Source organism: Xenopus tropicalis, chromosome 4 (genome assembly GCF_000004195.4).
Source record: "Xenopus tropicalis strain Nigerian chromosome 4, UCB_Xtro_10.0, whole genome shotgun sequence".
NCBI lineage: Eukaryota > Metazoa > Chordata > Amphibia > Anura > Pipidae > Xenopus > Xenopus tropicalis.
Genome location: NC_030680.2, coordinates 120841443 through 120902390, shown reverse-complemented (window position 1 = coordinate 120902390; position 60948 = coordinate 120841443). Strand labels below are relative to the sequence as shown.

General features: G+C 40.1%; 2 protein-coding genes across 3 annotated transcripts; both read right to left on the bottom strand.

Annotated features, from left to right (window-relative positions):
- Window positions 1-1737: 1737 nt before the first annotated feature.
- tab1 (TGF-beta activated kinase 1/MAP3K7 binding protein 1) lies at window positions 1738-25581 on the bottom strand. Its single transcript, NM_001016463.2, has 11 exons — window positions 25428-25581; window positions 23177-23310; window positions 17953-18106; window positions 14811-14897; window positions 12976-13114; window positions 12058-12171; window positions 8854-8965; window positions 6401-6545; window positions 4306-4528; window positions 4070-4220; window positions 1738-2592 (listed from the first exon to the last, which is right to left on the bottom strand). Exons 1-11 carry the CDS (start codon window positions 25458-25460, stop codon window positions 2382-2384), a joined length of 1503 nt encoding a protein of 500 aa, NP_001016463.1. The 5' UTR covers window positions 25461-25581; the 3' UTR covers window positions 1738-2381.
- A 7714-nt stretch (window positions 25582-33295) lies between these two features.
- syngr1 (synaptogyrin 1) lies at window positions 33296-52265 on the bottom strand. Of its 2 annotated transcripts, none has more exons than XM_012961070.3 (4): window positions 51822-52265; window positions 38289-38526; window positions 37776-37921; window positions 33296-37541 (listed from the first exon to the last, which is right to left on the bottom strand). In XM_012961070.3, the coding sequence occupies exons 1-4, from the start codon at window positions 51918-51920 to the stop codon at window positions 37443-37445; spliced, it is 582 nt and encodes a 193-aa protein (XP_012816524.1). In that variant the 5' UTR covers window positions 51921-52265; the 3' UTR covers window positions 33296-37442. The 2 variants fall into 2 exon arrangements, with proteins under 2 accessions (XP_012816524.1, NP_001016195.1); NM_001016195.2 differs by having other exon boundaries at window positions 35845-36373; window positions 51822-52206.
- Window positions 52266-60948: the final 8683 nt, after the last annotated feature.

Sequence of the window (60948 nt, the reverse complement as noted above, 5' to 3'; positions counted from 1 at the left end):
GATCAGCCTTTGATGCCCAACACTTGGCAGGGTAAATCAGGCAAATATCAGCTTGTTCTGATGACTTTGCTGAACACTATGTACCAGTGTATAGGCAGCTTAAGGCCATTAAACTGGTAATTAAATTCCAGTACCCAGGGCTGCAAGTTGATCATCACACCTTTTTTTTCTGGGTATTTTAAATGTTTTTCACTAAATAAGCACAATAAAAACAAACTAGCAGACCACTGAGAAGCTCTCTGTATAATGAGCTGCTCCTTATCTCAAAGTCTAACAAATGCTGTAACTTTGGGATGGGAGGGGTTTGGTTATACAGAGGGCTTCTCAGTGGACTGCTGATTTGTGTTTGGAAGTAGTAAAATGTGAGTTTAATTTTAATTTCAGAAATAGAAAAAAAATATATAGTTCCTACTTAATATGATACTGAGCATAATGTCTCCCATAATATCTCAGCATCAGTCATGATAGTTTAAATGCTCGTTTCTTGTCTTTTTTTTCTATAAAAACATATAAAAAACAAATACTGTTCACTTATAATACTTTAAACAAGAGACTCAATTTCCAGACTCCAGTGGGGACACGCATTAAAATCAGTTCAAGTCGGGCGGTGATACGGAGATTCGATTTGTATTAAGGGGAACTTCCTTTGCACAATAAGAGAATGTTATTCTTAGCAACTTTCCAATATACATTAATGAAAAAAATTATGACCGATTTAAAGTTATCTACAAAATGTAATTGCTACAGAAAGCAATCTCTGACCCTTAGAATCCCTCTTTTCCTTTCCCTGACCACTTGGAAACTAAAACTTTGCATCTGTAGGCAGTTGTTCTCCCACCGAGACTCCAATTCCCACAAGCCTTGCATATTCTCTCATTAACAGACACGAGAAGAATAACAGAAGTGTGCAAGGCATTATGGGAACTGGAACTTCAGTTTGCATTCGCAGAGAACTAAAACTCAACAAAGAATCAGAATAGAAAAGCTATGCCTTACATTTTGGGTTTTCTGACCAGCCCATGGCTACCACAGCACGTAAGCAGGGAAGGTCTGTGCCTCTGAAGATGCCCCCATTAGTTGTGTTGTTCACAGTACATGTTCTGGTTACTATCAGTTACCTGAATTTAAGGACAAAATACAGAATATACAATTAAAAACATGTGGCTGATCAGTAATCATTTCAGATTCACGTTATACGACAGCATTGAAATTGCATGTAAGTTAATAATGCTGTAGCATTACCTGCTTATACCTTTGTACCTCAAAAAGGGCACATGTACAGTGAGGGAATATACGGCACCACTCACTCGTAGTTACTATGGCATTACAGTTGCTAGGATATTACTAGCTTCATCATTTGTACACTTAAGGGCAGAGTTAGTGCTTAATACATACAAACTCACGTTCTATACATTTCTATGGGATTTGAGAAGCATATTTAGCAAATGGCGAGTTCTAACTTTAACCTGTAGGTACAAGCTGGTAGATTTGTATATTTTACTCTGAGTTGTCCCTTCCTCCCCCACGTCTATCTCTTTAAGCTCTATAGCGCCTGATCTGCGTTTTGCCCTTTTGGGCTGGTGCAGTAAGTCCAGAATATAAAATATAGCATTTCTAGTCAATGATTTTAAGGCTTCAGTTCACCTTTAAATTCACCTAAATCAAAGCATTATGACTTAATCTTTATAATGCATATGAAGACAACTTTAAAGGTTTTCACACAGACCGCTCTTTATGTCAAAATATTTTATTTATTTAGTGCGATGTATAAAGCTTCCTGTGGGCACAGGATTTATACATATGAGTGGGACTCAATGAGGCATTCTGCACAGACAAAGGCAAAAGAAAGGTCTTGCTCTGACTGTGAGAAGGGATGTTATTTCATTCTAACACAAATGCTTTTTCTCGGGCAACAACATATTACCATCCACTCGTATCTATAAATGCAAGTTAAGAATGAAGGAAAGGAATATTCTAGGAACATAGAATTGCTGGTTCTCTTCATATAGTATATAGGTGTGTTCCTATGGTACAGGGATAAAAAAAAGTACCAGGGAACATAAACAATGTCTTTTAATGCCCCAGTCGTTTGCCGAAGGAAGAACTGTGTGTGTCATACACTGTAATGGTAAGGGATTACCACTGGCCCAGAGATTTTAGGGCCATGGTTCTTCCAAGAGAACAGCACAATAACCACTGTGTCCCACTGGTTTGTGAGGGGCAGTTAGCCCCATATTTACGAGAAAGTACTGTGTTCAGATCACTTTGTTGCTAGGATTCTCTAGGCAGGGGGATATGAGATGTTTGACAGCTTAGAGTTCAGGGTCCCTTTGTGATGTTCTTCACAGAAATGTTGGTAAATATAGTCATTAATGTTCATATCACTGAGCAGTGAGAAGAGCTACAGGATCATTATGCTCTGCATTCCAAAGACGGTAAAAGTCTGTGAAATCAACATAGGGTTCCACACGGCCATCCTCATCTGGCTGCAAAGAGAGCGATGGCCGAGATCGGAACAGGCCGCCATCAGAACTGGAACTGCTGCTTTGAGTGTGAGTGTTGGTGGACTGGAGAGTAGCACTTGGAGATTGCCTGAAAGACAAATATATATATTAAATTGCAAACTGTCTCAGAAAATCAATTTTTACTTTGTACCAAATGCTATACCCCTTTAACTAGGGTCGCTAGTTAAAACTGCTTCCATGCCATCCCCATGACCTCATGAGTACAGCAGCCTGAAAAGTCATGCCTAACTCAATAAAAAAAAAGTCTAAGGGCCCTTATACACAGATGTTTCTAATTGTGTTCCTGTTCAGAGGCTTCTCTGTGTGTTTCCCTGTATGGGAAGGCAGGAGTTAACTGATCTCAGTCGTCTCTATGGAGACTAGACCCAGAGGATTGCATACAAACAATGAAGATGTAGATAAAATGCGGCATTGTAGATTGTAAGCTCTTTTGGGCAGGGCCCTCTTCACCTCTTGTATCGGTTATTGATTGCTTTATATGTTACTCTGTATGTCCAATGTACTGTATGTAACCCACTTATTGTACAGCGCTGCGGAATATGTTGGCGCTTTATAAATAAATGTTAATGTAATGTAAAATGTGCACAAAAAGGCCAACTGCATAGGAACATAGATAGAAATGTGAGTGTGTGTCTGTGGGTGGGGGGCATTTAACTCCTGCATGGTGAAAACACCACACAGCAACATTGATGTCTGTGGGGCCCTAAGTTATGCTGCTTCTCGCTCCCATTAGATTTCCTTTGTGCCTTAGCAACCTGGCCTAGTACGTAGGGCTGCTGTAAGAAATTTGGGACAAAACAAGGTCCTGCTAATGATGCAGCAAAAATATTAGAAAAGTGTGTATTCCTTTTAAGGCAAAAACAACAGGAGTAACTTACCATTGGTGAGGCAGGGTGTAAGTGTAAAAAGCATGTTCCAGCTGGTGTATTTTTTTGTTACTTTGCACCCTCCCTTGCTAGTAGCACCCATGGATACAAGTCTGAAGCACTCACACAGCTGCCTGTGTTTAGAAGTGCTGTACACTATGCAGGGAGGGCAGGCATGTCAGTTTCCCCCTAACCCAGCCTCATACTGGGTGTGAATTAGACATGAACGTTAGGTAGTGCCACAAAGGAACCTTGTACTTACTGCCTTGTGCTCACCAGTGCTATACGGCGCACCATGTGGGATACAAAGCACAGCAAGACCCTGGGTGCAAGTGCCTTCTTATTGAGCACTAATGGGTGTAATTTTGCGCCCCTTTGTCCTCTAGAACTTTTATCTGGGGTCTGGGTAAGTGACCCCGAAGATCTTGTATTTAGCTCTATAACATGCTTGTAACAATTTAGGAATAATTTTAACTGATAATGTGCCCAGTTCTTTCTCACACATATCCATGCATTGCACAATACTGCCATACAAGCGAAGGGAAATGTTCAGCTCAGCCACTGAACTGCCAACTGCACACCGGAAACACCCTGTGAACCACTGCCATAAGATTTCAGGTTTTAGAAAACCTTATTGCAAGGCAACCGGATAATACAAAATAATGCGGATGTGCTTACAGTGTTGGCGTTGTTCCATCCAGCGTTGAGTTACTGTGTGTTCCATTCACCATTGGACCCTGCGATGGCATCACCAATGACAGTGTAACACTTGTTTTACTGGTATTCTGAGCACTGGAATACGGCACAGACACTGGATAGATACGCCCACCTGGGGAAAAATTAACTGGCTATAAGTAATTAGACTTCCCAGCATTTAACCCACACGCTGTATCAATCACAAGAATAGGGCAAACCTTGGGTGGGCGTGAGTGTTGGTGGAGTGATCTCCTGCAGTGGGTAGCCCAGGTTCCGCACAAGCAGAGTCATATCTTCGTGTTTAGTGCAAAACTTGGCATGCTCGCCACCACTAGCAAAAGTATCATGGTGAATCCGTTTTACCCTCTCCACTACAGCCTGTGCCACTTCATCCAGAGAAACCTGCTTGGCAAACTCTGTGGCAATCATGGCTGCTATCTCCTTGAGGAAAAGAAAAAAAATTAAAATGAGTCCTGGTCTTCAGCTGGTAGGAGATAAGTGGCACTGAAAGTGACCCCTCTATCAATATTATGAGATTACAAATACATGTGTGTGGGAAAACAATGCCAAATTGCACACAATTCAGTTTATTGTCCTTAGAATTAAGTGACCCAAACACATATTAGTATCTTAGTAATTGTTAGGGCACAGAAGCTCAATAGTTTACTATTACAAGTCATTACTTGTTCTTTATTCCATCTACAGAAAACACAATGCATTCCTGAGACCTGCCCAGTTCTGATTTTTTAACTGTTAATGTGGGTGGGAAGGAGGACTGGTGCAGTGGGTAGTTAACTGGCTTTGAATTCAGATCCTTTTTTCAACTCCTGCTGGCACAGCTCAAGGCCCCCACCAAACCAAAGACTATGAACTCCGCAAAGAATAAACCTGAAAAGTCTGAATACATAGCTGCTTACAATTGTTAGAGCCATATGAGACTACATAGAAGACACTCTGCTCATATAGCTGGCAAAAGTTGCTTGTTAATACAGGTATGGAATGCCTTATCTACAAAGCCATTATCCCAAAAGCTCCAAATTACAGAAAGGTCACTTCCAATAAAGTCCATTTTAATAAATGATCTCTTTTTTTCTGTAATAATTAACAGTACTTTGTAGTTGATGGTAACAAAAGCTGGCTACACACGTGGTGATTTTCGATCCTTTGTGTGACCATCGGTCGCACGAAAGATCGTTCCAACCCTCCACTGACGTTCAGGGCTGAATCGTCAGATATGGAAATAGAAACAATAGGATTTCTACCTCCACCTGACGATTCAGCCCTGAAGGCAGATTTTGCTCAGGTGCCTTCTATGGCACCCGATCAAAATCTTCTAACCTGCCTGATCGGCGAGACGACAGACATCAGCAGCCTCCTGCGATATCGATCGCCTCGCTGAGTTGCCATTCACGGGCCGAATATCGTACAAAACGAGGTTTTGTACGATATTATCGGTGCGTGTATGGCCAGCTTTAGCTGCATGAATTCATACTGGTGGCAAAACAATCATATTTGGGTCTATTTCATTTGTACAGGAGAACTAAAGCCTGACGAGAGATGTTGAACATTATGTTTTGGGCTTCTAAACCAGCCCAAAGCAACCACAGCCCTTTAGCAGGGAAGATCTGTGCCCCCAAAGATGCCCGCCAGTAGCCTCCCATCTTCTTTTCTGCTGATCCACTGCACATGCTCTGGGCTGCGGTCATTTACCGAGCTTAGGGACAGAGAGCCGCACACACAAGGACTTGGCAATAAAGTGAAAAAATTTATTGAAAAAAATCCAACGTTTCGAGTACTGACTGTACTCTTCCTCTATGTATATATACATAGAATATAAACGTCACAATACAAAGCTGAATAGTAATTAATTCAGATTTTCATTAAGCGGCAGCTGTAAAACCAGTGGAATTAGCACCAGAATGTAATAATCAGCCCCATAGCATCAGCATCTCAGACAGGCAAAACTCATTTTCTGCTTGATCCCTAAACTAGAGTTTACAGAGTATGTGCAGCGTAACAGACCCTCCTAACAGAATCCAAGATAGGGTGAATCTTTGACAACTTTAAAGGCCTCGATCGTTAATAATATGGAGATGTAAAACCATTCGGCTGATTCAATAAGCATATAAAATATGGCATTTCTAGCCATATTTATTTTAAGGGTTTAAGTTCTCCTTATCAAGCAGTTTTGGGAACGACCCCTTATCTGGAAAACCTCAGGTCCCAAGCATTCCAGATAATAGATCCCATACCTGTATGTGTTTATAACACATTAATATGGAAAGGACAAGAAAGAACAAAGCAAAATGGTACCTGGTTGGCTTGTCCAGGCCCGTGGGCTGACTCCAGAGCCTTGTAAAGTCCTTCTGACATAAGGACCAAAAATCCAGTGACACCATCTAATGGCTGGCAGCCATGGATCTCTGGCTCTGCAGTAATAGGCTTGGATATGGCTGTGCTAAACAGGAAGAGAAAAGAGTGGATCAGTGAATGGAAGGACAAGCCTATTGTATGTAATGTGAAGCAAGCCAACTGAACTTGAATACAAGCATGCAACACCAGTGTGTGCTGAAAATCCCTTTGTATGACCTAGCACATACATTGTCATATGAGATGAAATCATGCAAGCAAAACTGGAGGGGAATATTCACTGCTCAGACATGTAGGCATTACACAAGTATTAGTGTCACTACCACGGCATCAGGGAAAATGACAGAAGAATTAACAACATGATGACGAATCCACTACCCACATAAATAACCTTGCTTATCTCCCACTGGCAATCTTCTTAGATCCTAAAAATGAATATGGCTAGAAATGCCATATTTTATATGCTAAACTGACTGCACTGGCCAAAAGTTTCAGCATCTCTGTAGCAGTAATGATATAGGTCTTTACAGTTGTCACAGGAGCTCCTTATCTTGGATTCTGTTTGGGACAGTGCACGTGCTCAGTGTGCTCAGGGCAGCTGTTGAGAAGTTAAGCTTAGGGTCCTTACAAATTATCAAGCAGAAAATGAGGCTGTTCTGTCATATAAACTGATGCTACAGGTTTGATTATTAAAATCCGATGCTAATTGCACTGGTTTCAGAGCTGCCATGTTATGTGAATCCAAATGAATCACTAATCAGCCTTATACTGTTACATTTATATTTTCAGTATATTTTGAGTTGGTCCCTAAGCTCAGTAACTGACAGCACAGAGCATGTGCAGGGAATCAGATGAGGAGCTACTGGGGGCATGGATCTTCCCTGCTAAAGGGCTGTGGGTGACTTAATAATGTACAACATTTTTAGCCTATTTCTTTAGTTAAGCTTTAGTTCTCCTTTAAAGGACACTACACCTTGATTTTTTCACCTTTGTATTTAACTAAGTTCTATTATTTTCATTTCCCATTGATTTTATAAAGGTATTACTGACTTTGCTTACAGTTGTATTCTTTCTAATCTGGTTTTGCTCTAGGCTTTCTGGTCACAACCTTCTTTATGACATCTGGGAATGTTAAGCAGGCCATATATGGGCCTATATTATTATTACCTTGACAACCATATTGTTTTGTATTCATTTTGAATCTGGTGTCTGTGCTGCTCATTTGAGACAGTAATGCATTTGCTAATAACCTCCATTTTCCATGTCCCCCCAAAGTAATTTCTCTGCTGCTTTTGATATTTTTGTGGCATAACTATGTCATGTCAGGTCCACCCAATAAAAAACCTGCGTACCTGCAACCAGCCCCTCCCTCCTTAGCCAGCTGCTAGCCCTGTTCACGTCCCCTGTTGTTAGGGTTGCCACCTACGGTTTTGACCCAGACAGCACAGTTTTTGGGAGGACTATCTGGGTCAAAATTCCCTGCCTAGAATCCCTGCCAGGACTCTTAGCTTGACAGTGGCTTGACTCCGCCCCTGCCATCACCCACCATGTCCCCGGGATTCGCTCCGTCGGAAGGAGGCAATCCTACCTGCTCTCCACCTGCTTGTGCCACCCACTTTTAGGTATGCAAAAGACTGGGGAGCAGGCAGGTACTATTGTTTGTTTTAGACAGCCTACTCATGCTGGAATTAATGTCCCTGCCACAAATTCACCTTTAAATCCAAGCTAAAATCCTACATCTTAATCTGGGGCAATCAGCGTCACAGTCATATTTGGCCAATAACAGGCCAGTTAAACAAGGGAAGTGTTAATTTAACATATAGGCAGTTGTAGTGCTTTTCCAGGTGTTCGAGGCAGTGGGCCAGTGGAAGGATATTGCCCAAAATATATGCCATTCATGTGGGGAATAATGTACTACATATAAGGATAATGTAAACATCCAATATCGCCAGAACTAAACTTGCATACATCAGCACTTCTTCATCCAAAAGTCTCAACAAACACACACATATATATATATCAATCCAAATGGTGTCCGCACTCCAAGGCTCAATATTCTGCGGGGTGCATATATATATAATAGTTTCTGCCCTCTGCTAGGAATTAAGTGATGTGGGTACATGAGTGGTAAGTGTTTACAGTCAAAGAGGTGTCAGGCAATAAGCTGCATTTGTAAGCCTGCAACACAGAAAGAAACCAGAAGGCTTAAAGAAATAAACCCAGAAGCCTGCCGAGAGGTCCAGCAGAGGGCAGAAACTAAAATTGCCTCCCTTCTTATTATTTTGCGATGAAGCCAGATTGCAGCAACTAATATGTTTTACTTGAGGTGATCCTAATGTTATGCTATGGTGAATTATTTTGGGGAGATTTGTCGCAGATAGCGAAATTACTCTTACCTTAGCAGCTCCATGTCATTGAAGCTGTACTTGACCTTGTAGTCTCCAATTCTGCGCATACTTTGCTGGCCTCCAATAACCCCCACCTGTTTAATCTTTGTTGTGTCCAGTCCTAAAGGAGGTTAGAGATATTTATGAGGGGCAGAAGTCACTATAAACGTAATGATGTATTGTGCAATAAACCAAACCCAATACACTTCTTCTACTACTGAGTTATTGTAGCCAGCAACAGCTTTGAAAAGAACAAAAGGAGTTATAATTCATAACTGAAGGGTCACGGGACTTATATCACCCCTTTATAGTAAATTTTAAGATGGCTGTGGGCCATATGCGGAGTGCCAAATTGCAAGTGTCCTGCTGAAGTAGTGGGTGCAGAGATGCTTATGAAGCCATTTATGAGCCAAATTAGGATGATCCTATAGTTTAATTGTAATCTTATGATTCTCTAGTTGCTTGTGAATTACAGTTTAAAGAGCTATTACCAGTAACTCAAGAATCCTGTTTGTATAGAGCCTTCAACAAGGGGTTACGAGGGATTAAATTCCCTGCTATTCAGGGTGAATTCCTTGCAGACACTCCCCTAATAGCCACCAGGGCCGGAACTAGGGGTAGGCAGAAGAGGCAGCTGCCTAGGGCACAACGATCGAGGGGGGCCAGGCAGGAGCCTCTACTGCCTACCCCTAGTGCTACTATGTCATTGCCTCCGCCGCTTGTAATTAGCGGTGGAGGCAATGACCGATCTGATCGCACCGCCCCCCCCCCCCTGCACCTTCTCCTGTGCTTTGGCGCACATGCGCCCTTGGGTGGGTGGGTGGGGGCGGAGTTGGCCGACCGGGTTGCCTAGGGCGCCCCTGATAGCCCGCCCCTGATAGCCACAGTGCTTTATATCACTTCATATCCTCTGAAAGGCACATACCACCATCCATATGCCTATAGACTGTAGAAAAATACACAGATTCCCAGTTTTAAAACTATTCTGGATTTTGTTAAAAATGTAATAGATGATAAATAGGTCCATGTCTCCGGACATTTCTTGTCAAGCTCACATTTTATGTAAGGATTTTCTTCATCCCTCATAGGATCACACATGCAGGTAGATACAAGGTTTACACAGCTTTACAGATGCAGAACCATGCATGTGCCAAGAAGGCTCAGTAAGCAACATACATCTTTGTAGCACACTCAGCACGTTACCATTGTATTTGTAATTATGTATGACAGTGTAATTTTGTAACACACTGCATAATTTAAATGTGTCTTACTGCCCTATGCTGCACAATAATTCCTATGTACTTTTAGTACAAATGGCAATAAATTCTTACTTGACTTGACATCATCTCCTGTTTAAAAACATTATCATTTACTTGCAGGGGAAGGGGATGATCTGACAGACTTGAGAACTTAATACAACATTGCCTAACAGTACAAGTAGGTGTATGTTGAAATACATAAAAGCTCAGATTCAAAATGCTGGTTATGACCACTTTATGAGGTGCAAACAGGCCTGGACTGGCAATCTGCTGTAAGATGCCATAGTCAGTCACTATTTATTGGGCTTATGGGGGTCTGTTTGGGCCTCTGTGTATTTGAAATGCCAGGGCTTATTTTGAATCCCAGTCTGGACCTAGGTGCAAGTAAAGGGAAGATTGACGTAATGCCTGTTTTGATGAGAGTGCTTCGCAGGAGTCTTCCATTATTCTGAAATTCTAGGAAAGAATACTGTATAGCAGATAAAACTATTGTTCACTTGATTAGTAAATAAGCCCACTGGCCAGCTTGGCTAACAACCTATTTATTCCAATGATCTGCATGTCGGTACGCAGCTTACTAGGGAGCCTAAGGTTAAAAAGCCTCAGAAACTGAGGCTTTTTAAAACTTGCCAAGATGTACAAACTTGCAGTTAGAGAAACATCACATATGCCAGATTTGTCTTCATTATAACATTTTCCCATACTGCACTGCCTTGGACAAAGTATAGCTACCCACATCAAAGCTGAGTAAATATTTTCCTTTAATTATAGATTATAAGCAACATTATCAGTAGGGCTTCAGCTGTACTGGCTGAAGTGAATATATCCCTGTACATGAAAAACAATAACAGTTTGATACTATGAGCGGGCTCTTTTCATGTCCTTGATTCTGTGGCACACAGTAAAAATATGTGCCGGCATAAAAAATATGGAAAATCCTTTCCCAAGTGAACAGGTCTTGTACTTTTAGCTGTTTCTCATTGGGTCACTGAGTTTTCAGAAATTCCTATGCTACATTTGGGTAGGAAAGGGGTTAAATCTCTGCTTCGGAACTGCCCATACAAGCTCAGGTACAAGTTGTGGTTTCTCAATAAATGGCTCAATTAAGCTGTTAAATGTCATTTGAGCAGGGGATTATTTTTCCTTGCCATAACCCCATAAAGTAGTTGTTTCAGAGTAGAATGAGTCAGGGCTACAAACCCTGTTGTTAGTGGATTCTTTTAAATTCCAAAAAAGAAAACAGCTTCAAAACCAACACCCATTTTTAAAAGGCATAAACCACCATTAAAGGGAAGGGTTTGTTTGTTCTACAGTCACAGGACATCTGGTCTTCCTTTATGCAGAATAATGGTTTAAGAATACAAACGGGGTTGTACAGGTATAGGACCCGTTATCCAGAATGCTCGGGACCAAGGGTATTCCGGATAAGAGGTCTTTCCGTAATTTGGATCTCCATACCTTAAGTCTACTAAAAAATCAATAAAACATTAAATAAACCCAATAGGATTGTTTTGCCTCCAATAAGGATTAATTATATCTTACTTGGGCTTAACTACAAGTTACTGTTTTATTACTACAGAGAAAAAGGAAATCAGTTTTAAAATTCTGAATTATTTGATTATAATGGAGTCTATGGGAGACAGGCTTTCCGTAATTCGGAGCTTTCTGGATAACGGGTTTCCGGATAAGGGATCACATACCTGTACTACCAAGCTAACAAGGTATGTATATATATACTATAATGGAGATGTAGGCGATATAGCCAAAACTGCTGCCCCCGAACTCCCCTAGCCCCCCCCCCCAAGTATGTCACTTACAATTACAAGGTCAGAAAGCAATGGCTTAACATCAGCAGTTTCTGTCATTTTAACCCCCACATGCAATACAGGTTGCTTCTGAATTTCATGGCAATGATTTTCAACGCAATGTTTAGATGCTGGAATTTGTGACTAACCCAGTTGAGAAAGACGGAATATCTCATCTTCATTTTCCGTAGTGTGGTCGGCATTGAGCTGAGTCACTTGGAGCCCGTCTACTGTCGATTTACACAAAAGTGCTCTGTTTGTTCCTGAAAGCAAAACATTTAAAGTTAAATAAATTTGTAAAAGGTTCCCTCTTATTTTTGTGGATAAGCCTCACTCAGCATCACTCCTGATCTTTGTGGCTACATCAAGCACCAGATACTTTAGAAGAATAAGATCCGATAAATGTTTAAGGCTATAGAACATTGGCGTTTGTGCACCATTGCCATTCGATGGACAACAGCAGTGTTTAAAACTGCTTGACTGATGCATGTGATGTGTTGACATGCAGACCTCCGTGTAAAAAACACCACCTTAAGCATTTTCCATGAAATTCTGCCTATCACTGTTCCATCTGCATCGGACAGGGAACTTTATGATTAATAATACGAGCAGTGACATGTTGACAGGTTTTGATCATTGCTGTTTTCCCTTGGATGGCAGCAGCACTCAAAACACCTGTATTCCATTAGGCATACTTTTCAGACATTATGATACTGCCTTTCCTCTGCTGTTCACAATATGTGCTATTTTTTAAAAAATCCTATGCCAATCCCTGGAAATTTGGTTGAAAACTATTAAATTGTGTGTGACATTATGAGTGAGTGCATCAGGTATCACAGAAACTGGATTACAGTCTGTTTTGAATATGACCCAAGATAAGAAAAGGCATAGGTTTATCTTGTGTGATTTAATCACTAGACTGCTGGCTTAACATCACTAACATCAGTGTCCTTTAATGTCACTATTTTGCAGGTTAGGGTTGGGTGCCAGTTTTTCCTGACTCACACATAACTACTACATGTATTTAACAAATTGATAAAACCCTTCCAAGTCTTCCCACAACTTACCAACATTTGCAACATAAAGTTTGCTGTTCACAATAAGCACCACAATGACCATGGCACCCCCATAGATTTCCTTTTCAAGAATGTTAAGCCGATCCACAATCTTTTGGTACTGGCTTGGAAGTGTCTGGTGAAGTGTACCCTGTAAAAAAAAGGAAAGCACTGAGATAAGTCCGTAAATAGGACATGAATATAACACTTATCCCACTGGGAACATGTCTGTAATGTTGCTAAGACTGTGAAATCAACTATGAAAAGGAAGATTGTAGTATACATCAATGCAATATGATAATTAAATGCATTGTTTTGGAAACAGATACTACATATCTTTCTAGGAAAATTAACTAAATAGACCATTTCAAAATTACTCATAATAAAGCATAGCATGACAAACTGTACAACTGTAATTATAAAATGTTTGTTTGTGTAACTAGGTGAAGGAGAGTTCAGTGTATAATGGCTGTTCTTAGTCAGTAAATGGTGCTAAATGGGTAATGAGATGCAAGGCAATGAGTAAGCCTATGCTGTTACCATATATCATGCTGCTAGGAGCAAGACAGCTGATGGTGACAACTGTGTCCATGGCAGAAGATGTATGGCGCACCCAATATTTTTGCAGCCCAAAACTGCCTATTTTTCAATGAAGGTAACTAAAAAAAAAAAGTGTCGGCAGTCAGTATCCCTTTAAAGGAGAAGGGAAGGCAAAGTCACCAGGGGGTGCCAAAATTTTAGGCACCCCCAAGTGACTTAAATCGCCTACCTTTTACCCCGGGCTGGTGCCCCTGTTCGGAGAGAACAGCACCAGCCCGGGGTACCTGCAGCGCTTCCTTCTTCCTGTATTGATCGCGCGCGCATGCGCAGTAGAGTGAATAGTGGAACTTTAACAGAGAAGTCGGCTTTTCAATCTACTGCACATGCGCCTGTCGTGGGGTCCCGGCAAAACCAAGCCGGAAGGAGGAAGCGCTCGCAGGTACCCCGGGCTGGTGCTGTTCTCTCTGAACAGGGGCACCAGCCCGAGGCAAAAGTTAGGCGATTTAAATCACTTGGGGGTGCCTAAAATTTTGGCACCCCCAAGTGACTTTGCCTTCCCTTCTCCTTTAAAGGGATACTGACTGCCGACACTATTTTTTAGTTACCTTCATTGAAAAGCATAGGCAGTTTTGAGCTGCAAAAAAAAAAAAAAGTATACTTACTTTTCATTTCTAAATTACACTGTTTACACAGCAAATAATTCACTCTGCCATTTAAAATGTTATTCTTGAACCAACAAATGTATTTTTTATTGTTGTAATATTGGTGTAGGCACCATTTCAGTGCATTGTGCCTGAGTCTGAGCTTTCAGAAGGAGCCAGCGCTACACATTGGAACTGCTTTCAAGTAACCTATTGTTTCTCCAGCTCCCAGGTAACTGGAGGAGTCCCAAGCCGGACTTGGATTTCTTACTATTGAGTGCTATTCTGATACCTACTGGGAGCTGCTATCTTGCTACCTTCCCTTCCTATTGTTCTGCTCATCGGTTGCTGGGAGGGGGGTGATATAACTCCAACTTGCAGCTCAGCAGTAAAGTGTGACTTAAGTTTATTAGAGCACAGGTCACATGGTTGTGGCACCCTGGGAAATGAAGAATATGAGTAGCCACATGTGAAATTTTAAAATGAAATAAAACAAAATCTGTTTTGCTTTTGAAAAATGGATTTCAATGCAGGATTCTGCTGGAGAAGTTCTATTAACTGATGCATTTCAAAAAAAAAATTCCCATTACAGTATTCTTTTAAAAGAAAGGCAGCTTGATGATGATGTAGCCACACTTGATTCTTTCGCTACATGGTTGTTAGTACCTCTGGAAGCTGGGACAGTAGGCTGGCCTTTTCCGCTAAAGAATCATCAATGGAATCCAGAAAACTTCTTTCAACAACTTCAAATGCCTAAAGGGCAAACAAAATGAGCAAATAAATAAATGTATGAGTACCAGTAACAATTATAATTAAAAACACTGGTGCCTGTATATAGTTTACAGAACAAGAAAACACTTTGGGCTCCAATTAGTGCAATGTCAACTAATGTCGATGTCAACTAATATGACTATTACAAGGTAAAAGTCACTAATGGAAAAAAACCCTTATTGGCCCTTAAGCTGAGCTCCCCTGCCCCTGTTCCAAGCACCCCCAGGGAGCCAGCACAACAGTTTTTGAACCACCAATTTAAAGGACAAGCAAAAGGTGTATTCGCTAAGGGCCCAAATATGTTGGGCACACTCCAGTTACAATTGCTAAGAATTTTCCCTTGGTGGGTGCTCCTTTTAGAATAAATAATTTATCAGTCTGGGGAAAAACTGCTTTCCCAGGCATCCGTAGACTGCCTGTGAACAGTAGGGTATGGGAACTGCACTCCACATATATATTCCTGCAGAACTGTGTTCAGTCAGGTAAATACCAATGCCAGGTGCCTAGTGACATGAGCCCACGCCACCACTGGCCCTTAGGCCACTGCCCCTGCAGGCTTCTTATGAGGAAATGATAACAGAATTTGAGAGCTATTGACGGTGTGGTCAGTCAGTCTTTGACAATTGCAGCACAGACTGGTCTAGTAAATCCAGGATCACTGCATATTCGCAGAAGCCAGAGTCAACAAAACAAAAGTAAAATGAGTACGCATTCACCTGTAGAAAGAAGGAATATTAAAAACAAAATATGTACATATAGAGACAATTTGTATATATGTGATTCTGAATAGTCCTGGGGGATTCAATGCAAAATAAATACTCATATTTAGTCATATTTTTAAAAATCCTTAAGTTCTGTTAACGTAGTAAGAGGTTATTGTACAAAATATATTTACACAGGGCAGCTTGATTTAACTCCCATGAGCAAACAGATCTACACCATGGATAAATTAGGTAACTCAAAGATTTTAAGTACAGCTAAAGTATTAAACCTTCCAAAAACTGCCATTCACACACACAGTCCAAAATAGCAACTAATGTAATATTACATGTAATAATACATATGATAATGTGCTATTGGGGACATAGAGGGGTACATTCATCAAAGTACGACAGGTCCGAATACAAAAAATTTGTATTTTTTTTTCTTTAAAGGTTACAACTTTTGCATATTTTCTGCGACTTTTTCGTACATTTGCGACAAAAACGCAACAAAATCGTATTGACGCGCCGAGTACGAAATTGAATCGGAAAATGAATCGGATGCATTCGAGCTTTGGTGTAGTGACTTTCCTTGGACCAAGTTGGATGGCAGAGTGCCATTGAGCCCTATGGGAGACTTTCCTTGGGCCAGGTTGGAGCTGCAGAGTGCCATTGAGCCCTATGGGAGACTTTCCTTGGGCCGGGTTGGAGCTGCAGAGTGCCATTGAGCCCTATGGGAGACTTTCCTTGGGCCAGGTTGGAGCTGCAGAGTGCCATTGAGCCCTATGGGAGACTTTCCTTGGGCCAGGTTGGAGCTGCAGAGTGCCATTGAGCCCTATGGGAGACTTTCCTTGGGCCGGGTTGGAGCTGCAGAGTGCCATTGAGCCCTATGGGAGACTTTCCTTGGGCCAGGTTGGAGCTGCAGAGTGCCATTGAGCCCTATGGGAGACTTTCCTTGGGCCAGGTTGGAGCTGCAGAGTGCCATTGAGCCCTATGGGAGACTTTCCTTGGGCCGGGTTGGAGCTGCAGAGTGCCATTGAGCCCTATGGGAGACTTTCCTTGGGCCGGGTTGGAGCTACAAAGTGCCATTGAGCCCTATGGGAGACTTTCCTTGGGCCAGGTTGGATGGCAGAGTGCCATTGAGCCCTATGGGAGACTTTCCTTGGGCCGGGTTGGAGCTGCAGAGTGCCATTGAGCCCTATGGGAGACTTTCCTTGGGCCAGGTTGGAGCTGCAGAGTGCCATTGAGCCCTATGGGAGACTTTCCTTGGGCCAGGTTGGAGCTGCAGAGTGCCATTGAGCCCTATGGGAGACTTTCCTTGGGCCAGGTTGGAGCTGCAGAGTGCCATTGAGCCCTATGGGAGACTTTCCTTGGGCCGGGTTGGAGCTGCAGAGTGCCATTGAGCCCTATGGGAGACTTTCCTTGGGCCGGGTTGGAGCTGCAGAGTGCCATTGAGTCCTATGGGAGGCTTCCAAAGTCATGCACAGAAGGATCAAAGTCAGCAAGGTTTTCCTGCATTTTACGATTGCTCAGATACGAAAAAATCATACTCTTCGGCCATTATACGATCAGATACGATTTTTTCGTATTTTCAAATACAAATTTTTCGTACTTTAAAAAGCACAATACAAAAAAAAGTTATTTGATACGATTTTTTTGTATTGTTCTTTTTAAACGTACGAAAATCATACTTTGATAAATCTGCCCCATAGTCTCAGTCAAAGTTAGCACTTACATTGTAAGCTCTAAAAACCGAGACCTCTTTTCTCTTGTGTCTCTTAGTGCTTTGACACCGAATACTTGAAACTGTGTTTATTATTTATTACAATGTTTGCCCTCACTTTTTCTATTATTACTCTATTGAAAAATCTAAAATACACAGGACTATGTATACAAATAGCCCTATATAAAGATGTATATGCGCACACAAGGTGGCCATAGACGGGCATATTTTAGCTGCCCATTTGGGTCCTTCAGAGCAATTCGGTAGCTCATCTGCTTATGTATGGCCACCCCAACGGGCCTACCCGACCAAGATCTGGTGTAAAATTGGCCCAATTTCAATTGGGAAAGTTTTGATTTTTCCCTTGGATCAGGGACCACATCGGCTCTTTGATTTGGTCCTTGGTCCGACGGGACCTATTCGATCGTTTGACCCCCAGCATCAAATCAGCAAATTATTCCAATATAACCCACCTTAGGTGGGCATATCAGGAGAAGATCCACTCGTTTGGCGCCCTCACCAAACGAGTGGATCTTCATGTGTATGGCCACCTTAATCTATATATCTGAATACTTTGGCAGGGGTTTATACATTAATGAAACATTATACAAACCTGTAGCAACACTTTATGGACCTCTGCATCTGTAACATCAGGGTGCAACTGCCCCAGAAGGAGTTCTGCTGCAAGCCGCTGACCCACAAAGTTGGTGGCTCTGGTACCCTCATACCCGTTGAACACTCCATAAAGATAAATATTATTGTCACCCCTGAAAAAAAGGCAAGACACAAGTGTGAGGGTAGATTTCTGCAAATGCACAGATAACCTGCTAACAATAATATGTCGAGCATATCTGAAAGGTTAAGTAAAAAGTTTTTGCAAAAAAATTGAGAACTTTGGTGAAAGTTTTACGAAATTTCCCCTTGAAAGTGTGTGAAATAGAAAACAATAATGAGTTTAACTTCCCCTTAAAACTACGTCACTGACTATTCTATTTCTCTACTATTCCAAGCATCAATAGACTCAATGGTTCTTGGCAGCTTAACCCTGGCATGCCACTTAAGTCACATAAATTTTTATAAATCTCAAACATTAGTAAGTTTTAAAAAGAAAAACTCTCGAATTTTTCGAGAAAATATTTGAGAAAGGAAATTGTATAATGCCAAAAAAAACCACAAATGTAAACAAAACAATACATTAAATATACTTTTTTTTTTTTTTTTACTATAAAACCTTACAAAGAGTTAAGATAATTGGCATTAACAACAAATGACACATGTAATTAGCTATATACTGTATCAGAAACCTAACGTGCATCAACATTTAATTTATTCAACAGAAAATGTGAGCCTTACATTGGAGTGTAGAATTGTGAAAAGCAAACAATAACTCGAGGGGGGTGTCATGTATCCTTGGTGATGCAAAAATACAAATGGGCCCTAACAAATGTTACCCATGACTGACCAAGGAAATGTATGGCTAAATAGGGATTGCTAAGTAACAGTTACTCCGGTAAAAATGCACCTCATTTGTCTTTCAGAGTGTGAACGTGTGTATCTATAATGACAGCTCCCAGATGCCAAGAACTAGCAACATATTATTTATGGCATACCAAAGTGCTTACCCTTTAAAAGTCATACAGACACAAGTGTATCCTTGTGCTTCTAAAGATTGCCTTTTCTACATCCCCACCTCTTTTTTTTATCAATTTTTCCTCACAGACTGTAAGCTCTACAGGGCAGGACCTGTCCATCTGTCTAATGAAATTCCTAGCCCAAGTATTTAATTATTCACTCTGTTAAATTTATTTTTTCCAATTGTGTTTATGCCTTGTAAAGCATGTCATAGGTTTGTGGTGCTGTAGTAATAAATCAATACAATAAAGCAGTGTATTGATAAAGAATATATCTCATTTCAGACAATACAGAAATTGAATAACAGCCCTGGAGGTCATGCGTACATATATCCTTTTAATTTCCCTAACAATAAACATAGTAACATAGCTTATGCCCTTTCTGCATATCTGAATTCGTGCTGATGCACACCAGGAATTTATACAAAAATATACTATTTATTGGATCGACGTTTCGGTCCTCACCTGGGACCTTAATCAAGCTATATATATATATATATATATATATATATATATACACGTGTGTGTGTGTCTGTGTGTTCAAGATTCCTATTTTCTTTGCTTCTGTTGAGCCATTTTCAATAGACTTCTAATGTGGAGACTAAGGGGCACATTTACTTACTCACGAACGGGCCGAATGCGTCAGATTGCGTTTTTTTCCTAATGATCGGTATTTGGCGATTTTTCGGAAAATTGTCGCGACTTTTTCGTTGCCATTCCGAATGTTGCGCAAAATCTGGCGATTTTTTCGTAGCGTTACTACTTGCGTGAAAAGTCGCGACTTTTTCGTAGCCTTCGCGCCGAGTACGAAAGATTCGGATTCATTCAAGCTTCAGTATGGTGACTTTTCTTGGGCCAGGTTGGAGCTGCAGGGTGCCATTGAGTCCTATGGGAGGCTTCCAAAATCATGCTAAGTCTGAAAGTTTCGCCCGCCGCTTACGAGCGCTCAATACGAAAAAGTCGCGACAAGATACGAGCGCATCGTAATGGCTACGAAAAACTCACGTTTTTTCGCGCAAATCGTATTGGTAATGAAAAAGTCACGACAATTTCCGAAAAGTCGTAAAGGCGCCGAAAAAAAATCGCAAAAAATACGAAAAAGTCGCAAAATGTTCGTTTTCCAATCGGAATTTTTCCAATTCGGATTTGTGGGTTAGTAAATGTGCCCCTAAGATTAATGCTGTACATCGAAAATGTAACATCCCAGTAACATTCACTGTACACTACCCTACCTAAATTGTATACCCGGCTATGGGCACTTGGATCAAAACTTTAAGTTAATGCACGTGGTGGTGACATTTGGTCAAATAAAGATATCATCAGTACCCAGCTCAGATAGACGCCATTTGATTGTGATGCTAAGGTATTCTTTGAACAGTGTTATTATTGTTCTTTATTAATACAGCACCAACATATTCTGCAGTGCTAACAGTGATTATACATCATTCACATTGGTCCCTGCCCCAGAGGAGATTACAATCTAAGGTTAAATTAGCATACAATGTGGTAAATTTTATCAGGAGCCAGCTAACTTGCCTTTATGTTTTTGGAGTGTGGGAGGAAACCCATGCAGACATAGAGAGAGCATACAAATTCCATGCAGATATAAAGTAGAAGCCAACTATAAAAATTGAGCAGTACATACAATGCACTTGGTAAGGAGGTTGAAAGTCTGAGATTAAATAGCTTAACAATACTTAATTTACAGTATAGGTAGATGAGAAAAGTAAATAAGGTATTTTCACTTTTGTCCTTACTGGTTTTTTAAATGCAACATCTCCTATTTAGTTCTGCTACAATTTGCTTTGGGAACCCCAATTCAATGGTGCTGTTCTATTCTGGAGTTTCTCTGTGGGCCCACTTACTGTATCAAGTTTTGTCCCTAGCATGGTGGAAATGTCTGCATTACCCTGATCCTAACTGGAGTGTGGGGATTAAAAGTCACATCCAGTGGCACTTCCTTACACATCCTTAAAAGAAACTGAATGATACTTTAATAGAATAGATTTTTTAATGTCTGTTGTACACTTAATAAATATGTTGTTTGCCCCATGACCATTTTGTTTTATCAAAATGAAATCTAATTTTCTTTATTGCAGGACACTTTGTTACCCAGGGTCGGCTTCACAGCAGCATGGAACATTCCAGACAGACTGCACTAACGAATAACTTTTAATATTATTGCTGGCGGATTTCCAAGTAAAATGTCCAGCCCACACACAATGATAAATAAAAATGTTTGCTTCCATAGTCCTGAGCACTCCTCTCTTGTTGCCCTGTTATTACATTCTGTTGAACATAAAATACAGGCTCAGTGAGCATTATAAGAACAATAATAACTTGAAAAACAGGATGGCTATCAATTATCATCTTACTGTAATCTGATTGGTGCATAGTATGAAAATCCTAATCTTAATCAGTAAGAGGAACCTTATTCTGCTTTCAGCTCCACCTGAGTGCTTAAATTCAAGTGTCTAAAAATGGTTTGAGCAGTTCATTTTTAGTGAGATGTAGTCTTGATTAAAGGGATGACCTGGTCACCTTTCTGTAAAGCAATGATCCCCAACCAGTGGCTCGCAGGCAACATGTTGCTCACCAACCCCTTGGATGTTGCACCTGGTGGTCTTAAAGGAGGTGTTTATTTGAATTCCTGGTTTAGAGGTTGCATGCAAAACAGGTGTAATGACAAACAGAGCCTCCTGTAGGCTGCCAGTCCATCGGAGCTACCAAATAGCCAATCAAAGCTCTTATTTGGAACCCCAGGAACTTTTTGTGTTGCTTCCCAACTTCTTTTTTACATTTGAATGTGGCTCATGGGTACAAAAGTTTGGGGGCCCCTGCTGTAAAGTATGCGGAGGAACACTTAAAGCAAAACACATAGGTTTACTTGCAGAACTATCAACTTATCCTAAATAAAATTACTTTTAAATAAAACATCAGGCTCCATATTTTATACTGCGTCTCTTTTCCACCTTTTTTTAGTAAAGGAAAAGTCATTTAACAGCATTAATAACTTGGTGATACTTACCAACCTTTATATAGGATGCTACGCTCACTGTTCACTGATTGTTCCACAGCATAGCCACCTCCTCACATTATGGGTTTTCTGAACTATATGAACTGACATTAACTTTGTTGATTGCCAACTAGAGGACTTGAGGGGGGGGGCAGTATTTAGTTTCATATTTTATTCTGCTGGATGAACTCTGCAACATGACTGTTTGTGAAGTGTCATAAAAATCACTACTCCCCCTCCCTCATTGGCCACCTTTAGAACAGGCTGACTGTATAATTTTAAAGTCTAGTTACATTGCTCAGTACCCTGTTGTCTTTCAGCTATGTTGCACAGCTCCCACTACACACAAACAGCTTTTGGTGTTTGGCCTGGTCCCATTACATGTGTGATACTACAACTTCTTAAACCTCATTAGCTACAGTGAACAAGACCACTGGTTTTAAAGGAAAACTATACCCCCAGAATAAATACTTAACTTATGTTAAGTAACCTACTAAATAATCTTGCCAAACTGGAATAAATATTATATATATATATTATATATATATAAAATATATATACACACACACACACACACCTTTTACATTCTTTCCCTTCAGCCACCATTTAGTGATGGGCTGTGTGCTCCTTAAGAGATCACATGACGAGAAATAATGCAGCTCTAACTGTAACAGGAAGTAGTGTGGGAGTAAAAAAGACAAAACTCTGTCCATTAATTGGCTAATGTGGCCTAACATGTATGTGTGCCTTGGCTTGTTTGTATGCACTGTGAATCCTATGGTCCCAGGAGGCGGCCCTCAATTATTAAAATTATTTTTTTTAGCACCCAATAGCACATACTACTAAAAAAGTATATTTTTATGAAAATGGTTTATTTAGATTAAGCAGGGTTTTACATATAAGTCATTTGATGAGTTATATTTTTATAGGTACCTACATTGTTTGGGGGTATAGTTTTCCTTTAAATCTATAAAAGTTATAGGGTAAAAATAAACTCATTTAATGCCAACTCACTGCCGAGCAGTCAACACATGAAACCAACCGTTATTCTGCACCTATACTACTTTACTTTCTGGGCCCAGAGCTTTGTTGGGGTAAATGAAAAAAATATAGAAGAGTATAAGCACCACTGATTTTCTAATATTCATGGGTTAATGTCCAACCTATACGGAAAGTGATTAAAACTGTACCTGAACTTTATCCAGTTATCTTCACATGGGTGCTCCTCCTTCCCAAGGCCCTCAGAATTGTAAGTCTGATTTGAAGCAGATCCAACCCCAGAAAGGTTGCAGAGAGGGAGATCATCTGTCCAGCTCTGCTGCTCCTAGGGAAACAGAAATGCAATGCCATTTAAAGAAATAAAAAACATATGCAAAGGAAAAATATGAAATGTAGAATATGCTTGGGACTACACTGTCAAACCCATGACTGTGGATACGAGTGTACGAGCCATTTAGCATTGTTCTCATGCTATTGCGTTGAGTAAATTGTATAATTAAACAATAAACTTCAATATATTGTGATCCTTGCTCTAATAGGAGCAATACACTGTACACTGAGGGCAATGGCACAGCTGATTCAGGATGCACTCATTCTTCCTGCTAAAATGCACCAACAATATGCTATAAATTGCCTCCAACTGCTTCCTACATGAAATCTGTGACAAATACAGTACAGGTGATTTTCAGGACCCAGCTTTTTCATGTGATTTGCATACGAAGCAACAGGGCGATTACAGGCATTGCAAGAAGACAAAACAACGGAAATTTAGTCTCCAAGCATTCAGTCTCACTTCAGTACTCTTTTCCTACACTTCACCATCCTGTGACAAAATGAGTTTATGTAATTGTTGCTACAACACAGTCCCATCTTTCATCCTCCAAGCTCTATAAAATAGTATATTGCATCAAATTAAGGAGAATATTTGCATCAAACTAAGAGAAAAGGCTGCACTCCTTCATGTAAAAAAATACATGGCAGGGTGCATGAGCCTATGATTAAGAGTTTATTACCAAAACGCATCAGACCCTACCATGCCCTCAAATGTTTTTCCCATTTGTGCCATTAATCTGGTGAGTTACTTTACCAGCATAAAAATAAAAGGGACTGAGTATTAGTACGTGATTTGCATGCATGATGTATGCATCCCTTTTCATGTACACCACTTTGGAATATGCTGGCATAAAAATACATTATAATTAAAAAGATGCCTGGAAATATATCTACGCATTTGTTGGTTTTAATTAGTGGTGCTTGCAAAGCATCACTTCTATTATCTCACAGGCTTATTATTATTCTTCCGTACAAAAGTTCGGCACGGAACTTGTCCCGCACCGTTTGTCGTAGACCCATGAGTGAGGTGTCAAATCGTGTGGCCTATTCGGGAATGGGGTGCTATGTCTTTTCTAAGGGGTTGGTGGTTAATTGCCCCTGCAGGGGGCAATTAACTGGCCCAAAAATCCCATAGACTTAACATTGAGGCCAACTTTGACGGATTGTAGCGCAGAGAGGGAATTTTTTCGAAACGTGAAATTTACCACATTTGAAGAGGTTTGCAACCTGTGTCAGAAGATACCCCGCACAAGGGTATAAGTTTTACCCCCGGGGCAAGAGAGGTCCCCAAATTTGCCCCATTGACTTATAATGGGGATTTTGGCAAATAACTAGTTTGTCGTAGACCCATGAATGAGGTGTCAAACCGTGCGGCTTATTCGGGAATGGGGTGCAATGACTTTTCTAGAGGGTGGGCGGTTAATTGCCCCAGCAAGGGGCAATTAACCAAACTGAAGGAAACATTGTAATATTGGGGCACGAATTTTGCCACGGCAAGCACCACTCACATTTTGTTCAGGAAATGTACCTCTCTAGTTCTCAGTATGCTATTCCCTGTGCTACAGAACAGGATGAGCTGCCCTACACCCTCATTTCTACCCATCAGTGGGAGCTCTTCCCATGAGTTGGGTGGAAGCCCTGTCTGGATTACACGCATCATCACCTTAAAAGCTTAAAAGAAAAAAGTGTGATTCTTGTATATTGTCTCCTGCACTGTGGAAACAAATAGCATTGTTACATGTATATTAATCTCTAAAACACTGCAGAATGTTGCCTTTGATTTACCAAGAGTGCATCACACAACATAGGAGAATCCTTCATTTACTCTAGAAATACCTTCACAACTTAGTATTACTATTAAAACACATATTTATAAACCGCTAACAGATGTTGCTCCCATGCTGCACTGCTCCTGCCTATATAAATACTGCATGTATCTATGACTGGGCAACATCCCCTTCCTTCTATCACCACTGTTGTTTTCTTTTCTGCCCCGACATTGCAACGTTTTCCAGGCAGAACATTATTAGCCAACCTATTGTTACTTGCCCCGCTCGCTTCACACCCACTGACAGTGCCTCACCGCTGCACAATAATCTCACCGCTTACACTATGCAGAAGATTCCTTCTCGGCGCAGCCATATTTGCACTAGGAGTGACGCCGCCAATCAGACGTGGGTCACGTGATTGAGCCTAACGCGGAAGCAGGAAGCGGTGATTTGGGAAGAGAGACTGGCGTGCATTCTGGCTCACTTGGGATGCTCAGAACGGAGCAATAGGTTGGCTTCCTTGTTTCATTTTACTCTTCGTACTTTTGTAGCCGTAAACGCCGGAATATAACGCATCGTCCCTTAAGAATTTAAATTACAGATAATGCGTTAACATATACACTCGTATGCAGTAAAAGGCACAGAGTTTGCCATGCTGTGGTAACCTATAGCAACTAATAGCATATTTGCTTTAACTGAAGAGATAAGTAAAAGCTGCCTGATGATTAGCTGCTGTAGGCCAGGGATCCCCAACCCTTCTTACTCCTGAGCCACAGTCAAATGTAAAAAGCCTTGGGGAGCAACACAAGCACCATAAAAGTTCATGGAGGAGCCAAATAAGGGCTAAGATTGGGTATTAGGGCCTCTATGCACACTATCAGCTTACAGGGGGCTTTATTTGATAGGAAATCTTGTTTTTATTCAACCAAAACTTGCCCCCAAGTCAGGAATTCAAAAATAACTCCCTGGTTTGGGGGCACTGAGAGCAACATCCAAGGGGTTGGTGAGCAACGGTGCCCCCCCGAGCCTGGGGATCACTGATGTAGGTAGTGCTGGGCGGTATACCGGTTTAACCGGTATACCGGTTTTTGAAAAAAAAAACGATATGATTTTTGAACATACCGGTATGCGCGCCTCCTGCAGTTTTTATCCAATTACATCCGGGTTGCGCCCGTGCGCACGTGACGTCGGCGCGCATGTGACGTCGCTAGGACGCATCGCTGGAGGAACCACAAGTTGGGTAAGTTGGGCTGGGGTTGTGGCTGTGGCTGGGGCTGGGGCTGGGGGGGTTGTGGCTGGTGCTGGGGTTGGGGGGTTGTGGCTGGTGCTGGGGTTGGGGGGGTTGTGGCTGGTGCTGGGGTTGTGGCTGGGGCTGGGGGGGTTGTGGCTGGGGCTGGGGGGGTTGTGGCTGGTGCTGGGGTTGTGGCTGGGGCTGGGGGGGTTGGGGCTGGGGCTGGGGGGGTTGTGGCTGGTGCTGGGGTTGGGGGGGTTGTGGCTGGGGTTGGGGGGGTTGTGGCTGGGGCTGGGGGGTTGTGGCTGGGGTTGGGGGGGCTGTGGGGGTTGTGGCTGGGGGGGCTGGGGTTGTGGTGGTTGGGGTTGGGGGGTTGGGGGGGGTTGTGGCTGGGGGGGCTGGGGTTGGGGGGGTGGGGGGGCCACCAATATTTATTATTTATTTTTTATTTATATACCGTCAAATACCGTGATACCGATATAATTTTGAAAAATACCGTGATATAAATTTTTGGTCATACCGCCCAGCTCTAGATGTAGGTGATTGGCCCTGTAGAAAGCTGAGCGTCTATTATGACGTAACCCTCATTTTTCCAGTAGATTTATTTTTATAGTGCTACTTGTTTACAGAGCACTGTACAGCAGAACAATAAATTAACAGAACAAATGGGGTCAAGAAACTATTAAAATACAAAGTACAGTTACGTTAAAGATTAAGCGCTAAGTGTCAAAGAGACAAAAGGACTTCATTTATCTGCTCTTTTGAAACGTATAGAACCATCGCACAAAGCCCTCCCATAAGGGCAGGGCCAGGGGCACACCAGGCATGGCAAAGGTGACCTTGGATCATGTCAGATCAGGGTTGACATCTCAGCCAGGCATGGGGAGAACACACAAGTACCTTGTTGATAGTGCCGATGTTGTAATCAAACTTACCTCCCAACTTCTGAATTCCCAAAAACATGACAACCCATTCCCCCTTGTTTTCCCAGTCCATGCCTAAGTAAGGGCAATTAGGAGATGTGCTTTCCTGCAACCATGTGGAATGTAGCCCAACTAGTCATAGCTCCCAATGGTCCCAGTATCTATGGGACAGTCCTGAATCATATACCCCAACAGATGTAGGTCTTACAGGAAAGCAGATGAATTTTCTTTTGGGGGGGGGTCAAGGGTCATGTCTGCATGTAACTGGGTCATGGTTAAATTATCCTGTTTTATAAACCTTGAATAATGGAAGAGGCAGCATTATTCTAGATATTTTCATTTAATCCAAACTATTTTCTAATGTACTTTTGTATGGACAATTATTTATTAGGTAAGCTGTGCAGTCCATTGCTGTCCTAAAATCAGACCCCCCCCCCCCGGTGATAGCTAGCCTGTTGACATATTCCCTAAGGTTCTGGATCAGTAGTATAAAGTTAGCTAATTGTTACATGCAGGAGGTGCTACTGAGCCCACCCAGTAATTGAAACAGTCTTCCTAAGGATTACATTGGGGGAGTGGTGAAGGTAAGTATTGGAGTTAAATTAGAGTAAAATGTTTGCTTACCCCAGAAAATAATTTTACAACAAACCAATCATCTGCTTTTTAAACTCCATTTATTCGCCAGTTTAACACTAAGAAAAAAAGGTGCATCAACACTGTCTAAACTTCCAGGTATAAATGTTTTTTTTTGTTTTACACAAATATACCTGATTCCACAGACTGAAGGACACACCATGATGACTCCTATTGCCCAAGATCCCTTATGCTGAGAGTGTAATGCAACACCCTCCTTTACTTTGTTCCATTGAAAAGTAATAAATTCTCTCTGCTTTTTGTAGTGGGTGGTGCACAAATTGGCTGGAAAGCAGAGGTACTTCAAGTCCCAGAATCCATCACCCCACAATGGAAAAAGATAAGGGAGGGGGTTTCATTACAGTGAGATTCTACAAGGAAGGGGGCTTTTATGGTTTCCTTTCAATCTGTAAAGTGTGTAAAAAATAACACGTTTAGGTGCTTTTATACCTTTTCTATGTAAGCCCAATTAATTGAGCTTATATCAAACTGGCGAGTATATTTTCCCTTTAACTCCAAGTGTATCTGTAAGTGTAGAGATACTTTCTATTCATGAAATAAATTAAGGCTTTTGTGAACCTGACATTCATTTAACTTCAATAATATTTTATTTATGTTAAACACAAAACTGGTTGAGTTTAATCTGATTTTTCGGAATACACAGCTCAAGGGTCCTCAGTAGTGGCTACTAGACATTATTCTAGTAGCAGTATTCTAGTAGAGGAAAGATAATCTGGAACAAAGCAGAGGTTTCTGATATTTCCTTTTTTAAAATTAATTTCCGTGCCTTATCTCCAGTTAAGGCCATTTATAGGGCGGCTGCCCATCAGTCTGGATTAGTGGTGCATGGGTTGGCATGTAATCCATGGGTTTGAGAGTCAAAACCAAGCTATTTCTGCTGATTATAGGGGTGGCTAGCCAGACTTCACACCCTTGGTTGTGTTATCTGTTTGTACCCTCTACTTAGGTGATGTCAAGACTAGGTCATAAAAATAGCTGAGATTTGGACAGATGCTGGTACTTAACATCAGACCCAATCATTTCTAATCTGGAGGGATTCTGAGTCTGACTACCCACCTTTGCTTTAAAATGGCTAAAATAAATTTTACTTCCCTGCCGTCCACTATGAACAATAATAAGGAATCCTTATAGTAAGCTAAATGTTGGCACCATCTAGTGATACATTTTTAGATTACACAGAATATAGGGCAAGGCTTTCAAGCCAATGTTCCAGATATCTGCAAATAAATTCCACTGAAAGATGCATTCATTAATATGCTTAATTAAAAAAAAAACTGCTGATTTTGGATGTCAATTTTTTGCAGTGGGTTTCCACTGTCTGCCTTGGGGTTACATGGCTTTTTTCTGGTGCAACCACAGAACACAGCTCCTTTGCAGGTAAGACTGGCAAGGATCTGTTTCTTCTGGGGCTTGTTGGACTTAAGGTGGCCATACATACTATATTAATTCTTTGGTGTACTGTAGAGTGTACTCCCCCCAGTTATTATTTACTAATCTTTGCTTTTTTTTGCTGTGATAAGGGGTTTCCTCAAATTCCCTGAAGTAAAAAAATACCTACGGTTCAGGTCTCAGATGCTCTGGTTTTTTTAAAGGCCTGCAGTACTGCAACCTGTGGGCTTTATGAGGCATTGATAGTTACTGAAAAGAAAGGAGAAAGGGTACATAGAACACCCTATAAATGACATCTGAATTAGCAGCACAGTTGTACACATAATCATTTATTAGCATGGCCTATATGGGGCATAGAGCTGAGCATATAAGTAGCAGGTCCAGTCTCAGCACTCCACTCGGGATTTAGTCAAATCAATAGGACAAAGTCACAGTAAATAATCCAAGGTAGAACAATGCATATTGCGTGCCTAAGCCTTGTCCCATGGAGATGGGATGAACTGCAAAATGTTTAACTTTTAGTATGATGTATGTGGTATTTTAAGACAATTTGCAATTGGTCTTCATGTTATATTTGTGGTTTTTTAATGTTTTAACTTTTTATGTAGCAGCTCTCAGTTTGGAATTCCAGCAGCTATCTAGTTACTGGGGTCCAAATTACCCTAGCAGCCATGCATTGATTTGAAACAGAGACTGGAATATGAATGGAAGATGACCTGAACAGAAAGCTAAGTAATAAAAAGTATCAGTAACAATAAAATTGTAGCCTCACAGAGCAATTTGGAGTTCAGAATTGGGTAATCTAAGTTTGCAAACTAGCCAAAGATTTGGATGGGGGTCAGTAAAAGTGGCCACACACTGTAAGATCCGCTCGTTTGGCGAGATGGCCATACGAACAGATCTTCTATCGAAATGCCCACCTACTGGTATAGGCACCGTTGGTCCAGAGAGTGCATCAACAAGCCAATGCAGTCCCCCATACAAAGGAAAAATCAAACCTGCCCGATCAAGATCTTCCCAATTTCAAGCAAGGTCGGGGAGGCCCGTTGTTCATGCCCATACACGGGCAGATAAGCTGACGAATTGGTCTAAAGGACTGAACCACCTTTCGTTGAGTTGAGGATTTCTTTAAGCTACTAATTTGAGTCAGATCTTTGGCCTGTTTCGCCCAATTAGGCCCAGCATGTGATTAGCTATGCTAACCAGTGCACCCCCATTTCAACTTGTGGATACCCAGCTTCTTATAGTGGCACAGAAATTGTTACAAAGGTGTCATCCCCTCAGCAAATGGTACTATAACCTCTCGTCTGTAGGAACAATTACATAGCAAATATATGGCACGACAAAGAAACTGAACCTTAAATGTACAAACTGAATTATGCAACATACTAACACATCATATACATTTTTAATATCTTTATTGAGAATACACACCATTAGAGTAACCAATCTCACATATTACATTTGTAAACGCAGAATATATTTATATATCGTGTGCACATAAATATTTGACATATATATTATATATAGATATATACTGTATATAAATGTACTTTTAGGCAGTGACATTTAGGATACTTTGAATCTGAACAGATGACCATAAGGTGTTTAGCATTACTGTTTAAATAAGTCCTGGAATATAAAGGTTCAGTTATTAATGCCACATAATCTTTTTCCAACACTCTAAAAAAACAAAAAGGCCATTGGTTTGTGCTAGTGTCCCCATTCTGGCAGGTAAACGGTTAGTACACATGTTCCAGTTCATTTACCAGTAACAAATCTGCTGAAGAATCAGTGTTGCTTCTAATGGGCTTCCTCTAGGAATTCACAGGGAAACAAAGGCAGTGGAGGCACCACATACACAATGAGGAAGACACAAGATACAAATTTTGGCCAGAGGCAGTAATCCATAGCAACCAATGAGCAGGAAGCATTAATCGGTCAGCTGTTTGATAGAAAACATGGTATTGGTTGCTATGGGTTACTGCTACTGGGAGCAGCTGCAATTATCATTTAGAATTATTTGCCTTTCGTGTCTCTCCAGTTCATTCAAGGGCGACAAAAAAATTAAGTGACTGGGGGGGGGTCCAATTTGTTGTGGCACCATTAAGCAAATCTAATCACACTGCATCACCATGTTTTTTTCATTTTGCAGTTATACCTTGCACCAGCACATATGCAGTACAGAATGTTGCCAGGATCCCTTGCACCTAGCAGGATTATTATACTGCAAGTTCTGATGCAAGGCACCCCTGGGAAAACAAAGAAACATGGTGCAGTTTACAGGCCAAGCCTGGGATACCAGGTTAGCCATAAGATTTACCTGACTTTTCTTGTCCTTTGAGATTAAAACTGCAGTTCTGAACAGATCATTTTGCAGAACAGGGCCAAAGACCGACTAGTATCACAGATAAGACACTCAAGAGTGAAATAAAATCTGAATTAAACCTCTCCTATAAGTGGTATGTTCCTATTTTATAAGAAAAAATAAAGTGTAAAAATGTCCTTAATCGGTATCATTTATGAAAGTGTGATATTTGTGTATAAAAATAACAGACTAGGTAATAATCATTTTTTGGTGTGACTGGCCCATAGCTGGTTGAACTCTACAAAATATGTTTTTATACAGAAGGTGATGCCAACCCTTTTTAAAAGCACATTTAATCAAAAATTTATTTTACTCACATTCTAACCAATGAAACAATATTTGTGTGTTTCCCTATATAACAATTGTCGTTTTTGTGCACCTGCACAAACAAACACGTACAATGTGACTGACTAAATGGTACCATGGGTAACCAATAATTACCTGCCCAATTTTAGGTTAGATGTCGGTCAGGCAGGCCCGTCGTTATTGCCCATACACGAACCGATAAGCTACTGAATCGATCTAAAGGACCAATATCAGCAGCTAGAATCCTGTGTACTGCCACATTAATGTAAAGAATATATTGTCTCCCAAACTTGTTCTGCAGTAAATAAACAGAAGCTAAGCCAATAATCCCTTCTGACATAGCACCACCTGATAGACAAAGTGCTATGATATATGGTAGACAATTATTATATGTCATAAGTAGGGTTGTCACCTGGCTGGTATATTACTGGCCTGGCCAGTAAAAATGATGCTTGATGCCAATGTTATAAATAGGGAACAAATTTAGGAAAGCAGGTATTTATTTTTTTTACAGAAAAGGTAGCAACACTAGTCATATGGTATTCAGTTAATTTGGCCAGCCCAGTAACTAGCCAATCCTGTTTATAAGTAGGTCTATTTTCCTTTTCATTATGCCTAAAGGCTACTGCCACACAAGGCTATTTATTGGCCTGCATATTAGTATACTTAACCGAACATTTATTTTCATACTGCAGTGCAAACAGTCAGTAGTGCAGATCAAACTGCTGCCTGATGCTGGAAACACACACAAAAATGATGGATAGCTGAAAAAAACTTGGGTTGAGGAACTCTTAACTCAGATATATAAATAACAATAAAAACATATTTGTGAAATAACTGTATTATTCAAAAGGTTATCTTTAACAACCCTGGTCTTATAAGCGCAGAGAAAGATACTGTAAGCTACTGAATGTTTTTTAGGGAGGAATAGTGCCTTCATCATCATCAATTTATTTCCTAGGATCCCAAGCCCTATTAGTACCTACAAGACTAGGACCTCTTAGGTGTTAGGATGAACCCTCTAGGCTTGCGTATAATCCAAATTTTAGTTAATTTATGTTACAGTTGCTTAATAAAATAGTCTGCTGAACAATGATGGTGCAGTACTGCATAACATACTATAGGACACTGGCTTATCTACTTGATCTATAATGCTAATCCTATTGTTTGCCGCTTATTTAAAACAATGCTTGCAAAATTCCAGCAGTTAGGAAGTTGATGATTAAATAAAAGAACAAATTTTGATTCATCTTAAATGCATACCACAAATATTTAAAATATTGCTTAAAACAAGAAACAGTGTTCTTCGATTGAACAAACGACCCCAAAACGTTTCCTTTTTCCATAATTGATTAAATGACTTTAATGTTTGTAAAGCTAAACAAGCATGTGTCTTAAAAACATCACCAAAACTGTACTTTTTGAGCACCAAGAATGATGTCATACAATTATATGCATACAGGAAGGTGAAGGTGGAGCTGGGAGGCTGACCCTTGTGCCTACTACTATGTTATTCTGTTTATTAATTCTAAAGACAATACAAAAAAGCTTCCAATGACATCTGTCTGGAATTAAAGCTGGTATATACAGAAGGTGCAAAATATACAGCTTCAATGTTATCCCCCTCTTGTAAATAAACCCTGAAATGAACAATATTCTACATATCATAAAACAATTATATGGCAAGTGCACAATACATCAGAAGTCATAGTTGCTGCTATGTGTTTTGCATCCAACATCATATCAGTACAGTGGTATTGAGGGAATGCCAGAAAAGCCAATAATCACTTTATTTTATAGGAAAAGCACTGTCCTTTCTGGATTTCACCTATGTATCTGTATAATCCTTTTCAAGTATAAAAATGAATAACAGAATAACGCAACACAACTATAACAATAGAACCATCTCTATATGGCCACAAGATGGTACTGTGGCATTGGTGTCTATGACAATTGCTTCACGTGAGGCAAGTGGTATTGTCGTCCCCCCCCCAGATATATACTGATTAAGTAAAGCCCTTATAATTTAACATATGTTAAAAGTAAATCTCAGGGATATTCTCTTAATATATAGCATATTTTTGTTTTGAATAGGACTTTTTTTTAGTCTTTTTTGTAAGCACAGGATTCTAGCACAAAACAAACAAGATCAAATGAATAAAATAAACGATAAATATTTTAATACTTTTATGTTATCAGTAGTGTAACACCAAATGTCCCTGAATAAAGCTCTTTGATATTTTCTGTGCAAAATATTCCATGGCTTTACTATCTCTTGTACGCTAAACAGGATTTAATATCACATGTACCATTTATTTCTTTTAGAAAATGACAATGCTGAGCAAGACACATAGATATTTGTGGAAGCATTACAAAAGGCCTTTGTTCTCTGCTTTTTGCGCAATCCAAATCCTGTCCCACTATCACTATCAAGGCAAACTATCTGTGTTGTGGAACTCCCTGCACCCTTACTGCCGGAAGCTAGTGAGCAAAGTAGAGCTGCAATTTTACGACTGTTGGAGAACCAACTGATCTTATTGTTGGTGTAGTGTCACCTGATGACCATATAGTATTTGTGTGTCACACACAACCTGGCACTACTCACGTAGGGACATCACACTAAGCAGGTAATTACTTAATTGGACATTACCTTCATATATCCCACACATTGCTCAAAGTACATTATGTATGATGCTTGCCAATTAAGCCCTATAGAGCTAGTCAAAGATGGCTCTTATTTGCAGCCAAATTCTGTGTAATCAAGGACAGATCATTTTACATTTTCATTTTAATGAATAAATGGGCTGGATATGTATATATTACCTGTACAAATTACAGAATGTCTTGTAATTTTATGTATTCATTAATCCAGTGATATTTTTTACTGTGGAAATCCATATCTGTCATCTTTTGGAAACGTATTTTTGACAATATTTTTGCTAAAGCACGGAAGCAAAATGGCATAGGTGCCATTAGTTTCAGGGTGAAGCCAAAAGGGCTAAATAACATTAATAGTAATAAATGCAGCAATTAATAGCAGCAATTTTACAAAGTACAATTTCTTTTCTTGCCACGAGCCCATTCACTCTCTACTGAATCAAAAATTTTGCAACAAAAATTGTGGAAACCAAACAATGACTAAACTAAAGTATCTTAGAACGCCAAACCTTTATAGAAAATAGCTTTTATATGAAAATGGGTATTCAGAAGACTAGCATATTTATATGTTAAAGGCTTTAGAACTCAGAACAAGAGATCGTGTGAGACTGGTCCAATCCAAGGCTCATAATCGCTTCTGATCCTCGGGGATTCAGACCAAAAGCTTCAGTGTGCTACAACTACTGCTCGATTCTCGCAGAACTTTACAACTGAATTGGGAGTACTTGTGAGTAAGTACTATTTTACCTATTTGGGTCTTAGCAAGTTCTATATATTATATTATAGTCTGCAAATATTAAAGCAAACCTTGTTATATAAAATATATAATGTAACGCATGGCTCCTATTTTTGTAACTCCCACTGGAATGGCTGCTGTCCGGAGGGAGTTAAATATCTACTGTGTTTTTACACCAAAGATGTTCTAAAGAAATTAAGCTATTTGAAACATAATAGCTTCCCTATATATTTGCATTTGTGTTGCATTCGCTGTAGCTCTAACATAGGAAAATCTCATGGGGTCTGGGAGACTAATAAATAAGCTACCGGTATATTCTTTTCTGTATTCTGTTGCTAACCCTCTATAAATACAGAAATACACTTAACTCTCTAGTAGAATCTATATTTAAATTAAACTGCATGTGGAATAAGTTGTTATAATTTACAATATAGAAATTTGTCCAGTGAAAGGGTTTTTATGGCCCAGAGAATACTAAGAATTGAAATGGGCAAAAGTCCTATCATTTTAATGAAAACAGACACACAAAAATAGCATGGTTACAAAAAAAAAAACCTGGAAACCACAAGGAATTGGATTGGCAAAACTGCAATAATTCCAAAAATAACAATCAAAATGATAACAGGCAAGAAAAATCAAGTATTTTTAAACTAACCAAAAATAAATATACTCTCTCCCTCACCCTATGGTAAAAAATAAGAATGTTTTGTAACCCTTTTGCTATCAAAGAGGCCAGTGCCTTTAAAGGAAATAAAAACCACAAAGAGTTCCTAACATCTCAGCCAGGGACATTTGTTTTTGGGGGCCTTCAGTAATCCTGGGTCTGGTAACCTTGTGAGCCAGCATCATAGGCATCTGAGGGAGGCTGCTGATAACCTGCAGAGGGATCTAAGTCTTCATTGCTGGCATAAGGGGGATAAGGAGGCCCTTGGTCTTGGCTTGGGTCCATGTAGTCCTGAGAAAACAGCGCAGAGTCGGAGCCCAGACGGTATCGTTGATAGGCTAGCACAGCTTGTCCCGCCTTTGTGTAACGGATAGGAGAGGGTAAAGTGGGTGAGGATGTGCGGTGAACAAAAGGGACATAGGAGGAGGAGAAGACAGAGACAGACACCCATCACCATGGTTAGTATTTGTTAAATCAGAAAATTAAAAATAAAGAAGTTTCACATATTTCTAATAACTATGAGTGCACCTTTATTTGTTCTCCCTTGGCCTTTATCAGCATTTACTTCCTGAGATAAGTGATGTACTGCAGAAGTGAGATGCACATAAACAAATAAATATTATATAGTGTAAACAGTGGCAATAATTCTTTCTGCCCACAGAGATGTGTGCAGGGCAGCAAGTGAAATTCCAGTCAGACTACACCAATGTTAGCAGACATAACTGTGTGCAAACAATATAAGAAGCAGAGACATATTTTTCTGGAAGGAGTTTACTATGTGATCTGTATTATTTTAAAATGACTTTACAGGCCACACAGAGCAATTTTGTTTGCGGCTGCCCTCAGGTGGAGAACAATCACCCCCTCTGCTTGCTGTCTATGAATAGCAATGACTGTATTGTATGCTCATGTCTGGACGTCTGCCTGTGATCACTCCGTGTGCTTCAGACAGGGTGCTTTCCCTCCTGGAGTATTCAGTGTTTTCTGTCTGAGGGCAACAGCAGACAAATTCCCCTGGTACCATAGTCCATACTAAAGACTGGAGCTCTTTGGAACATGGAAGGTGCAATGTAAAACTTGGCAATATTCACATGTATATGGGAAATATGGCATGTTTTGTTTGCAATCTCATCTTGGCATTAAGGCAGACTTTTTAGACTGCCTCTTCTAAGGCTTTGCCCGAAATGCTAAAATACTGATATGTACATGTCCTGCCAGTGTATTGCTGCAGGATGTAAACCACGCCACATCTGTGGGAGTACAATAAAAAAGGCTTTGGCATCAGCATCACCATACTAGCCCATTAGTGGATAGTATAGTTAAATAACTACAACAGAAACCCTGAAACACTATAATAAAGAAATTATTGGCACATAGAGGCTGAAGCATTGAAGAGCAGTGCACCCCTTCATTTGTTAATCATACATTAAGGGAAGGACTGGGGGGTAGGGGGGAAAAGTCTGTTGTACTCCTCCTGGAAGACAATTTCTTTCAGATGCTGGTGCCTCAGCACTGCTATGAAGGCCTGTGGGAGGGATAAAGTTATAAGAAAATAAGATCCATTTCTTAATTCAAAAATTCTAATTACCCACAGCAGTCAGGCTGAAGGATGTCATGTGCAGTTACCTGGGTAGCTGCTTAAAAAGAGCATTTGTTATGTGACAAGGACCACCTAAACGACATACTGCATACATAACAAATTATACTGGCTTCCCTTATCCCTTATTTAGTGTAGAATAAAAAACACAAATCTACTTACCCAAGTGAAAATGGAGAAGAAGGAAAATGCGATGGCTGCTCTTGCAGCATCTGCTCCTTCATTCATGGGGTTGTCATTTGGGTTGGAAACCTGCCACTGATTGGCTAAGAAACAGAAGCCAACAAACCAAAAGAATGCCCACAGACCTAGAATGGGAGAATAAACAGAAAGATGAGATGAGGCGAGGGGTTCAATTTAAAATCAATTATGTGAATCAGTTACAAAAAGAAAAATGTTAACACATCCCAATCAAAGCAAATACAAGAGGGATAGGAAGCTTAGATGCACACCATGGAACCTTCCAGAGCAAACATGGAAGAGTGGGAGGGTAAAATGAAAAATCAAAGCAGGGTAACATGGACTTAATCTTAGTAATTAAAAAAAGTCAGTCATTGTTAATGAGCCTGTTACAGTAATGTGACATTATTCAGAAAATGAAAGGTATGAGCAGACATATGAGGGGACAACAGTGAACATGGATGGAAATGATGGACAAGGGTAGTTCCGGCTCACCAGACACAGCAATATCCGATATGACAGTTTTTTTACGGTCCTTGACACTGCTTATTTGTGGGAAGTAGACATCTACTGCTAGGTACAGCAGGCAGGTTAGGAATGCAAGCACCCCTACAGTCACCCCATAGGCGCAGGCACTTGAATTTCGGTTGAAGATGCAATGCTCTTCCGCTTCAGTTGAAGCATTTATGTATCCTTCATTAATAATGCAGCCAAATACCACTATGGAGAAGACCTGAAGAAAAAAGAGAATGGATAAAGAATTTACATATAAAACCATAACATTCAGCCGTGTTCTTTGTTTTCATGAATGACTCTCTCATAAAAGCAGCAGCAATGCCAGACACATAGGGGCTGATTTACTAACCCACGAATCCGACCCGAATTGGAAAAGTTCCGACTTGAAAACGAACATTTTGCGACTTTTTCGTATGTTTTGCGATTTTTTCGGATTCTGTACGAATTTTTCGGATCCAATACGATTTTTGCGTAAAAACGCGAGTTTTTCGTATCCATTACGAAAGTTGCGTAAAAAGTTGCGCATTTTGCGTAGCGTTAAAACTTACGCGAAAAGTTGCGCATTTTTCGTAGCGTTAAAACTTAACGCTACGAAAAATGCGCAACTTTTCGCGTAAGTTTTAACGCTACGCAAAATGCGCAACTTTTTACGCAACTTTCGTAATGGATAGGAAAACTCGCGTTTTTACGCAAAAATCGTATTGGATCCGAAAAATTCGTACAGAATCCGAAAAAATCGCAAAACATACGAAAAAATCGCAAAGTACCGATCATTACGAAAAAACGCAATCGGACTCCATTCGACCCGTTCGTGGGTAAGTAAATCAGCCCCATAAATTAGTGTAGGATTGGTGGCCAGCTGCTCATTTTCAGCTATATAGCTTCAGTCCCACTCAGTAGAAAATGGAATTTTAAGGGGTAGATACCCCTTTCCCAAAAAGGTAACCCTAAAACTGTGTGCAATAAAGGAAGTTTCATCCATCATTTGAATAATAAATTGAAGCCTTGCCAAAATCTATGTGAGCCCCTTACTAATAAACATAAAAAAATTAAAACAGTTGGGGAGCAACACAATCATGAAAAAAGCGGTGACCAATAAGGGTTGTGGTTGGTTATTTGGTAGCCCAATGCCAATGGCAGCCTACAGAAAGCTCTCCGTGGCAGTCCACATGGCCCTTATGCCTCCAAAACTTGTCTCCAAGTCAGAAATTTAAAATGGGCACCTGCTTTGGGGCGACTGGGAGCAACAGCAAAAAGAGTTTGGCGAGCTTATAACCCTAACTATAAATTGTTACTGCTAGTAAGTAGGGATGTACCAAATCTACTATTTTGTGATAAGGCCGAACAGTTCAGTGTTAAAATAAAATTGGGTAAAATAGACAGACTGCACAAAATAAAAAACATAGTTAGTTAGGCAAAAATGTAATCTATAAAGGCTGGAGTGGGCAGATATCTAACATAATAGCCAGAACTCCTCCTTTACAGCTCTCTAAGCTGTTAGCAGTCAGTAACCAATCAGTGACTTGAGGGGGCCACATGGGACATAACTGCTCAGTTATTTTGCATTTGAATCTGACCTGCGTGATCACAAACTAACTGAACAGTTATGTTCCATGTGGCCCCCCCTAAAGTCACTGACTAACTAAGAGGTTAGAGAGCTGAAAGCAGGAAGTAGAGTTCTGGCTATTATGTTAGACATCTGCTCACTCCAGCCTTTATAGATATTTATATTTTTTATTTTGCGCAATCTATCTATTTTACCCATGTTCATTTTTACACAGAACTGTTCCTTTAATTGCACCCAATACAATTCAGCTGGTGCTCTGCATACTTGTGTTAATTCCTGCATTCATGGTGAATCTAGCACAATGTAGAGAGTGCCTGTGCCTAAAGCTGAGCTCTGTCCTCTGCATACATACATGGGTGCAACTCCTTCATTCAGGAAGCACAAAGAGATGTGCCTTTATGTATCAGGTACCACACAGGGGTATTTCACCTTTTGTTGTTATGGGCATCACCAGCCTTACACACGCATGGTCCGCTCTGACAGTGTGTTGGTGTTAGTGCCAACACCAGTGATGACATTAAATAAAGCACTTTAGGCAATATAATATGCCCCCTACAAAAATGTATGAGGTTTAAAGAATTCCCCCTTCATGTTATGTGACTTGTACAGGTAAGGATCCCTTATATGGAAACCCGATATCCAGAAAGCTCCGAATTATGGAAAGCCTGTCACCCATAGACTCCATTTTAATCAAATAATTCATATTTTTAAAATTGATTTCCTTTTTCTCTGTAAAAATAAAACCGTGCTTTGTATTTGATCCCAATTAAGATATAATGAATCCTTACTGGATGCAAAATAATCCTAATGGGTTTAATTCATGTTTTATTTATTTTTAGTAGACTTAAGGTATGAAGATCCAAATTACAGAATAACCCCTTATCCGGAATACCCTTGGTCCCAAGCATTCTGGATAACGGGTCCTATACCTGTATAAAAAAGCACTAACCCTTTGATCTCATGCTTTTTTTTATGCAACCACAAAATTATAGCAATGTGGGTCACTTGCATCTGCTACTTGCAGTTATCTGTTACTTGCACACCAAGCCCACAGTGCTAAGACCCCCACCAAAGCTAATGCTGTCTTATTTAGATTTCACATTACAGCTGCTATACATGATTCTTTTTTAGTTCATGCTTAAAAATAATTTGTAAATATTATAAATAAAATTAGCCCGAAAACAGAAATCTCTAATACACACCAATTACAACTGCATCCTAAATATAGAACAAGCCACTGAAAGCTATTCTTTTTTACTCCAGTAAAAAGTTTTTTAGGAGTCAGCAGCTTATCTACCCTTGTATGGGGCCCTCCGGCAGGCCTATCTGGCTGGAAATTGGCCAGATATTGATCAGGCAGGTTTGATTTTCCCGTTGGATGGAGTACTGGATCTGCACATTGATGTGTCCCTCTATATGACAGCCTGCATAGCAGCGACTATGATCCTCAAGGTGGGCATATTGGGGAAAGATCCACTCATTTGTGACCTTGACAAACGAGGGGTTCTATCAATGTATGGCAACCTATAAATAAGCAGAAACCAAAGACCAACAGCCCTTAGTTGAATCAGATTTTTCAGTATGTTTCTGTGTAAAAAACTAAGAGCAACATCCTACTAATTACAACTGTGTGCCAAGATCTGTCCAAAGTGCATTTCTGCATATAATCTTGCAGCAAACCCTTATCTGTTCCCCAATACAAATGCTAAATACATACCCATAACATGGGTACAGAGTCCTCTGTTTAACACCCTAGTATTTTGGATCCCACAGGCTTCCCCAGCTTGCGTGTAATGAATAACAACACTGTATAAAGTATGTTTCTAAGGTGCAACTCTTTTAGCTACATTCTATGAATGCAAAGTGTTGCTGGGCTCAACCAACACCTCCTCACTCCTCCCTAGTAGCACTTATCCTAGAGGCAAGCTGACAATTCTTGCTCCTTTAAATTATAACCCTAGATCTGCTTTTTGAGATATAAAATAAACTGAACCCCACATTTTGTGATCCAAAGGAGTAACTGATCAATTGTGTCCCTTTATTAAGTTAGAAAAAATGGGGTTTATTAAAGGAACAGTAACATCAAAAAAATAAAGTGTTTTAAAGTAATTAAAATATAATGTGCTGCTGCTCTACAAAAAAACTGGTGTTTTTGCTTCAGAAAAGCTACTATATAAATAAGCTGCTGTGTAGCCATGGGGGCAGCCATTCAAGCTGGAAAAATGGAGAAAAGGCACAGGTTACATAGCAGATAACTAGTAGATAAGCCCCATATAATGGGGGTTTATCTGTCATCTGCTAAGTAACCTGTGCCTTTACTCCTTTGAATGGCTGCCCCCATGGCTACACAGCAGCCTACTTATATAAACTATAGTAGTCTTTCTGAGGCAAACACACCAGTTGTACCAGTGCAGGGCAACAGTACATTATATTGTTATTACTTTTATATACTTTCATTTTTTGGTGTTACTGTTCCTTTAAATTATTTCTGTCCATTACTGTTCAGGCAACACAGATGTGGGTAAGATATGAAACTTAACTTCCTTCTTGTTGAATGAAAGAGTCCCTGTTGTAAGTTTTTTTTCTACTCATTTGATATTTATAAAATAAGATTGCTATTGAACCAATATCAGCCTACAAAATAGCTTTACACAAATGCAAAAAATAAAAAAACAGCTACCCTGTACACTGTAAGATACACAATAAAATGTAAATTTAAACTCTTACCATAAAAATGTACTGTATTTGGCTTTCTTATTGGGCTTAATCCAGAAGTAAATACACTTTATTGATAAAAGTTTAGTTTAGAGTTCTTGTTTCATACACTGTTATGGAATTTAATCATTATCTGTTTGGAATCTGTTCTCTGGAAACCTGTTATCCAGAAAGCTCCAAATTATGGGAAGGCCATCTCCCATAGAGTCCATTTTAATCAAATAACCGAAATGTATTTATTTGATTTACTCCCTTTTTCTCTTTAATAATAAAACAGGACCTTGTTCTTGATACCAACCTTTTAGAGGCAAAACAATCCCACTGGGCTTATTTAATGTTTACATTATTTTTTTAGTAGAATAATGTTATGGAGATCCAAATTTCCCAATAATATTTTTATAAATAGGAAGTGCTCGGTGGGCAAGCACGTGGAGCGTGTTTTGGCACAGAAAAGCCAGAGTATGGATTTTCATGCTGAAATCTTCTCCGCCCGGGCCGACACAGCGGCTCTGGGTGCAGGCACATCAGAAAACAGTTAGGAACAGATTCTGTATAGGTTCGAATTCTCCACACAAACCATGAGTTCTTATCCCAAGATTGATTGAGAGCGTTAAAGGAATGTCTCTTTAAGATGTGAGTTCAGCTACATTCTTTAGGACCTCCTGAGTGTCACAAGGCACTGCTCACATTGCCGGCTCTAATTGAGTTGAGAAGAAACTGCATTACTCTAGCATGTGACCTGCAGGAAATGTAACGCAGATGCCTCTCCCAGATAAAACTGATATAGTGTTTTGTTCGTGTATGGATGGGCTCAGTTTTTTGACGGCAGGAGAGATATAACTGTAGTTTAAATAGATATTATTGCCCTATAGCATATTCCAGATGACTACAATGAGGGGTCTGTCATCTTAATAATACCTCCTAGCTGCTAGGGAAATTAGGCAACCACATAGCAGTTGAAAAACAAGTTGCATAACAACAAGAAAATAAATGCAAACCTGTGCCTACGTCATACTCTAATTTAAAGGGGAACATCCGATTCATATAAGCAATGTACCAAGGAGGGTCTTAGCACATCCTGCTTGATTTCCTTGTGACAGCATAAAGTAAGCACATAACAAATTATCAGCAAACATCAGTAATAGTGTATCAACCAAATACAAACAAAATTACAGCACAGAGGCATCGCCCAATGCTTTACATTTAGGAAAATGACATAAAAAGTAAGGCTGACAACTTGAAATGAGCATTACACTTCAACAGAAGATCTCACAGAGTTCAGTTTAAACAGAACAGCATGAGATTTCCATATCCATCTCGCTGGCACCCTGATTCTCTTGGCCTGAGGATATCAGTGATCCTAAGTGACCAAATGTGTACAAGGCAGGCAGCTTAAAGGCTGAATAGAAGGGACTTTGGCCCATATTTTCAGGGCATTCACCACACATGGTACAATTACCAGGGCTGTGGAGTCGGTAGATAAATTATCCGACTCCTCAGTTTCTGATACTTCCGACTCCTCTGTTTTTAATATGCTAATGTATTTTATACATCGGGGAAGGGGCACTTAAAACACAACTGAACTGATAATAAACTGATAGACAATTTTATCTATACTCCTACTCCTAATGATTTCCCTAGAATCCCATAGTCATGTTTAAAGTTTAAGCTAACATTACAGCTGAATTACAGCAGTTTTTCAAATCTTTTAAAGCTTCAGTCTTAAACTATTGACTATCCATTCCCTTCATGTATACAAGTATTTCTAGTCCTGCAAATTTTTTTTACTTAATTAGTTATCAGTGAGAGTTAGGCTAGGTTCCCAGTGGGCATTGTGTTCCCTGTAACAGAGGAACACGACGCAGTGGAGCTGCCGCACCGTAACTGTGCGTTACATCCCATTTAGTGAAGCATACAGTCAATGAAAAGCATGCTTCATGGTCACTCAACGCGTTCGTTTATGCACTGTGTGCATTGGGCTTTATTCTTATAGCAAGAAGTAATTAATTATGACTGTTTGTGAATTGGGACATTTAAACTTGCTTTATTTTTTTTTATTTATTCCCATTTAAATTAATTTAGTAGGAGTCGGAGTCGGTTCATTTTTTTTTTTTCAATTGCCTCCGACTCCTCGACTCCGACTCCACAGCCCTGACAATTACAGCATATTATTATTAAAAATTGCTGGCTTACTGTCTTGTTGACATTTGTGACATGCACCTTTAAGGTGGCCATACACAAGGTTGCCAAGCGAGCGGATCTTTCACCGATGTGCTCACCTTGAGGTCAGCAGCTTTTATCAGTCTATTGTATGGTCACTTTAAAGGGGAACTGTTGCAAAAATAAAAAATCAATATAAGCTTCATCTGACAACCAAGTTAATCTTCACTGTTTCTCTCTCATCATCTGTCTCTTCATGCAGCAGGTGTAGCCAGATTTAGATTAATAGTTAGGTCTAATATATCTTTTTGTGGGGGCACCCTTTTGACTAGAAGAGGTATAAGAGCTCACTCTTTCAAAATAACTGGCTTTGCCAGTCCTGTTTCTCTATATGCAGGATTTCTGTCAAAGTCAATTATTGTGTTTGTGCTGGACTCAGTTATTTGACTCTGCTAGGAAAGGGAGCCCCCTCTAAAAGATGTATTAGACATACCAGTCAATCAAAATCCTACCCAAAGTTCTGCATGAAGACAGGTTGCTGATAGGTGGATAGTGAAGAGTAACTTGATTATTTTAGCTATGGTGCAGAATTTTATTTTCAAAGTATCATATTTCCAAGAGACAAAGCTTATGTTGCATTTTAATTGTTGCAATAGTTCCCCTTGTAGTCTTATTGTAAGTGAATAAATGAGGCACTGCAAAAAAAATAAAATACAAACTTTACATGACAACCAGGGCAGAGACAGAGGTAATGAATAAGGCATGTTAAATGGGATGTCTACAGACCTGAGAACTGGTAAAACATGCACAGTGGCACTGTCCTGAACTAAAAAAATAACTTACTGCCACTACGGTTGGGGTATGCTGAGTTTTGTAATTAGTTAATTCTATCTGTGTTAATACATTATATTGGTAAGACCTTTGCTGAAAGTAGACATGCACTTTAACAAAGTCCAGGAAGCAGAAATACTATAGAACCGGGAAAAGGGAAGCGACAGAGGAAATGGGAGAAAGCAAAGAATGTGAATTCTGAATTAAAGAAGAGGGAGAAAACAGTGACAGGAGAGCAAATATAAATGGTGAAAAGAAATCTGAAAATATAAAGAGCAATGAAGAGCTCAACTGGGTTAGCATATCAATATGTACTAAACACACACACACACACAAATCCAAGTAATATTAAGGCTTAAATAAAAATGTTTTTTTCATTTTAGAAATCAATCCTACAACAAAGTGGACATATGACCCACATATAGTTTGTGCTCTCCCTTTTCAGCCACCCAGTCCAGGATGAGGGCAAGTAGCACAGAATGTATATTTGCAGATACAAAAAGAGACCAAATGCCGAGGTTCTGTGTTATGAATATGGGTGCACACACGGGGAGATTAGTTGTTGCGCGGTCGCGTATGCCATCCCACTGGCGATTTACATTCTAGCCTCAGTGACTAATCTCCCCATGTGTCATTGCTCTTAGTGTGCAGCCTTTTACAGTGAGCCTTGCCAAGATGTCAGCAGTGATATCCCTGAGGGCTTATCCTCAGATGCCTATATGTATATATACACACCTGTGCACTTGTGGTGATTTGCTTGCTCTTGGTTATGAGGCGCAACCTCACCATAACCCATTAAGTAAACGTCTATGTGCTACTGTAAATGTGTTTCTACTTGTCTGCCGATATCCCTGTTACTTGCCAACAGCCAAGCCTTAACCTGAGGGTATACAGATTCATCAAGGCATTAATTTGAAGTACAGACAAAAATAACAATCTATATATGTAAAAGCGGGCCGCCATCAGAAACTTTGGGGCCCCGCTGTAGCAACATTCTGGCCACATCCCCTGTGTTTGCAACATAAATAGCTGATGTTACTCTATAATAAGCAGTTCATATAAAGAGTTCTGTTCATTAATGTGCTATTAATGGTCAATTCATTGGGGGGATCAGTGTAGTTTGCCCTAAGTTTAACCCCTTCCCATCTACCTGCCCCTGGGAATCCATATTGGTATGGGGTGCCACCCCCCACAATTACTGAGCACTGGGAGGAAACAGGAGAGGCCTGGGTGTGCATGTGAAGAAATTCTTTATTATGGGCCCAATATCTAGTCAGTAGTAGTTCACAAAATTAATAAAAATAATGAATGTTTTAATAAGTCAGTATTTGAATTGGGGGTCAAAGGAGTTTATACATAAGGTACAAAGTTTCTTTGAAAAGTTTTTGCATAAGTTATGTAAATTGTGTAAGCGTAGGGGCCCATTGATGTTGCTGTGGGGCCGAATAACCAGTCATTCCCCTGCTGGAAAGTTCATGTAAAAGACACTGATATAATTCAGTAAATGGATCCCAATATAAATAGCCGATGTTACTCTATAAACAGCAGTTAATATAAATAGTTAAAATGAATAATTAATTTGCTAATAAGTCCAGTCAGTTCATTGGGGCAGTGGAGTTTGTCCCTGCAAAGCTTCTCTGCATTGTCTTTTGCTTCATACGCAACTTCTTGTTCAAGTTTCTAGGCAAGTTACGTCGTTTTCTAAGCAGTTTTTGCGAAAGTTAAATAAATTGCATAAGTTTTGCCGTAACTTTATGCATAAATTACTCAATTTGCATAACTTTCAATATGCAACCGGGCCCCCTTACAGGAGAAGATGTCACAGGGCCTGGCACAGCTGTACCCCCTCCCCTTTTTCCTGATAGCGGCCCTGTGTTAAAGCACAAATTACTTTATTATCCAACCATCCAGAGGCAAACTGATATAAAATAAAGGTATGTGAAGCATACACAACTGAGAATTCACCTAGGCTGCAGCCTTTCATCTCTGAAATATGGCCCTTTCCTGAACAGACTGCCAAGCAGGCTGACACCATACCTGGACAGAATACAAATGACCAGATGCCACTGGAGACCCGTTACTTGGGCCATGTGCTGCCTGAGTGATTTGAGTCTGCCCAGCCCCGTGTTCATCTGGCTTAGCTAGCTTTGCTATCATTCTTTGAAAATTAATTGACAGAACTGACTACTAAAGTCAAAAATGTCAAGGTTAAGCATATATCTGACAAAGGGGCCTTAGAGCTCTGAAAGCTTGCAATGTATTATTATTGTTAGCCAATATAGGTATCATTTCTACAATACTTTTGTATGTGTGTTTTTTATTTATTATTAAAGTTAAACTTAATAACTACTATAAATTGTATTATTTATTATTACCTCTTCATTCTTTCTTTGGCCAAACCATGCATCTGACTGATCTGTTGTAAAAGAATTGTTAGTTGTAAGGAATAGCTAAGTGCAACTAAGCCCTAGGATAATGGTCTATGATGTCAGTATAACAAGAGGCCATGTGTAATGATTTCCAGGAAGAACATCCCATATAGACATGGATATGCCAACCAGAACCAATCAGGGCCAGCTCACCGGAGCCTCCTCAAAAGGCACAGCACCCACACAAGCACACCACCATAACTGGAGATCAGAGCACACACAGTGTCACCTGGGGGTGGTGAATATATACCCCAGCAGTCCTGAAGGTATACTAGAGAGAACACTGGGAATACAGGGCTGTTTTACCTGGGAACTGGTAAACAACCTGTGCCATAACAATAGAGACAGACAGACTTCTGTTGGGACACACTCCTCCTCTTTTGGGGAGGACTTCCTGTCCCTAAATATCTGTGGTTGCAGCATTTTGTACCACAAATAGCATTACATAAGTCTAAAGACATTATAATAATTATAATATTACATTTAGTAAAAGGAAAGCTTTGTCAAGAGACAGGAACTACACAATTTCTTGCAAGACCATTAACAATCAAAGGCATATTTGTTATTGAAGGAATTTTCAAAAGATATCTCGTCACTACTGGAAAAGATGAAGATGTTTGTTCATAGAACACAAGGCTGTTGGGCCTATTACAGTGCCATACCAGTGAGACTGAGGCCTGGCAAGAAGGCCAGATGGACGCTGCTCTTCTCTAGTGCGCTAATCCCTCCTTCTCATTACCCTTTGTCTTAATCTCTATCCTGCTCTTGAGCCGACATCGCTATGCCTAACAGCCTGACCTCTAAGAGTCAGAAGATCAACAGAAAAGCACAATTAAAATGACAAGAAGCCTGACGTTCCAAGCGTTGGTGCACATGGAAATATGTTCATTAATGAGAAGCGGCAGTGACTCACACGACCAGTGAATACTTTTCTGTGAATATGCACAGTTATGGATACGTGTAGGAATTACTGGGCTGGTAGGCTAAACTACATGGACCTGCTTTCTTATAAAACAGCAGTGTATTAATAAGCTTAACAGGGAAAATGATCATGCAGCACCAATATAAAAATGTTAGCATACGAATATACTAATTGAGCCATTTATATCCTAATAAAGTTTCAAAAATATGCATTAATGTATATGGAAAAGAGAAAAAGTACTTGCCAACATTCCTCTGAAAGGGAAAATTTAGCACATCTCTGCATTTTCATAGGGCACCCTCCTAAACCTCTTAACTGCCAATGGTTTCAACAGGCCCAAGCAAGCAAGTCCAATTCATCATTTGCTGTCATGGGTTTGGATGGAGTGCACATATTAAAGAGCTGCCATCACTATATAACATTTGTCTAACATATAAAGGTTAGAACTACTTGACAGATGTCCCTGTGTATATGTGTTCATTGTCAGATCATTTTATACTAGAGATGGCAACAAGCTGGATATACAAAATGTTTGGTGACAATCTTTTGCCCAGTTTGGCTACCCAGGTGCTTAGCCCCCAGGTCAACAAAGAGATCATAATAGGGGCCTATGTAGAAAACCTGGTAGAAAAGAACCTCATTTCCAGCCCAAAGAGATCTTTGATTTTTGAAAATGTCCAGTAGATATATGGAAAATACTCAACCATATATTGGTAGGGCAGGCTACTATTTTGGCTGAATAAACCGGACAAGTTAAACGACCCATTTAAGAGCAGATGGCCATACACTGTCCAACCCGGTCTGCTGGCCCCAAGGACAAACATGTCTGACTAAACACCTGGATGGCCACATTCTATCGTTCCAGAATGGAAGTGCAGGAAGTGAAAAGAAGCCATAGTAGCCCCTTTGCTTTCGTACCACCCTGTCGAAAATTTTAGTTTCAACAGTTTGAATGTGATCCAACAGGAATACAGAATGTTCTGTTGAAACGGACAACATGCCCAGACAGTGGCCACCAAGTTTGAATTTCAACAACTAAATCTGAGTATGTATGGCAGCTTGAAAGTGGGGGAATTTTCTACCCTCACATACAGAACAGAGATCCTGAAATGAAAGTAAAATAAGATGCTGCTTCTTTGGGTACAAGGTAGCCTGTCTTACCAAGTACTGCATTTAAAGGGACAGTGCACACCCCTGTTCAGTCTACTGGTTTAATTATGAAATATCTATGGTTTCTGTTATTTCTGGCACTAAACAAGAATATGAACCCAGTTTCATTTGAGCAGAAAACCTCTAAAACAGCGAATTATGTAATTTCATGTAATTAGTAAAAGCCACGATTTTTAGCGCTAAAAACCAAGATTGGTGAAAATGAAACAAAATACGAATGTTAGTAAATGGGCTCTTTAGCATGCCTAGGACCTAACAATACACCTTAACACAGTAGGGCAGGAAATTATTATTACTATTAACACATATTTATAAAATGCCAATATATTCTGCAAGGCTTTACAATAGACTGGCACATAAATAGAACATACAGATTATATAGAAATATTGGTATATTAATACAAAAGTATTGGTTAATATTTTAAATAATGTAATGGTATAATAGTATAATGGTATATTATAATACAAAAGTATTGGTTAATATTTTAAATAATGTGCCTGTCTATTGTACAGCCATGCAGAATATGTTGCTGTTTTATAAGTATGTGTTAATAGTAATAATAATTTCCTGCTTGTTTGAGATTACAATCTAATAGACAATGTACAGTATAATCATCTCCATTCTATATAAATAAAGTGTGTGTTTCCTTTTGCACAGCTGGAGCAGAAATGGTGAAAATAAATTCTGACTGTGTTTAAAGTGTGAATTCAACATTTTACTGTCTATGGACCCTCTTGCATGCACACACACTGGGGCCCATGTTATTAACAGCCAAATAACCTGCCTGTGTGTTTTTGGAGCGCTGAAGGAAAGTGAATTACCAGCAGCAAGCCCAGGTGGAACAGTGCCCTGGCTGGAATCAAACCTAGCACCCCAGAGCTGCCAGAGCAGGAATGCCACCGCTGTGCTGCCCTACACACATTACAAGAACATTTGCTTTATTTTGATCTTAACAGTAAGGTGAAAGCAAATGTATATGTGTCCTGCGAGAAGGCTGAAAACAACATTATTCCAGTAAAAGAGCATTGGCATTCAGCTGGCAGACAGTGAGCCCACAAAAGGTCACATCAAATACTCCCTGTAAGTCTGTATAATGATATTCCTGGGGTGGGGGGCCCACACAGTCCATTGACACAATGGCAACAATACACTGGCTGGCTATAATTGCGGATCTTGAGGCTAGAAGGAATTCAGCATATAATCCCTTGTATGAAGGGCTGATCTAACCTTGGTAAATGTCATATGATGTTGCTCAGCTGTAACACACACCAGCAGTGGGTAGGAGGCACTGTGACCGGTACTTATTCATGATGATCAGGGATGCTAACACCCATGCAAGGGCCAATCATCACTGCTTGATCTGTTGTTCAATTACAACTCCCATATCCCCTTCCCTCAGCTTCCAGCTGTCATGGCTGTTGGGCTGCAAGGGGAACATCACAGATCCAGACTCACTATACTGCACCATAACACCAATGACATCTCCCCCCACCCCCCACACACACAGGGCTGTGAGCTGTAGTTTCCTCAGTGATTCATTAAATATATATGAATGGCTCTTACATACAAAGTTTACCAAGTGCTTCCCACATAATAGGGATGAGATGTAGGAATATAAGGCTTTTGTATGGCAGTGAGGGCAGCAGCAAAGTGGCACACAGCAGAATGGGGTGGGCAAATGGCAGGTGGGTACAAGTTCCAACACAACAAGACTTACCCAGGAGACCATTCTAAGGACTGTATGGGGCTGCCTGACGAATGTCTGGGGGTCAAAGGCTCCTCCAGCTTTGCCAGCTCCATAGGCGCCTCCTTCCATGCTGCTGGCCACCAGGAACGTGTGGAGCCGGAGAGATACCGCAAGTCTCCTTGGCAAGGAGCGGGAGATTACGGTTGGTTGCAAACGGCTCGGTAAAATCCGTTAACCGAGCGCAACGGGAGGGAGAAATGTGACAGTGACAGGAGTGTATCCCACACAGGCTGTGGGGAATGGACACGGGATATAAACGCCTCAGCTGGTGCAGACGGTCTGATAAGCGAACGCAGGCAAAGCCCTTCCTCAGTGTCAGTGCGGCAGCTCCAGGCTACTGCTGTGTCTATAGGCAACCTCAGCGCATGAGCATGCAACCCGCTCCTTCCCAGCTGACTCCTCTGCTAAACCATGTGACAGCCCCCCCCCAGGCGCCGGCCATCTTGAACTAGGACCGCGGCTTATCACTATGGTAACAGAGGAGAGAGGAAAAAGATGGCGGGGAGGCTCGCAGGTAGCTTTTCTGCTGTAGTTATTGATGTGTAGAGTTTGGTTAGAAGTATGTAAATAAGAATTATAAATGTTACATTTAAATATATATATATATACATATATATATATATATCCTTGAGAAAGGTCCTAGTGAGGACTGAAACGTCTTTTTTTTTTACAATATGTCTTCAATAAATTTTTGACAAATTTTAAGGGTGTGCCGGCCGCAGAATATTTATTGCTATATTTATTGCATGTGGGCAATTACTGCCCACATGCCTTGAGGAAGAGCCCGGCCGGGCTCGAAACGTCGCATTTTGTGTACAGTATGAATTTGATCTTTTAATATACCTTTTGCACTTTAAAGTGTGTGCTGTCCATTCTTGAACTTATTGTATATATATATATATATATATATATATATATATATATATATATATATATATATATATATATAGGATTTTATTTTCCATTAAATTGTAACATGTATAATCACATAATATGTGAGTGATTGGCTGCTGAGTGATTTATATCTAGCAACTTGTGACAGTATAAACGTTCCTCCTTGTACATTCTCTGACCTTTGTGCATTGAAAAGAATTTTAAAAATTCAAATTAGTAAAAAAAACCCTTACCAGTCTACATATTAAGTAAATCTATCATAAATTATTCATTTTTTGCAAGAAAATGCTCCTTGCAAGTGTTATGTCGCCTACACGGGGAGGGAGGTGTTTCTGGGTTCATACACGACCATAATGTGTAAACTAAGCACGCAGATCAAGCTGTCAACATGGCCCCCAATGCTATGACACATGCAGCCTGAAATACATAGTTTTTTGTTATTAAAAGAATAGGCTAAAAGTATGGGCAACACATTATTTATTGAACTAATGTGGCATAAGGGAGTTTGCTGCCCCTTTAAAATGAGATTTACGATATAAAAAACTTGAAAAAGCAATCTAGGCTCCAAGAGCATGGAGCATTTGCTCCGATTCTTTCTGCCTGTCTGTCAGACAGACATTGCCCTGTAACTGCATTGACAACCACAGCTTCCACCTGTGAGCAGCTACACAGAGTGGAGACTGGCCCAAATACACAAGAGCAAAGAAAAAAGAAAGCATGAAAGCATATTAAGCCAGCAATACATGTTTAGATATACCGTATATACTCGAGTATAAGCCGAGTTTTTCAGCCCCAAAAAAGGGCTGAAAAATTCAAACTCGGCTTATACTCGAGCCAAAATAGAGATCTTACCGCCTCCCCTGCCAGTGCCAGACCCGCCAGAGCCCCCAGAGCTGCCGCCGCAGACCCGCCGCCAGACCCGCTGCCAGACCCGCTGCCAGACCCGCTGCGAGACCCGCCGCCAGACCTGCTGCCAGACCCGCCGCCAGAGCCACTGCCAGATCCTCCGCCAGGCTTTCTAAGACTGCGCTCTTCTGCACGTCGGGCGGATGTGACGTCACGCGCCCCCCCCCCCCCTTCCTGCACGATTCTGCCCTGCTAGTGCTCCCGGAGACATCAGCAGCCTCAGCAACACCAATAGTGGTAAGAGTGTAGTGGAGACAAGTAATGTTAACAAGCATGGAGACATCTGGGGATAATTGAAGAGCATGCACACTAGCTAAACACGATATGTTATCTGTGTTTTTTCTGTTACCATTAACAATATGAATAGTGTAAATCAACGCGTAGGATTGCTTAAATCATTCTTTGGCAAATAAAATATATTCCCATGTCTCAAGACACCTGTGAAACAAAGCAGTCAGTGCTGTGCTTTTTCTGATGGATTACTTGATTGATTACTTCTGATGGATTTTGATTGAAACTTACCAGTAGCTGCTGCATTTCCCAGCCTAGGCTTATACTCGAGTCAATACGTTTTTCCTGTTTTCTTAGGTAAAATTAGGTACCTCGGCTTATACTCGGTCGGCTTATACTCGAGTATATACGGTAGTTTAGTTTTCTTCCGATGAACGTTCGGATATTGATTGTACATTTAAATGCAACGATGCTAAACTAACATTCAGACTGAAATTATAGGATAAAGCCCTAAAAATCAGGATATTCTGAACATGAAATAATCGGCAGACGCCAATTGAACGAAAGTGGCTTCATGAAAATGCATTGTATCCCCCAAGGATATCCTCAGATACCCAATACATGCACAGATGTGATTGTTATTTAACTAAAATTTTGTAACCTGGCCAATCGACTAAACGACCGATTGCCATGGTACAAAATTTTTTCCCAGAATAATTTGAAACCCCCACCCGATTTTATCGCTACATGTATGGCCAGCTTTATAGTGGATCTGCAAAAAACAAGCACCACCCTTTTGCCTTAATTATCTCCAGGTATTTAGTTACACCATGTTATCTCAGATAGCACTCAAGAACAATGGTAGGTTGATTATCACAGTTGATAAATAATGAAGCTAGTTCAGGTTTGTTTCAAAAGGTTCATTGTCTTTGATATCATCATTTATATAAATGATACATTGGGGCATGTTATTGTGGCAGCATAGAAAAATGAAGCGTTAAAAAAGAAACAATAAAAATTTACTTCACAAATTCTAAATGTATAAATATATAATTGTATTTTAAATTGTAGATTTAAATGATTTTGCTTAAAATTTCAAGTTGAAAGAAGGAGTTGGATTAAGGCATTCTAGTTTTGTTTGATTAGAATAATCACAATTTCTACAGCAATCTATAGCAGCTGCTATAATCCCAAATCAGCAGATGAAATCTGGGTGTGTATGACCTGCACCCGCCTCTCTCTGATGTCACGAAAGGGGTGGGGTCAATAAATACAAATCTCTGGAGGCAGAAGTGGAGAATAGTAGGGTCGCTACCACGTAGATGCCGGCCCGAACATGCCCCACAGGTACTGCAGGTTTCGGGGCTGGCCTACACACCTCTAACAGTAAAGATAGCCATACACAAGCATGATTTAAGTTTGATGACCTCGCTAAAGGCGTGGCTCTGGCAATATATGGCCACCTTTAGAGTCTAACATGCTCATTTACAATTTTTAGTGCAAAATATTGCTTCCATTAATATGAGCACTTTAGTAAATGAGCCCTTAGGCTACTGCCACATGGACTCCTCCGCACCTATCTGCACTTTGTTGTGCCTGGGTGCATTTTGTGACTCTGGGTGCAGACACAACAAAGAGCAAATATGAGCAGAGTAGCAGTTTTCTCAGAACTGTGCCATATGGCAGCAACCTCAAAGGGATTGTTTACCTTTACATTAACTTTTAGTATGTTGTGCAATTGCAAATGGTCTTCAATTTGTATTATGTGTGATTTTTTAATTATTTAGCAACTCAGCAGCTATATGGTTGCTAGGGTCCAAATTACCCTAGTAACCAGGCAGTGGTTCAAATGAGAAACTAGAATATGAATAGGAGTGAGTCTGAATAGATAGATAAGTAATAAAAAGAAACAATAACCTCAAGGAGCAATAGCTTCTGGGCTGCAGGGGTCAGTGACCCCCTTTTGAAGGCTGAGAAGAGTCAAAAGAGGAAAGCAAACAATTCAAAAACAATAGAAAATTAACGCCAATTGAAAGGCTTATTACCTCTTTTACCTTCCAATGGCTTCATAGCACAGTCAAAAAGGTGAGCGGTACCAGGATAGGGTGGGGTTTTGGTGGTTGGGGGGCATGACTGGGACTGAGCAGGGTTTGGCCAGAGTATACCCTAAGACTGTACAAGATTTTAGCATTACCAGCCTTATTGCTTCAACAAGGAAATACAATAAGGGTAGCTCTTCAGCTGTGGAAGGCAATGAATATCTCTTCAGTGAGTTAGAGATAGCATACAGGCTGTCTTAAGGGGGTCAACTTTTCTGGATGGAATCTGCTACTATCCTCTGGTGAGATGCCATAGTGTGTATTTTCTGCAAGAGTGCTACCCATTTTTAAATACATTAAAGAGATACTGTCATCATTTTTATGGTGTACTTTTTATTTCTACATTACACTGTTCAAAATTAAATATAAAAAATGTTTTTGTGTTTTTGAAAAACTGATTTCAATGCAGGATTATGCTGGAGAAGCTCTATTAACTGATGCATTTTGAAAGGTAGTGTGCAGAAAAGGCTGCCTTAGTATAAGTCCAAAAAATACTTGTTGGAAGTTTTCAGCGACACACATAATAACACAGTGTTACAAAAAGGCTTCATACCTTTTTATAACCAAATGATTTAAAATTCATAGATAACATGAAGTACCGGGTTACTTGTGAGAGGTTAATTCTAACTCACCCAAAGAATCCTATAGATTACCCAATATGATCTATGTGGACAACATTTTTCATGCCCTGCTAGCTGCTAAACTGCAGGGTAGAGATAAGAGTAATTAAGCAAAGTCATTTTTTGTTCTGTACACCCTTTTACCTTTAACACAGAATGGTTTATGTATCTGTATTGTTATACGACATTTCTGTATTATTTAATATGCGAGTATATTTACCATACAAGTTTACCTGCCTTGAGTTGTCTCTCAGGTGACACTTATGGGGGTCTTAGGCCAGTCCAGACTGACAGCAGAGGGCTGCTTTAAGATGCCATAAAACTAACTTAAGGACTATTTTGCATAACAGTGTGGACCAGGACTCAGGTGTCTCTTTCAGATCTTACCCATCAGCAGTGAGTGCCCCCAACACTAACAGAAGTGTTAGCCCAGTTCAGGTGTATTCAACTCTTCCCATGCTGAAATAAGAGCAAGTATCGTTCTTATACTGTATACCCTGTCTGTTCCCACTGGCACTGCTGGATTTACTTTTATCAGTAGGGTTGCAACCTAGTTAGTAACAATGATGCTTCATGCCAATGTTATTAATAGGGAAATGAAATTAAAATTTACGAAGGCCAGTTTTTTTTCCAGAAAAGATGGAAACCATAGTTATCAGGCATATTACATAAAAAAAACCCAAGAAACGACATATTCACGACATATTCATCATCGCATGCGCATTAGAGTGAAAAGCCGACTTTGTTGTTAAAGGTCGGCTTTTCACCCTAATGCGCATGTGCAGCGCGCCATCGCAGAGGAAGGAGCGCTTGCAGATACCCCGGGCTGGTGCTGTTCTCAGGGGCACCAGCCTGGGGTAAAAGGTAAGCGATTTAAGTAACTTGGGGGTGCCTAACATTTTGGCACCCCCAAGTGGCTTTCCTTCTCCTTTAATTACGTCTTTCTGAATCCTTAGTGATTAAGCATGCATACTTCTCAATTAAAAGTCTTAAAACTTGGTTTACTAGGGATGTCAGCACATGTTCATTGCTACAAATAGATTGGGTCTTGCTTAAGTAGCTCTTTAGCATACACTCATACACTTTATTTGGAATATATTCTATTATAAAGCCTTTTTTATTGTTTATTGCTGTCCTCTTAATTCTTGTTTAATATTTATTTCTTATCTATATAAAATATCAATGCCCACTCCTATTCATCTTCCAGTCTTTCAAACAAACCACTGCCTGGTTGTTGGAGTAAATTGGCAGAAGTCAAAGTCAGAGTTTGATTGATAACTCTAATGCTTCATTGGTATGTGTTCCCTTTGTGTGGGCGTTTTCATTTGGGAGTCCCAAATAATGTCACTGCACACGGACACAGGCCCTTAAATGGTAATTAAATGTTTATTGCACGTGTGCGGTGACAAGGATGTTTTAAAAATTTGGGGGTAGTGCCTTAGAAGTGTGATGGGAGCCCTGGGGTGGGGGTTTAAAACCAGGTAACGTCTGGAAGATTTCAGGATTTGACAGGTATGAACTACTGTCAATCAAAGTCTTGAACACCTGCATAAAGGTGGAATGAAGAGAGACAGGTTGCTGAGTGAGGGATAGTAAAGAGTAACTTGATTACAGTAGAGCTCCGATTTTATGTTTCCCAAGGGACTGTGTCAAAACACCATAAATTCCAGGAAAGATTAAATCCAGGAAAAATGAGCAGCGTGCTTGAATGGGAACACAGCAAAATGCATCAATTCTCGGAATATGCAAAATCAGAGTTCTACTGTATTTCAGATATGGTACAAAATTTTGAATTGCTTATATTTAGGGAGTTTTCGTATTTCCATGAGATATATAGCTTATACTAAATTTATAGTTTCACAATAGTTCCCCTTTAAAGGGTACTTCAAAGATACACTCCTACCTATACAGTACTATGGCAGTCTGCACAGGGTGCCACACTGGGGCACATGAATGTGCAGACTAAAGGAGTGTTCCAGAGCCTAGGGTCCTGGCCCAGTATGCGCATGCAGGTGCCTGGAATCTGGGTGGCACTCAGCAGAATTAGGCACCTGGTGCCACAATGCTAACACAATACTCTGTGGGGGGAGCATCTTCCCCATATGAAACCTGGGCTCTGTTGGCCTGCAGCTGTGGGAAAGGAAACTCATTCTAAATGATAGGTTCGCTTTGAAATGGTAGCATTTAATTTTGGCCTAATATGGTCCTTATCAATATCTACTTTTCATTACAAAAGTGTTATTGTATGCAAAAACATTTTAAATGCAGGCTTTTTTGGGTTTTATATTTTTAAAGAAACCTGCAGTTTTTGGATATATTTCCGCCATGGCTAGACTGGATGATTGAGGGCGTTTAGTCAGAAGGTAAAAAAGTCTGCAAATACTGAAGTGGATAGCAAACATACTGCAATAAAAGCAAAGCAGATATAAATAGCTGGTCTTTTCAAATGAATACTGGTTCATATACAGATCAACCTATAAAGAACAAAAACTGGAGATAAAATAGCATACATAAAATCTAAATAGTGTATCGGTGCCATCTGCAGGCCAGCTAAGCTAAAGACATCTGTCGTAAAGACAGATGGGAGCTGTTGATGAATACAGCATGCAATTAAAGTAGTTTTTTCCTTCTGAGTTGCATATTAACAGTAAGAGGCTGTTACATGCCAGGCCTGGGCCTGATTGTCTTTTGGGTTCAAAATATAGTTCCTCACGTGCACTTGACCCCAGTGCTTGTATATGTTCATCCAGCACCTACAATAAACTATTTCTTGGCAACAAATTATCTTATTTTATATGATAAAAATGCACCATACAGTTCTGTAGCTAGCCACAAACTGCATTTGATCTCTATTTATCTGTTATATGCTATGTGAAGTTTGGCAACTGGACCACACAGTTATTGATAGTGAATTTTATCATCTCTGTCTACACACCATTTCTACCTGCATACAACATCTCTACTTGCACACACCATCTTAACCAGTGCAGGGCAACACAATAAAATGACTTGCCTTGGTTAATAACAGCCCCAGCATCAAATGCTCAAATTAATCTGAGATTTGAATAACAGGGTACTGATAATAGAGACCTGAATGTGTCTGGGTTTTTGCAGACCCTGCCCAATCCATACCCACTTACCCTGACTCCGACCTGCACCTGATTGTCCCCATGCAGTTCAATGCAACCTGCCCACATAAACCACGTTATTATGTAAAGTACGCTATGCTTTATATTTTTCAAGACCATTAAAAACATTTCAAATGCACAGTGGTAAAGCAAGATAGCTTTGGTGGCACAAATGGCACAAAGAAAGTAGGATTTTTAAAAGGGCCATATGAAGCAACCTAACTTAATCCTTAGTATGCAAATGATGACACATTTCCAGATTTATTTCTAGATAATTTTTGGTCACTTAGATTGTTTTTCATCCACTAAAAGAAGCAAATCGACACACTCATTGCAGGCCAGGGCTACAATGCACTTCTGAAACCATTGCAATGCAGGGAAAAAGCAGTAGTTATAATACCAAAGTTATAAATCATTCCACATTGTATCTTGTGCTGGAACCGAATGGTCATAATTCAGTAAGCAACAGCAATGGTGCAAAGTAAAGTGCCCTTTCTCTCTTTTGCACCCTCCGTCGACAAATCTTTTTTAAGGGTACAGGGATAAATGAGCATTTTTTCTTTTTAAAGGTGGGCCTGAAGACTTTGCACCCTTGTGCATGTTTTTAATTTTTGAAGAGAATGCTGCTTTGATGATATGGGATGTGCATTCTGTTTATTTGCACTAATCAGTGAACATTTCCTAACCCTATGGTTTTTTAGAAGTGCAGGCATTTTTAGGGTTTTATGTTGTTGCAAGTTTATATTATACTGTACAATTGTCAAGCCACGGAACCCATCAATGTAAAACATACGGTGGTCCTAATACATTTACCCTGGTCATATTTTTCATAGCCTAAGGGCTCTGGCACACGAGGAGATTTTGTCGCGGGCAACTAATCTCCCCATGTGCCAGAGCCCTTACACCTTATGATATCTGTAGATAAACTGATGAACCACTGTGGAACCTGTAATACATGTCTGGGGGTATTGGGTGCTATATGTTGTTTTTCTTTAAAGGAAAAAGAATATCATCAGTTTTCCACTTTTTTTAACACAACCCCAGCAAGTAAAATATTCACTTTTAGAACTGGAAGACTTTTATATTTTAAAATTACAGGATAGGTACATCCACGCATGGACTGGTTTGCCAGGGTGCCAGAGCATGGAGTACCAGTGAGCTCCAGCCAAGGATAGTTCCTTTTACTATCTCACACGTAGATTATTATGACCAAATAGAA

Coding starts and splice junctions, on each gene's coding strand:
- tab1 (NM_001016463.2), bottom strand. CDS start 25,460: ATGGCTGCGCCGAGAAGGAATCTTCTGCATAGT. Junction 13,115..14,810: donor TACTGTCCCAGCTTCCAGAG/GTACTAACAACC, acceptor TTTTTTTTACAG/GGTACACTTCACCAGACACT. Junction 12,172..12,975: donor ACTTTATGTTGCAAATGTTG/GTAAGTTGTGGG, acceptor TTTTGCTTTCAG/GAACAAACAGAGCACTTTTG.
- syngr1 (NM_001016195.2), bottom strand. CDS start 51,920: ATGGAAGGAGGCGCCTATGGAGCTGGCAAAGCTGGAGGAGCCTTTGAC. Junction 38,527..51,821: donor TCCTTAGAATGGTCTCCTGG/GTAAGTCTTGTT, acceptor TTTTTTCTTCAG/GTCTTCTCCATAGTGGTATT. Junction 37,922..38,288: donor ATCGGATATTGCTGTGTCTG/GTGAGCCGGAAC, acceptor CTCCCATTCTAG/GTCTGTGGGCATTCTTTTGG.